The sequence below is a fragment of the Heterocephalus glaber genome, unplaced genomic scaffold (assembly GCF_053883595.1).
Source record: "Heterocephalus glaber isolate CG9 unplaced genomic scaffold, H.glaber_assembly_v1.0 deba00001613, whole genome shotgun sequence".
In the NCBI taxonomy this organism is placed as follows: Eukaryota; Metazoa; Chordata; class Mammalia; order Rodentia; family Bathyergidae; genus Heterocephalus; species Heterocephalus glaber.
This window is the reverse complement of record NW_028258384.1, coordinates 32,475,599-32,547,687: the sequence shown is the minus strand read 5'-3', so window position 1 is coordinate 32,547,687 and position 72,089 is coordinate 32,475,599.

Sequence of the window (72,089 nt, the reverse complement as noted above, 5' to 3'; positions counted from 1 at the left end):
GTAACAGAGACATGGCAGGGGGTATCACAATCCCCAACCTGCAACTCTACTACAAAGCTACTGTGATTAAAACAGCATGGTACTGGCAAAGAAACAGACTTGAGGACCAGTGGAACAGATTAGAAGATGCAGAAACAATGCCAGACACACTCAGCCATCTCATCTTTGACAAAGGAGCCAAACACCCTCACTGGAGGAAAGATAGCCTCTTTAATAAATGATGCTGGAAAAACTGGGCTTCAACTTGCCAAAGATTAAAACTAGACCTGTATCTCTCACCATGCACTAAACTAAAATCAAAATGGATTAAAGATCTAAATATTAAAATAGAAACTCTGAACCAGTTGGAACAGAGGTTAGGTAGAACCCTTGAAGACATTGGTGTAGGAAAAGATTTTATGACCAAAACCTCAGTTGCCCATGAACTAGCACAAACAATCAACAAGTGGGATCTCTTCTTATTAAAAGGCTTCTGTACAGCAAGAGAAACCACCAGCAGTGTGAAGAGACAACTCACAATGTGGGAAAAAATCTTCACCTGCTCTTCCTCAGACAAAGGTCTACTATCTCGAATCTATAAAGAATTTAAAAAGATCAGACCTCCCAAATTTAAAGACCCAATCTGAAAATGGGCATCTGAAATGAACAGACATTTCTCAGACAAAGAAGTAGAAATAGCAAATAAATACAAGAAAAAATGTTCCATATCACTGGCCATTTGAGAGATGCAAATGAAAACAACACTGAGATTCCACCTCACCCCAGAAAGAATGGCTGCTATCATGAAATCAACCAATAACAAATGCTGGTGGGACTGTGGGGAAAGAGGAACCCTGCTCCACTGCTGGTGGGAGTGTAGACTGGTGCAACCACTGTGGAAATCAGTATGGAGAGACCTCAAAGAACTAGGACTGGAAGTCCCATTTGACCCCGCTATTGCACTGCTGGGGATCTTCCCCAAAGAATTAAAAGAATCATACCACAGTGATATATGTGCACCCATGTTCATAGCAGCACAGTTTGTAATAGCTAAAACTTGGAAACAGCCCAAATGCCCTTCAACTGGATAAAGAAAATGTGATTTTTTATAAAATGGAGTACTACTCAGCCATAAAAAATGAGAAATTAGAGACATTTATAGCTAAATGAATACATAGTGAGGCAATACTCTGAAGTGAAATAACTAGGACACACATGTATAAATACCAAATAGTTTCTCTAGTGTGAGAAACTGAAAGTGTAAATGAGGACTAAAAGGTATAATAGATAATGTGAAATCGGAAGAAAATGGCCAAAGGGGAAGGAAGTGGGAGGGGTAGGGGAAAGGAAAGAAGGAAATGGAATTAATATGAGAAAATGGAAACATGGAAATAAAATATTTGTAAATAGGGAGTGATGGAGGGGTTGAAGGGAGGGCTGGGCAAGGGTGAAAAATAAGAACCAAGAGAGATTATGTAAAGGTGCAAATCTCCAATGATGAATGTCATTATATTGTATACCTAAAATGTACCAATGATTAGAATGAATAATTGATAATGCAAAATAGGAAGAAAAGGTTCAAAGGTGTTGGGGTAGTGGGAGGGGCAGAGAAAAGGAAAGAAGGGAAGGGAAAAACGATGAAAAATGGAAAAAATGGAAATAAAGTCCTTGTAAATAGGGAAGGGTGGAGTGGGTGAAGGGAGGGCTTAGAATGGGGAAAAAGCAAGAACCAAGATGCATCATGCAAATTTACAAGTTCCCAATGAGTAACGTAAATGTGTTGTATACCTAAAATATACCAATAAAAGAATTTTAGTAATAAAAAAAGAAAAAAACAAAACAAAACAAAAACAAAGTTGTTGTGACCTCTCCTGGTGCATTCAACCATGTCAGACACAATGCAACTACCAGTTTTCACAAACATGACAGCACTGACATTGTTAACCATAGAAAAGGACTATTAGCCTGGGACTTTGACTGGTACTTTCCTTTCTCCATCATAGAAAACCCAGAGCATAGCCACTTCTCTCTTGATCTTGACAAGCACTTAATGTGGACCAATGATTCTGGAATCATTTTGGGCCGGAATCTACTCGTCATCCAGTATAAACAAACCTCTCTCTCACTATTGTGTGGAGAGAAATTCTCAGTCTTCTGTCCATATATTTTGCTCAGTTAAAAGCATTATAGAAGACATCTCTACCTGATCCTAACATTGGTGAGATGGAACCAAACCATTCCCAGACCAGGTAACACCATTTGGGTGCTAGCCAGTAGACAGTCAAATTCCCTACTGCTGGCCACAGATGACCTCTGACTTTAACTCCTACTTTACTGTTTTGCCCCTTCCTTACCTGAGAAATTCCTCTTCCCCCATATCTACTGGATGTCTACTATGTATTCATTGGTGGATCAATCTAGCCTTGGCATTCTACTCACTGCTGGTAACAAAGTAAATCTAGAAACAACACATTGCACGCATAGCACAGGAAGATACACAACATGGTCATATTAGGGACAGTTTGAACCATGATGCTGACTATTCAAGTTGGTCAGTCCTACTGATGTGACCACAGACACCTACACTGAAACCAACATGAATATATACATACTACTGTTAACAACATCCATTTTGGGAAAGCCAGACTCTTAGGTACTATTTGTGACTCAGTAGTGCTTTCTATCCTCTGTGAAAATTTTTCACTTCAAACCAGATAAACTTCCTTATTATTCACTAGTACCATCAAAAACAGGGATGGAACATTAACTAGTGTGCCTGTAGGGAATCAAAGCCATCACAAGCTTCATCTATGCTGACCCTGAAAATTACTTCTTGTTTGGCACAAATTTCCAGGTTTTTATTCAGGACCTGAACCTTGCAAGTATTTTCCCCACTCTTCAATACTGTGGACATGCATGGATTCTCACATTTACTCACATTTACAAGCTATACCTACATGTTCACTCCTATATGATTATACTCACATTTACTCTTGCACAAAAATATGCTCACATATTCACTCATGTATGAGAAGTTAACAAATTCATTCTTATATGCTCACTTGCACACACACATTCACTTACATATGCACATTAACACATATAAGGGTATGCTTATATTCACTCATACAAACACGCCTACACTCACTACTAAGTTCACACATTCACATACATCCATACACTGACATCACACTAATACATTTCTCACAAAAACATACACAAGTGAACATACCTACACATTAACTACACTTAGAGCCACATATATTATTACATGATGATAAAATGGACATTCTGCATTATTTCATCACACAAATATATTAACATTAATAGACTCACATATGAACTCAACTGCATATTCATTCACACATTGAGAAACACTCAAATATTCACAGACTCATTGATACATATGTATCCACACAAATTCAAAGAAACACATTAACTATATTGAAACTTGCATACTTACATAAGAAGCATGATTGAGATACACAGTGAATGTTTACATTTAAAAAATTATCACACAAAAAGACACCTTCCCATTAATCTTTCTCAAAATACTCCCCCCTTCTAGAGAAATGAACAGACACTTAACAGAGGCAGAAATACAAATAGTCAACAAATATATGAAAAAATGTTCATCATCTGTGGCCATTGGAGAAATGCAAACTAAAACAACACTAAGATTCCATCTTACCCCAGACAGAATGGCAGACATTAAGAAATTGATTATAACAAATGCTGGTATGGCTGTGGTAAAAATGGGACCCTCCTGCATTGTTGGTGGGAATGCAGACTAGTACAACCACTATGGAAATCAGTATGGAGATTTCTCAAAGAAATAAAATTAGAAATTCCATACAACCTAGCTATCTCCCTTCTAGTTATCTTCCCCAAAGAGCTTAAGTCATAATACTACATTTGCATACCAATGTTTATAGCAGCACAATTCTTAATAGCTAAATCCTGGAAGAAGCCTGTATATCCATCAACAGATGCCTGGATAAACAATATATAGTAATACTATTTAGCTATACAGAATGACAAATTTGAGGCATTTGTAGGAAAATGGGTGCACTTGAAAAATATAATGTTCAGTGAAATAAATCAGACACACAAGCTTAAATACCATATGGTATCTCTCACTTGAGTGAAGCAAAGTACAAAGAAAATAAAAAGGATGGATAGAAAGGGACAAGGGGACAGATCTCATCCAATAGGAAGTGGTCCAAGCGAACAAGGAGAGGAGTGAGGAGGAGGGGGAGGGGTAATGAGAGGAATAAAGATGTGCCATGTATAAGAACCTAGTAACATGAATCAGTGTAAACACTATATGCCATATCAAGAGCTAAGACAAATAATATCAGCAAGTATGAAAATGGTGATATGGAGAACAAGAGGAGAAGGGGGGAGACAGAAGGAAGGAGAAGGAGATTAGAAAAACAAATGTAACATGTACATGTAACCACTCCCCAAGATGATTGTAAAACTGCATAAATTGCAAACATGTACTAATAAAATAAAATAAAAATTTAAAAATACTCCCCTTTACTTCATAAACATTTACCTCACCATTCCTGCCACTTTCGGAAGCAATTCTGGAAGTTCTCTTTCTTGAGAATCTTCATGAGTCATGATTAAAAATACAGTGAATGCTGCTGGCAACTGCATCCAGTGGAAGGGTAGGCTGGTAAAAATATTATAGAGTATCCTCAGCCACCATTTTTACTGGATCTGGCTCTTCCTCAAACTCAAAATGACCATGAAAGGTAAACATTTCCGATAAATTCAGAATATCAAGACAGCCACATCAACTACCAAAGATACTTGATATGACTTGTATCTAGATGTCCCCCCCCAAAGTCTTGTGTGGTCATAGGTAAGGCTTTTCAAAGGTGGTTGTATGTAGAGTATGTGACACTGGGATTGATTCATGGTGCAATGGTAGGATTATGGGAGCTAGGATTAAGGGTGTGAATGCTACCCACACCTAGGATAACATCTAAGGAACAGCAAGTTGCTTGTCATTTGCTTGTTGATTTGGGTGTCTTCTATCTGTCATAAACTGTTTCTACACTGTGATGCAACTTTGCCATGCTGCCCTGCCTTTGAGCTAGTCAATTATGGACTACAAACTGTGAGCCAAAATAAACCTTTCGTCCTTCAGCTTTGGGTGCCAGTTATTTTGTCTCAGAAACAAGAAAAGTAACTAAAACAAAACTCCTGAAAAAGGACTTCCAAAACTGCTTCAGGAAGTGGTAAAAATGATGGGATAAATGTGCTTGAAGTGAGGGGAAGTATTTTGAGGGAGATTAATAGCAATGTATATTTTATCATAAATTTTTACATTAATTTTATTGGTACATTTAAGTATACAATATAATGACATTCATCATTGGAAAATTGTGCCTTTACATAATATTTCTTGGTTCTTACTTTTTCCCCATTCCCCTGCCCTCCCTTCAACCATTCCACCCTTCCCTATTTACAAAGACTTTGTTTCCATTTTTTCATTTTCTCATATTAATTCCATTCCCTTCCTTCCTTTCCCCAACCCCTCAAAATTACCCTTCCCCTTTGGACTATTTCTTCGTATTTCACATTATTTATTATACATTTTGATCCCTATTTATATTTTTGTTTTACACATCAGAGAAACGATTTGGTATTTACATATGTCTGTCCGATTTATTTCACTTAAGAGTATCGCCTTAATGTGCATCCATTTAGCTATAAATATCTCTAATTTCTCATTCTTTATGGCTGAGTATTATTTCATTTTTGAAAAAAAAAAAACCCACCCATTTTCTTTATCCAGTCTCCAGTTGATAGGCAATTGGGCCGTTTCCAAGTTTTAGCTATTACAAACTGTGCTGCTATGAACATTGGTGCATATATATCACTGTGGTATGATTCTTTTAATTCTTTTGGGAAGATACTCAGTAGAGAAATAGCTAGGTCAAATGGAACCTCTAATCCTAGTTCTTTGAGGTATCTCCATACTGATTTCCATAGTGGTTGCACCAGTCTACACTCCCACCAGCAGTGGAGCAGGGTTCCTTTTTCCCGACAGCCCTGCTAGCATTTGCTATTGGTTGATTTCATGAGAGCAGTCATTCTTTCTGGGGTGAGGTGGAATTTCAGAGTTGCTTTCTTTTTTTTTTTTGTATTAAATTCTTTTATTGGCACATTGTAGGTATACAACACAATTACATTTCTCATTGGGAATTGTACCTTTACATAATGCATCTTGGTTCTTATTTTTTCCCCATTCCTACCTTCCCTTCACGCCCTCCACCCTTCCCTATTTACAAAGACTTTATTTCCATTTTTTCCATTTCTCATCATTTTTCCTTTCCCTTCTTGCCTTTCCCCTGACCCTCCCACTACCCCTACCCCTTTGGACCTTTTATTCCTATTTTACATTATCGATTATTCATTCTAATAATTGGTACATTTTAGGTATACAATATAATGACATTCATCATTGGAAATTTGCACCTTTACATAGTCTCTCTTGGTTCTTATTTTTCACCCTTACACAGCCCTCCCTTCAACACCTCCAGTCCTCCCTATTTAAAAAGATTTTGTTCCTATTTTTCCATTTTCTCATATTAATCCCATTCCCTTTTATCCTTTCCCCTAGCCCTCCCACTTCCTTCCCCTTTGCCCCTTTTCTTCCTATTGCACATGACCTATTATACATTTAGTCCTTATTTACACTTTCAGTTTCTCACACCAGAGAAACTATTCGGTATTCACACATGTGTGTCCTATTTATTTCACTTAAGAGTATTGCCTCAATGTGCATCCACTTAGCTATAAATGTCTCTAATTTCTCATTTTTTATGGCTGAGTAGTCCTCCATTTTATAAATAAACCACATTTTCTTTATCTAGTCTCCAGTTGATGGGCATTTGGGCTGTTTCCAAGTTTTAGCTATTACAAACTGTGCTGCTATGAACATGGGTGCACATATATCACTGTGGTATGATTCTTTTAATTCTTTGGGGAAGATCCCCAGCAGTGGAATAGCGGGGTCAAATGGGACTTCCAGTCCTAGTTCTTTGAGGTATCTCCATACTGATTTCCACAGTGCTTGCACCAGTCTACACCCTCACCAGCAGTGGAGCAGGGTTCCTCTTTCTGCACAGCCCCACCAGCATTTGTTATTGGTTGATTTCATGATAGCAGCCATTCTTTCTGGAGAGAAGTGGAATCTCAGTGTTGTTTTCATTTGCATCTCTCACATGACCAGTGATGTTGAACATTTTTTCATGTATTTATTTGCTATTTCTACTTCTTTATCTGAGAAATGTCTGTTCATTTCAGATGCCCATTTTCAGATTGGGTCTTTAAATTTAGGAGGTCTGATCTTTTTAAGTTCTTTATAGATTCGAGATAGTAGACCTTTGAGGAGGAGCAGGTGAAGATTTTTTCCCACATTGTGAGTTGTCTCTTCACACTGCTGGTGGTTTCTCTTGCTGTACAGAAGCCTTTTAATAAGAAGAGATCCCATTTGTTGATTGTTTGTGCTAGTTCAAGGGCAACTGAGGTTTTGTTCATAAAATCTTTTCCTACACCGAAGTCTTCAAGGGTTCTACCTAACCTCTGTTCCAACTGGTTCAGAGTTTCTATTTTAATATTTAGATCTTTAATCCATTTTGATTTTAGTTTAGTGCATGGTGAGAGATACAAGTCTAGTTTTAATCTTTGGCAAGGTGAAGCCCAGTTTTTCCAGCATCATTTATTAAAGAGGCTATCTTTCCTCCAGTGAGGGTGTTTGGCTCCTTTGTCAAAGATGAGATGGCTGAGTGTGTCTGGCATTGTTTCTGCATCTTCTAATCTGTTCCACTGGTCCTCAAATCTGTTTCTTTGCCAGTACCATGCTGTTTTAATCACAGTAGCTTTGTAGTATAATTGCAGGTTGGGGATTGTGATACCCCCTGCTATGTCTCTGTTACCTAGAAATGCTTTTGCTATTCTGGGTCTCTTCTTATTCCAAATGAATATTTGGATTGTTTTCTCGAGGTCTATGAAGTATGCTGCTGGGATCTCAATTGGAATTGCATTAAATCTATATAGCAGTTTTGGAAGTATGGCCATTTTCACTATATTAATCCTTCCTACCCAGGAGCAGGGGATATCTGTCCATTTTCTGATATCATCTTCCATCTCTCTTTTCAGAGTGCCATAGTTTTCAGAGAAGAGGTCTTTGATTTCTTTCATTAGGATGATTCCTAGGTACTTCAGGTTTTGTATGCTATTGTGAAAGGAATTATTTGTCCTATTTCTCTCTCAGTGAGTCTATCATTCATGTAGAGGAAAGCTATTGATTTTTGTGTGTTGACCTTGTAACCAGCTACTTGACTGAATTTGGTTATTAAGTCTAGAAGACTTTTGGTGGAGTTCTTGGGGTCTTCTATATAGAGTATCATGTCATCTGCAAATAATGACAATTTGACTGCTTCATTATGTATATTTATTCTTTTTATTTCTTTCTCTTGTCTAATTGCCATGGCTAATGTTTCCAGAACTATATTGAACAAGAGTGGTGATAGTGGACATCCTTGTCTTGTTCCTGATTTTAGTGTGAAGGATTTCAGTTTTTGACCATTTAGTATGATATTGGCTGTTGGTTTTTCATAGATGGCTTCTATCAGTTTGAGGTAGAGACCATCTATTCCAATTTTTTGTAGGGTTTTTATCATAAATGCATGTTGGATTTTGTCAAATGCTTTTTCTGCATCTATGGAGATAATCATATGGTTTTTGTCCTTGGCTCTATTGATATAGTGTATTACATTGATTGATTTGTGTATATTGAACCATCCCTGCATCCCTGGGATGAATCCCACTTGATCAGGGTGTATGATCTTCTTGATGATCTTCTGCATTCTGTTTGCCATGATCTTATTAAGGATTTTTGCATCTATGTTCATTAGTGAGATTGGCCTATAGTTCTCTTTTTCACTTCGGTCTTTCTCTGCTTTGGGGATCAAGGTGATGCTTGCTTCCAGGAATGAATTTGGGAGTATTGCTTCCCTTTCAATTTCATTGAAGAGTTTAAACAGTAGTGGCAGCAGTTCCTCTCTAAATGTCTTGTAGAATTCAGCAGTGAAGCCATCAGGACTGGGGCTTTTCTTAGTTGATAAATTTTTCATTACATTTTCAATTTCTTTGGTTGATATTGGGTTGTTCAGAATTTTTAGGTCTTCTTTGTTCAACTTTGGTAATTCATATGTATCTAGGAATCTGTCCATTTTTTCTGTGTTTCCCATGTTATTGGTGAATAGGTTCTCAATGTAGGTATTGATAATCCTCTGAATTTTTTCTGGGCCTGTTGTAATTTTATCCTTTTCTTTCCTAATTGCATGGATTTGGATCTTTTCTTTCTTATTCTTGATAAGGTTGGCTAAGGGTTTGTCAATATTGTTTGTTCTTTCTCAGAGCCAACTCTTGGCTTCATTGATTTTTTTGTATCGTTCTCTTAATCTCCATTGTATTGATTTTTGCTCTGATCTTAATAATTTCCTCCCTTGTATGAGCTTTGGGTTTGTCCTGCTCTTCTTTTTCTAGAAGCTTGAGGTTCAGCATCAGGTTGTTTAATTGAGCTTGCTCTGTTTTCCTAATATGAGTATTGACTGCTGTGAATTTCCCTCAGAAGATTGCTTTCATTGTGTCCCATATATTCTGATATGTTGTATTGACATTGTCATTTAATTGAAGGAACTGTCTGATTTCTTCTTTAATTTCCTCTGTGACCCATTGGTTATTCAGACTTGTGTTGTTCAATTTCCATGTGTTTATGAAATTCTTCCAGTTTCTTTTGCTATTGATCTCCAATTTCATTGCACTATAGTCTGATAATATACAGGGGATAACTTCAATTCCTTTGCACTTAAGCATGTTCTGCGAGTGAATATGTGTTCTATTTTGGAGAATGCCCCATGTGCAGCTGAAAGGAATGTTTATTCTTATTTTGTGGTGTGGAACCCCCTGTAAACATCAGTTAAGTCCATTATTTGTTTAAGAGTTTGATTGAGTTCTAATATTTCATTTTTATTTACTTTCTGTCTAGTTGATCTATTTGTGACAGTAGGTTATTGAGGTACCCCTCTACTATTGTATTAGTGCTTATTTGATTTTTCATGTCCATTAATATTTGTTTTATATAGTTGAGTGCACTAGTTCTTGGTGCATATGTATTTATAATTGTCATCTTTATCTCTTGTATTTTTCCTTTTACAAGGACGTAGTGTCCTTCTTTGTCTCTATTAAGCAGTGTTGGTTTGAAGTCCATTTGATGTGCAAATAGGATAGCTACTCCTGCTTTTTCATGGGTTCTGTTACATGGAGTATTGTTTTCCACCTTTTAACTTTTAGTCTCTGAGTTTCTTTTTGAATTAAGTATGTTTCTTGTGTGCAACATATTGTTGGATCTTGCTTCTTGACCCATTCTGCCAGTCTATTTCTTTTGATTGGTGAATTGAGACCATTAACATTGATAGTTATAACTGGTATGTATTTACTTATCCTTGTCATGACGTTTTATTTTTGTTGGATTTTCCCCCTTTCCATTTAATTTCTTGTCGTGCCTGATGGATTCATTCTGCTCACATTTCTGGGGTTGTGATCCTCATTGTCTGTTCCTAGAATATTGTTTAAAATGTTTTGGAGTGCTGGTTTGGTATTCATGAAGTTCCTCATGTGCTCTTTGTCCTGATAGTATCTTATTTCTCCTTCAATTTTGAAAGATAGTTTTGCGGGGTACATCAATCTGGGTTGGAAGTTGTTATCCTATAGGGATTGAAATATGGCTCTTCTTGTCTTGAGGGTTTGTGTTAGAAGTCTGATGTAATTCTGATGGCCTTTCCTTTGTGTGTGATTTGTTTCTTTTCTCTAACTGCTTGTTGAATTTTGTTCTTCTGTTGGGTTTCTGGAATCTTAACTGTTATATGTGCAGGTGTAGATTTTTTGATTATGGCCAGTTGGAGTCCTATATGCCTCACTTATCTGTATGTCAAGTTCTTTTCCCCTGCTTGGGAAGTTCTCTGCCATTATTTCTGTGAACAGTTTTTTTTTTTTATGTCGTTTGCACTCTCTCCTGTTTCTTTATTGATCCTGATCACCCTGATGCTATTCTTTGCATCATCTAGCAGCTGCTGTATTGATTTCTCGTGGTCCCATATTATTTTTAAGAAATTTTTCTTTTCCTGGTCACTAATTGCAGTCTTGTCTTCTATACCTGAAATTCTGTTCTCAAATTTGATTATTCTGCTTTGTAAACTTTCAGTGGAGTTTTTAATATCTTGGAAATCTGTTTGCATCTGTTTTATGGATTTCATTTGTTTCCTATGTTGAGGTTCCATCAAGTTCTTCAGCTCCTCTTTTTTTATGTGTCTGCTTTTTTAAATCATGTCTTGCATTATGGACATAATCTCTGTTGCTATCTGAGAAATTATTTCTGATTTCATTTTTTCCAAATCTTCTTTTGTTGCCAGTTCAGGGAGTCCAGGCAGTTGAGTATCAGATTGTTCCATGTTGTTTCCTTATGGGGTTGCCTTAGGTGCTCTGTAAGTCTGGTTTTGAGACTTCTTCATGTGTCTTGTCATTTCAACAGATACAGCCTGCTGTGCCTGATGAGACAACTTTTTACTTACCCAGTGGTTTTCAATTTTCAGCAAGCCGGTTAGCGGCCTTTTCTCTGCTGCTCACCACTGTACCAATTCCTGGGTTCAGAGTGGTGGCTTTCTGGATTCCTGTACTATCCTGTTGCCCAGGTGGTGTTCTGGCTGAGGCCTGTGCACACTTGGGATTGTATCTAGGCATGCCTCTGGCTAGGGCCTGCCCTCCTATGTAGCTGTTGTCTGGGAAGGCCTTTGCTGGGGGCTGTGCACACCAGTCACTGGTATCTGGGAGGGCTTCTGCCTAGGGTCTTAATGCATTTACCCATGGTATTGGGGTGGGCCTCTGGCTGTTGCTTATGTGCCTGTTCAGCTCTGTTCCAGGCCGGTCTTTTGTAGAGGCCTGTGGGCCCAAGTGGGTGGGGTTGGGCAGGGCCCCAGTTGGACCTGCCTGCAGCTGTGCCAGTCTGGTACACACACGCTTATCCTTGCAATCTACCTAATGGTTGATTTCTTGATAGCAGCCATTCTTTTTGCAGTGATGTGGAATTTCAGTGTTGTTTTCATTTGCATCTCTCTGATGACCAGGGATGTTGAAGATTTTTTCATACATTTATTTGCATTTTCTACTTCTTTGACTGGTTAAAGAAGATTTAAAAAAATAAAAATAAAATGGAGGCTACTCACCCATAAAGAATGAGAAACTTGGCAGGTCTGTGCATGCCCTACCGAGGTCCTGAGCGGCAGGGAACATGCCAAGTCAGCCTACTGCAGACAGGGAGGTCTGTGCATGCCCTACCGAGGTCCCAAGTACCGTGGAAGATGCCGAGTCACCCCACTGCAGACAGGCAGGTCTGCCCACACCCTACCAAGGTCCCCAGGCATGCGGAACAAGCTGAGTCACCCCACTGCAGACAGGCAGGTCTGCCCATGCCCAACTGAGGTCCTGAGTCATTCGGAACATGCCGAGTCAGCCCGCTGCAGACAGGCAGGTCTGTGCACGTCCTACTGAGATCCCGAGTCAAGCAGAAGACACTGAATCACCCCGCTAAAGACAGGCAGGTCTGCCCACGGCCTACTGAGGTCCCGAGTGGCACGGAACATGCTGAGTGAGCCTGCTGCAGACAGACAGGTCTCTGCATGCCCTACTGAGGTCCCAATTCATGAGGAAGACACCAAGTCACCCTGCTGCAGACAGGCAGCCACCTGTTTCCACACTACAAAGATGCAGAGGACACCAGACCACCAGACCAAGGTACTGAGTCTCACTGTTCCTGGCCCAGAGGTAGAGACTTCTGAGCCATCGTCCCACTGCTCCTGGTCCAGAGGAAGGGGCTCCCCGTTCACCATCCCTCCCGCTGCTCCCAGCTCAGAGGAAAGGGCTTTTGGGCCACCTTCTGTCCCACTGCTTCTGGCCCAGAGGAAGGGGCTTCTGGGCCACAATCCCTCCCACCACTCCCGGCCCAGAGGTAGGGGCTTCGGAGCCACCATCCCACTGCTCCTGGTCCAGAGGAAGGGGCTTACCGGCCACCATCCCTCCCGCTGCTCCCAGCCCACAGGAAAGGGCTTTTGGGTCACCATCCCTACCGCTGCTCCCAGCCCTTGTTCCACCTCTCCCAGCTCAGAGGAGGTAATCTGTACAGGCGCTAACAGCCCCCATTCCAGTCGAAATGAGAAAACACATAAATAAGTCTCAAAACCAGACTTTCAGATCACCTACAGCAACCCAAAAGGGAAATAAAATGGAACACTCTGATACTCAAACACCTGGACCCACTGAACTGGCAACAAAAGGGATCTGGAAAAAATGAAATCAGAAATAATTTCTCAGATAACAGGAGAAATTGTGCCCCTAGTGCAAGACATGATTAATAAATCTAGAGAGGAGCTTAGGAACATGATGGAATCCCGACATAAGAAACAAATAGAATCCACAAAACAGACGCAAATAGATTTCTAGGACATGAAAAACTCCATTGAAAGTCTACACAGCAGAATGAGCCAATGTGAGGACAGAAATTCAGATATAGAAGATAAGATTGCAATTAGTGACCAGGAAAAGAAAAATTGCTTCAAAATTATAAGGGAACATGAGAAATCAATCCAGCAGCTGTTAGATGATGCAAAGAAGAATAACATAAGACTGATTGGGCTCAATGAAGAAACAGGAGAGAGTGCAGATGACATAAAAAATCTCTTCACAGAAAGAATGGCAGAAAACTTCCCAAGCAGGGGAAAAGAACTTGACATGCAGATAACTGAGGCATATAGGACTCCAAATAACCTTGATCAAAAAAAATCTACACATAGGCATATAATTGTTAAGATTCCAGAAACACAACAGAAGAACAAAGTTCTCCAAGCAGTCAGAGAAAAGAAACAAATCACATACAAAGTAATGCCCATCAGAATCAGAGCAGACTTCTCAATACAAACCATCAAGGCAAGAAGAGCTTGGAGTGACATATTCCAAGCCCTAAAGGAAAACAGCTTCCAACCCAGATTGATGTACCCTGCAAAACTATCTTTCAAAATTGATGGAGAAATAAGATACTTTCATGACAAAGAGCACCTTAGGAACTTCTTGAATACCAAACCAGCACTCCAAAGAATTTTACACAATATCCTAGGAACAGACATTGAGGATCACAACCCCAGGAAGCCCAGCAGAATGAAACCATCTGGCATGACAAGAAATTAAATGTAAAGGGGGAGAATCCAACAAAAAGAAAAAGTCAAGGCAATGACAAGGCAATGACAATTCAATACATTTCAGTTATAGCCATCAATGGTAATGGTCTCAATTCACCAATCAAACGAAAAAGACTGGAAGAATGGGTCAAGAAGCAAAATCCAACAATATGCTGCATACAAGAAACACACTTAATTCAAAAAGAAACTCATAGACTGAAAGTTAAAGGGTGGAAAACAATACTCCATGTGACAGGAACCTGAAAAAAAGCAGGAGTAGCTATCCTCTTGGCAGATCAAGTAGATTTCAAACCAACACTGATTAAGAGAGATGAAGAAGGACACTACATCCTTGTAAAGGGAAGAATCCAAGAGGAAGACATGACAATCATGAATATCTATGCACCAAACACTAGTGCACCCAACTATATAAAACAAATGCTAATGGACATGAAAAGTCATATATGCACTAATACAATTGTAGTGGGGGACCTCAACACCCCACTGTCACAAATAGATAGATCAACTGGACTAAAAATAAGTACTGAAATACTAGAACTCAATCAAACTCTTGAACAAATGAACTTAACAGATGTTTACAGAGTCTTCCACCCCACAAAATCAGAATACACATTCTTCTCAGCTACACATGGGTCATCCTCCAAAATAGACCACATACTCACACAAAGAACATGTTTAAGTAAGAGCAAAGGAATTGAAGTTATCCCCTGTATATTATCAGACCATAGTGCAATGAAATTGGAGATCCACAGCAAAAGAAACTAAAAAAATTTCATAAGCACATGGAAATTGAACAACACACTTCTGAATAGCCAATGGGTCACAGAGGAAATTAAAGAAGAAATCAGACAATTCCTTCAATTAAATGACAATGACAATACAACATATCAGGCTTATGAGGGAAATTCATAGCAGTGAATATGCATATTAGGAAAACAGAACAACCCAATTAAACAACCTGATGCTGAACCTCAAGCTTCTAGAAAAAGAAGAGCAGGACAATCCCAAAGCTCATACAAGGGAGGAAATTATAAAGCTCAGAGGAGAAATCAATGCAATGGAGACTAAGAGAACGATACAAAAAAATCAATGAAGCCAAGAGTTGGTTCTTTGAAAGAATCAACAAAACTGACAAACCTTTAGCCAATCTTGTCAGAGAAAGGAAAGAAAAGGCCCAAATCCATGCAATTAGGAATGAAAAGGGTGAAATTACAACAGACCCAGCAGAAGACCAGAGTATTGTCAATACCTATTTCGAGAAACTGTACATTAATAAGATGGAAAATACAGAAGAAATGGACAGATTCCTAGATATGTGTGAATTACCAATGTTGAACAAAGATGACCAAAAAATTCTAAATGACTCAGTATCAATCAGTGAAATTGAAAATGTAATTAAAAACTCAGCAACTAAGTAAAGCCCAAGGCTTGATGGCTTCAATGGTGAATTCTACAAGACATTTAGAGAGGAACTACCACCACTATAGGTTAAACTCTTCAAGGAAATTGAAAGGGAAGCAATATTCCCAAATTCATCCCTGGAAGCAAGTATCACCTTGATCCCCAAAACAGAAAAAGACCCAAATGAAAAAGAGAATTGTAGGCCAATCTCACTAATGAACATAGATGCAAAAGCCCGTATTAAAATACTGGCAAATAGAATGCAGAAGATCATCAAGAAGATCATACACCCTGACCATGTGGGATTTATCCCAGGGATCCAGGGATGATGGTTCAACATACACAAATCAATAAATGTAATACACTATATCAATAGAGCCAAGAACAAAAACCACATGATCATCTCAATAGATGCAGAAAAAGATTTTGTCAAAATCTACCATGCATTTATGTTAAAAATCCTGAAAAAAATTGGAATAGATGGTCTCTGCCTCAATCTGATAAAAGCCATCTATGAAAAACCAACCGCCAATTTCATACTAAATGGTCAAAAACTGAAAACCTTCACACTAAAATCAGGAACAAGAGAAGGATGTCCACTATCACCACTCCTTTTCAATATAGCTTTGGAAACATTAGCTACTGCTATTAGACAAGAGAAAGAAATAAAAGGAATAAAGATAGGAAATGAAGAAGTCAAATTGTCATTGTTTGCAGATGACACGATACTCTATATAGAAGACCCCAAGAACTCCACCAAAAGTCTTCTAGACTTAATAACCAAATTCAGTCAAGTAGCTGGTTACAAGGTCAACACAAAAAATCAATAGCTTTCCTGTACATAAAAAATAGACTCACTGAGAGAGAAAGGGGGCAATCCATTCCTTTCACAATAACATTGAAAAAATTGAAATACCTAGGTATCAACCTAACAAAAGAAATCAAAGACCTTTTCTCTGAAAACTATAGCACTCTGAAAAAAAGCGATTGAAGAGGATATCAGAAAATGGAAACTCATCCCTTGTTCCTGGGTATTAAGAATCAACATAGTGAAAATGGCCATAGTTCCAAAACTGCTATATAGATTCAATGCAATCCCAATTGAAATCCCAGCAGCATACTTCATGGACCTTGAGAAAACAATCCAAAAATTCGTTTGGAACAAGCAGATACCTAGAATAGCAAAAACAATTTTAGGCAATAAATACAAGGTAGGAGGTATCACAATCCCCAACTTGCAACTATAGTACAAAGCTACTGTGATAAAAACAGCATGGTACTGGCAAAGAAACAGACCTGAGAGACAGCCTACAATATGGGAAGAAATTTTTAGCAGCTGTACCTCAGACAAAGGACTACTATCTAGAATATATAAAGAACTGAAAAAAATCAGATCCCCCCCAAATTCAAAAATAGGAATCCAAAATGAACAGACATTTCTCAGACAAAGAAGTAAAAACAGCAAATAAAGAATAAAACAGCAAATAAATATATGAAAAAATGTTCAATATCACTGGTCATTTGAGAGATGCAGATGGAAACAACACTGAGATTCCACCTCACCCCAGAAAGAATGGCTCCTATCAAGAAAGCAACCAATAACAAATGCTGGCGGGGGTGTGGAGAGAAAGGAACCCTTCTCCATTGTTGGTGGGAGTGCAGACTGGTGCAACCACTGTGAAAATCCGTATGGAGATACCTCAAAGAACTAGGACAAGAGGTCCCATTTGACCCAGCTATTCCCCTACTGGATAGCTTCCCCCCAAAATTAAAAGAATCATATCACAGCGACATATGTGCACCTATGTTTATAGCAGTACAGTTTGCAATAGCTAAGGTTTGGAAACAGCTCAAGTGCCCATCAACTGGAAACTGGATAAAGAAGATGTGTCCTTTTTTTTATAAAATGGAGTACTACTCAGCCATAAAGAATGAGAAACTAGAGTCATTTATAGCTAAATGGATGCACATTGAGACCATACTCTTAAGTGAAATAAATAGGACACACATGTGTAAATACCAAATAGTATCTCTAGTGTGAGAAACTGAAAGTGTAAATAAGGATGAAAATGATTAAAATGAATAACTGATAATTTGAAATAGGAAAAGGTCCAAAGGTAGAGGGGTGGCGGGAGGGGAAGGGGAAAGGGAAGAAAGGAAAGGAAAAATTTTGTGAAAGAAAAAACAATGGAAACAAAGTCTATGTCAATAGGGAAGGGTGGTGGGGGTGAAGGGCACACAGGTAATGGGGAAGAAAATAAGAACTAAGATACATCATGTTCAGGTACAAACACCCAATGATAAATTGATAAATGTAAATGTATTGTATACTTAAATGTACCAATTAATATATAAATTTTAAAAAAGAAACAGACCTGAGGACCAGTGGAACAGATGAGAAGATGCAGAAACAACTCCATACACATTCAGCCACCTCATCTTCGACAAAGGAGCCAAACACCCTCACTGCAGGAAAGATAGCCTCTTTAATAAATGGTGCTCAAAATATTGGGCTTCTACTTGGCAAAGATTAAAACTAGACCTATATCTCTCACCATGCACTAAACTAAAATTGAAATGGATTAACGATCTAAATATTAAAACAGAAACACTACATTGGCTGGAAGAGAGGTTAGGAAGAACTCTTTAAGACATTGGTGTAGGAAAAGACTTTATGAACGAAACCTCAGTTGCCTGTGAACTAGCACAAAGAATTAACAAGTGGGATCTCTTCTTACTAAAAAAGCTTCTTCAGAGCAAGAGAAACCACCAGCAGTGTGAAGAGACAACCACAATGTGGAAAAAAAATTTCACCAGCTGTCCTGCAGACAAAGATCTGCTATCTAGAATATATAAATAACTTATAAAAAACAAGACCTCCCAAATTTAAAATCCAAAAATGTGCATCTGAAATGAACAGACATTTCTTAGACAAAGAAGTAGAAATAGCAAATAAACATATGGAAAAATGTTCAACATCACTGGTCATTTGAGAGATGCAAATGAAATCAACACTGAGATTCCACCTCACCCCAGAAAGAATGGCTGCTATCATGAATCAACCAATAACAAATGCTGCTGGGGCTGTGGGGAAAAAGGAACCCTACTCCACTGCTGGTGGGAGTGTAGACGGGTGCAACCACTGTGGAAATCAGTATAGAGATATATCAAAGAACTAGGACTGGAAGTCCCATTTGATCGCACTATTTCCCTGCTGGATATCTTCCCCAAAGAATTAAAAGAATCATACCACAGTGATATATGTATGCCCATGTTCATAGCAGCACAGTTTGTAATAGCTAAAACTTGGAAACAGCCCAAATGCCCATCAACTGGAGACTGGATAAAGAAAATGTGGTTTTTTTAATAAAATGGAGTACTACTCAGCCATAAAAATGAGAAATTAGAGACATTTATAGCTAAGTGGATGCACATTGAGGCGATACTCTTAAGTGAAATAAATAGGACACACGTGTAAATACCAAATAGCTTCTCTAGTGTGAGAAACTGAAAGCGTAAATAAGGACTAAAAGATATAATAGATAATGTGAAAGAAGAAGAAAAAGTGCAGTGGAGAGGGGGATTGGGAGGGTTAGGGGTAAAGTAAGAAGGGAATGGAATTAATGTGAGAAGAAGAAAAAATGGAAACAAAGTCTTTGTAGATAGAGAGGGGTGGAGGGGTTGAAGATAAGGCAGGGGAATGGGGAAAAAATAAGAACCAAAATGAATTTTGTAAAGGTGCAAATTTCAGATGATGAATGTTATAATATTTTATATCTTAAATGTACCAATATAATTAATAATAAAGAATGAAGTGGGGGAAATCATAGCTGATCCTGCAGAAATTTACATTATCAGTACCTACATTATAAGCCTATACTCTAATAAAATGGAAAATAAATTAATAGATTCCTAAATGCATACGAATTGCAAAATCTGAATCAAGAAGATATAAAAATTCTAAGCCATCCAATATCAATCAATGAAATTGAAGACATAATTTAAAAAACTAACAAAGAAAATCCAGGTCCTAACAGATTCACTCCTGAATTCTACAAGAAATTTAGAAAACATCTAATGCTACTACTGCTCAAATCTTTAACAAAATTGATTGCCAAATTCATTTTTTGAAACAAGTATTACCACGATGCCTAAACTAGATGAAGATTAAACCAAAAAAGAGAACCACAGTTCAACCTCCTTAATGAGAATACATGCAAAACATCTCAATAAGAAACTGGGAAAGAGAATGCAGCAGTTCATCAAAAGATTATAATCCATGACCAAATAGCATTTATTGCAGACATGCAGGAATCATTCAACATATGCAAATCAATAAATAATACAGCAGTATAACAGAACAAAATCACCTGATCATCTCAACAGACACAAATAAAACATTTTAAAAAGTTCAACACACATTCATGATAAAAATTCTACAAAACATCTGAATAGAAAGTCTATATCTCAATCTGATAAAAACCATCGATGACAAACCAACAGCCAGTGGCATACTAAATAGTCAAACGCTGAAAACTTTCACTCTAATATCAGGAACCACACAAATATGCCCACTATCACCCCTCTTGTTCAATATACTTCTGGAAACATTAGCCAGAGTAGACTAGAGAAATTAATAAAAGACATATGGATAGAAAAAGAAGAATTTAAATTTTCTTTATTTGTGGGTGGCATGATACTCTACATAGAAGACTCCCAAATTCCACCAAAAGACTCCTAGATTTAATAATAAATTCAATAGCATAGCAAGATATAAAGTAAACACTCAAAAATCAATAGCATTCCAGTACACAAATGACAAGCTCACCGAGAGAGAAATTAGGGAAAGAACACCTTTCACAATAGCGTGAAGAAAAATGAAATACTTAGGAATCCATCTAACAAAGGAAGTGATAAAATTTATTATATTGAAAACGACAGTACTTTGAAAAATGAGATCAAAATGGATATCACAAAAGGAAAAAAAATATCCCTTGTTCTTGGATAGGCAGAACCAATATAGTGAGAATGGCCATACAGTGGACCCTAGAGATACAAATTGCCTGATATATGAACAACTTGGGTTTTCACTGTGGAGAGTGAAAGGTTGAAATAACCTTGAGAGATCTCTGAGTCTCTTGAGAACATAATGAATCCTGGATATGCAGCTGGCACAAAAACAAGGATGGTTACTTGTAGCGAGAGTGGTTAAATAGAAAGAGTTTGAATGTCTGCAGTGCAAGGGAACGTTATTCCCGGAGTTGTAAGGATACATTTGACCTATTCCCTGGAAAATAATTAGTCGCCAAATTATGTACAGAGGAGGGGTTGGGGGTTGTGGAAAAGGTATATAAAGGGCAATAAAGTGGGAAGAGGGGTCTCTCCTCCGCTTCTCTCTCCTTTTTCTTTTCCTCAGAGGTTGTGTTTTTCTTTCATCCTCTCCCCTCCTCTCAGGTACTGTTCGACTAGTGACGGCTGGCACCGTCATATTTCACCAGAATTTTAGCATTAATTTATGACCTGAATGCCAACTGTTTGTGCTTACAGATGATCTCAGATACAAATTGAACTCTTAAAGATTTCTGAAAGGAACCTTACAACATCCTTTCCTGTGTGGGGTTAATTGAGAATTCCTGGGCTGGGATCTGCCTGGAAGAATGAGTGGCCTAAAATTATACAGGACAGCGACCTTGAAGACTGTCTAGAGGAGCCTGAGCCTTCAGGTGACCTACTTGAGTTGTAACCAGCCCTCACAAACGAATTGAGTTAGTTAGCCAAGGGTCTATTGTACTTCCAAATGTATTATGCAAATTTAATGCAATCCTGATCAAAATACCATTAACATATCTCACCAAACTACAGAAAACAATCCTAAAATTCATATGAAATCAGAAAAGACCTAGAATAGCAAAAGCAAGTCTGTGCTATAGGGCAAAGCTAGGGGCATCACAATTCCTAATTTGAAGTTTTAATACAAAGCTGCAGTGGTAAAAACAGCATGGTATTGGCAGAAAACAGATTCAAGGATCAGTGGAAGAGAATGAAAGTTACAGAAACAACTCCAAGCATGCTCAGGTATCTTATCTTTAATAAAGGGGCCAAACACCTTCACTGGAAGAAAGACAGCCTCTTTAGTAAATGGTGCAGAGAAAACTGGTTTTCCACATGCCAAACATTAAACCTAGACCCACATCTCTCACCATGCACTAATCTAAAATCAAAGTGGATTGAAGATTTAAATATTACATCAGAAGCACTTAACCTGCTGGGAGATAGAATAGGTAGAACTCTTGAAGATATAGGTGTAGGTGAAGAATTTATGAACAAAAGCCCAATCACACAGGAAATATTAGAAAGAATCAACAACTGAGATCACACCATATTAAAAAAGCATTTGCACAGCAAAAGAAACAACAAAGAGAGTGAAGAGACAACACTCAGTATGGGAAAAATATTTTACCAATTCCTTAGAAAGTAGACTAACATTTAGAATATATAAAGAAGTTAAAAAATCAGACCTCTCAAATTTAAAGACCCAATCTAAAAAATGGGAATCTGAAATGAATGGACTTTCTCAGATGAAGAAGTATAAACTGCAAATAAATATATGAAAAAATGTTTAACATCACTAGTCATTCGTGAAATGCCAATGAAAAAAACACTATGATTTCTTCTTACTTTAGAAAGAATGCCTATCATCAAGAAATAAACAAATAAAAAATGCTGCTAAGGATGTGACGGGAAAGATACACTTTTCCATTGTCATTGGGACTGTAAACTGACACAATCACTATGAAAATCAGTGTGGAGATTCCTCAAAAAACTAAAACTAGAGGTTTCATTTGACCCAGCTAGTCTCCTTCTAGGTATCTTCACTAAAGAGTTAAAGATACTATATCACAGTGATATTTGAACACCCATGTTTATAGTAGCACAATTTATAATAGACAAATCTTGGAAACATCAGATATACACCCATCTATGAATAAATTGATAAAGAATATGTGGTTTTTATAGACAGCAGAGTACTACTCTGCCATAAAGAAGGATAAATTTGAGACACTTTTAGGTAAATAGATGCACCTTGAGAACATAATTTTAAATGAAATAAATTGGACACACATTTTTAAATATCATATTGTGTCTCTTGTGTGAGAAATCCAAAGGCTAAATAAGGAGCAAAATGGAGGATAGATATTGGGAAGTACGAAGAAAATATTCAAATGGGAGGGGGAACAAAAGAAGCGGCAGGAGAAGGGAAAGAAAGAAACAGGGATTTTTTTAAAGAACAGAAGGAAAACAATGAAAACGTTTTGTAAAAGGAGAAGGGAAGAAATGTTGAAGAGATCGGAGAGGAATGGGAAAAAAAAGAATCAAGTTATATTATGTACTGATATAAATTCCCTATGATTAAAGTGATCATCATGTATGGCAAAAATGTACCAATAAAAATTTATTTTAAATAATGCAAAGTGTAAAACCACTTGGGAAAATGGTTTGAGTAGTTTTTAAAATAACTGAACGTACACTACTCGTGTACATTGTACATTACATGTAGACATTCTTTTTGGTCTTCAATCAAACATATTCATTAAGTGTAAATAACAGCTTTGTTTGTACATATAATATGATTCCATTCAGTAAAAATTCTAGAAAATGAAAACTTTTAAGGTTGGCATCAAGATCAGTGGCTACCTGGGGACACTGCAAGAGAGAGAGAGATGGGTTAAAAAAGGAATGAAAAAATCTGGAAGTGGTAAAACTGCAGGTAATCTTGTTATTAGGGATGATTTTTGGTGTGAATACATAATTCACAGCTAACCAAAGTATATATTTCAATTACTTACTGTTTGTTGTATGTCAACTATACCTCAATATTGTGAAACATATCAATTTATCATATTGAGAAAGTGAATTAGATAAAAAACAACATCAGTTCATGATAAAACTTGCTGCAAAGAATATAAGAAATGTTCATGTGTAAATACCAAATAGTTTCTCTGATGTAAGAAACTGAAAGTGTAAATGAAGATCAAAATGTCTAATAGATATTGTGAAATAGGAAGACAAGGTCCAAAAGGGGAGGGGAAGCAGAAGTGGGAGGGATAGGAGAAAGGAAAGAAAGGAAAGGAAAAAATATGAGAAAAGGAAAAAATGGAAACAAGTCTTTGTAAATAGGGGGGTGGAGGAGTTGAAGGGAAGGCAGGAGAATGGGGAAAATATAGCCAAATCATGTAAAGGTACAAATTCCCAATGATGAATGTCATCATATTGTATACCTAAAATGTACCAATGAACTTAATGAATAATAAAAAAGAGTATAAGAAATGTTTCTCAGTCACATAATTAATATGCAAATTCTGAATACTGTCCTCCTAGGTTCAGGGAAGCAAGGATGTCTTCTCTTTTCATGTCTATTTAGCAGTGCCCTGGATTTAGTGGCCATTGAATGCAATCCAAATCAAAATTATTTTATTTGTTTCTGTAAAAATTAACAGAATGATTTCAAAATGTACATAGAAATGCAAATATCCTTGAAGAGAAACATATAAATGTTTCAGAACTTATACTATGTTATGGTCTATGCTTTGATATCCCCCCAAAGCCATATGCAGATGAGGTGGGACTTTCTTTTTCAGAGGTAGTTGAATCTGGAATGTGTGATGCTGAGGTTAAGGGTGTGTGATTGATTACTAAACCACTACAAGTGAATGATTAGTTTGGCACTGACCTAATCCTGGTAGTCCTAATAAGATAAAAGGGGCAGAAAGATGCTGTTAAACCCCCTTGTTACCTTTCCTGCCTTGTGCATGCCATGTTGTTTCTCCTCTGGGATGCTTGTTTGCCATTTCAGGTTCAGAGCCAGCCAATTATAGACCAAAACCTCTATAAACTTTAAGCCAAATGAACCCCCTCCCCTCTAACATTGGGTATTGGGTATTTTGTGTCTCCAATGAGAGAAAAGTAACTAATACATACCTATCAAGAGTTATAAAATTATAGTAATTAAGAGTGTCATATTGGCATGAAGAAAATTGATGAATGGAACAGAATGGAGAGCCTAGTGATACACAAAAAGAAATATCATTTTATTTTCAAAAATGGCAGTACAATTGAAGATAAAATATGAAGTCTTTACATAAACTAGGGCTGGTATAATTCCATCTACAAATGGAGGAAAATGGACATTAACTCCAGCGCTACACAGTACAAAAACAAATTTGACTTGAAAATAAATCAAAATGATTTATAAAGTAGAAAAGAAAAAAAATTACATAAGAAAATATAGAAAAATATTTTCATATACTTTGAGGAAGCAAATACCTCTTAGGAAACAAAAGGCACTGCACACAAAGAAAAAAATTGATATACTGGTCTTCATCAAAATTTAAAAAAGAAACCTTCTCATAAAGAGATAGTACTAAGAAAGTAAAAAATGGAAACCTCTGATTAGGAAGAATGTTTTAATAACTTTACCTGATGTATATATACAATTCATAAAGAATGAGAATTTATAAAGTATGAAACCTGAAAATCAATCAGGAAAAGGGAAGTAACCTAACTTTAAAATGAGGAAGTGTTTAACAATATCTTCATAAAATGGTAACAAATAACCAATAGAACATATAAATGTGAACAACACAACTCATCAACGGAAATCAATTTCATTTTATAAGAAGATACCACCAAATATTCACCAAAGTATCCTGGGAAAAGAAGTGATAATAAAAAGTGTAGGTCAGGGGCTGGGGATTTAGCTCAGTAGTTCTAGTGCCTGCCTTGCAAGCGCAAGGTCCTGAGTTCAATACCTGGTATATAAAAAAAAAAAGTATAGGTCACGTCATGGAGCAACAGCACAATCACCTATTACTGGCTGTAGTTGTTTGTATTTTTGGAGTCACTGAGTTGAGTAATTTATTCTGTTTCCAACTCAAGAACATATTTTAGAAAATCACTACCATTTCTTCTGCAAGTGTTTACTATAATTCAAAAAAGCCTGGTGATTGCAGATTTGTAAGGATATTAACTTTTTATTCAATTTCTTAAGACATTATTTTTTCAGTTTTACCTTTGTGAGTCATAGGTGAATTACTGAGCTGTGATGCAAAGCTCTGATTCTGAGGATTTTGTTTTCTTTTTCTTGCAAAGGATAAGATATGAATGTTTCAAGTCATGATATCTGGAACTACTGAGTGTTTACATAAGGTTTAGGATGGGTTTTAAGAAATATTCATTTCAGGGCAAGCACAGACTCTGTGGCTGTCCTAAGCAGAGTCTGAGACCACATTTCCTTTGTCTAATGGGAAAACACATAATGATTAACCATTCTGTTCATTTACTTTTACTCATTGGTGCAGAATCCTTTCTTTTTACTTCAATAGTAATTTTTGTTGAAATGATAGTGTGATCTCTTGTGCTATGATTTTCACTTATTCATTAATTTCCTTCAGTCTGTGGATGATTTGTACTTTCCAGTTACTGTGGAATGATCATGTAACACTGACTGCTATGCTGATATTCTGGTTTCTATGACAACTAGGATATGCTCACTAATGACCAGATATAGAAACCTTTTACAAGGATATAGCTGGGCATATATGCCAAGCGTGTTGAAGCATTACAATCACTCTTGATATTCTGGTGTGTTTGTCTTTGTCTGTTTGAGGCAGTGAATTATTTTATCACCAAAGTCAGTTCTGATCCCCCCTGTACCTCGAGAGAGACTTTCAGCTACTCCTGTAGAGACACATAAGCCTCTGAGTCAACATCACTCATTCAGTTCCCTTATTCCTGTGTCCTAAAATAGCCTGACACCTGTGGTGGGAGAGCCTAGCTAGCCTTGGATATTTGCAACTGGATTCTGTTGGTGGGAAAAGAATAAAATTTGAAATAATTGAAAGAATGGTAAGTTAAATTTATCCTTTCCTAAGTGTTTACAAATAATTGTAAGTGTTTAGAATTTTCCTTTTATTATTATATATTAAAAATTTCCTTGACAAAATGATGGGTATTATTAGGAAGACAATAGACTTTTATTAAAGATCTGCATTCTCTAAAATGTTAAATATGTATATATATGAGCATATATATGTATACATATATATGTTAAAATAGTTAGCTGTCAAAAGATTTTTCTTTTAACTCTACAAGACAATTTTAAAATTTAATGTCATGAAAATGTCAGAGTAATCAAAATATTTCTATTACATAGGGCAGGGCAAATTTTGCCTCTATTTTCCCAGAGTTTATAGGTTGATGTGATGATTAAATTGACACAAAAGATATGAACAGGAGAAAAGCATATAAAGTATAAAAATGCCTAGACTCTGTTTTATGTAAAAGAGGAGTCCCCATAAGGATATGAAGACCCAAAGAAGTGGAAAACTCTAAACACTTTAAAGAATGATCCTCTTTTTCTGGTACAGGGAGGGTATCTATCAAATGAGAGTTTTAGTTAAGCTATTTCAGAAAGAAAAGGAGAAATTAAAATGCTCTTCTTCTATCTACTGTTTCTCGAGTCCCTTTAGTTGAAAATGTACATATTTTGTGGTGGTAAGTTGCAAAAGATCATTCTGAGCTTAGATTTATTACAGTAAAGACATTTCCTCATTATTTTTAGGAACCACTCTGTTCAGGAGCCTTTAAATTTCCAAAGGTTTCATAGTACAAGCAGGTCTAAGGTAATTGTTTCTAATTTCAGTCATGTGAGTTTGGAGTAGCAGTGACAAAAAGTGGCAGTTCAGTCTATGGGTTTTGCTGTTTATGCAGATCATTTTAAGAAAAGTACATTTATTTAGAAATCCATATTTTAGATATATATTTCTTAAAGTATACATTAGTCAAACACCTAGGTGAAAGGTTATAAGAATGTATTTTCCAGGGTGTGAGGGCGATCTGGCTGCTACATCTGTTACCCTGTTGATGGCATGATTCAGCTGATCTAGCTGGTGAGGTGGGTGTCCGCTTCCTCCCTCACTGCTGTATGTGTGTCCCTCCTGAAGCTGTGTGCTTGGTCAAAGAGGACAACCTTCCCAGACATGAGAGTATCATTTTTCCTCATTCACGGGCACACAAGCAGCTATGCTTCCCAGATAGAACTCCCACCAAACAAGCTCTCAAGGGTGTAGCTTTCAAATTAATAATTCTACAAAACATGGCTTTCAGTTGGATAACTGAAAACTACTTCTTTAATGATTTTGTTTCAACCAAAAAGTGATGGTGGAAAATGAATCATTCTCTTTGTTACATGCATGGGAGTGGAAACTCTGAAACTGAAACACTGATGTCTTGATTATCTTTAGAAAACAACAGATTTATGGAGTCTGGATTGGGCAAGATTAATATTTGCACTTTAAATTAACTTGACTTTTTATTTAAACATGATACTGAGCTTTATAAGTTTGGAAGAGAGGAAAATAATTCTCCTGGGATGCTTGTAAAACCTGAAAACTTTGAGAATATGGATTCAATTTAATATATGTTAGGTGTTTCTTCAGTATAATGTACTAATTTGTCAAAGAGAATAACAGAGAGTGTGAGAGAGAGAGAGGGAGAGAGAAAGAGAGAGAGAGAGAAACAAAACCCAAAAATGTCTGTAAGTTTATATAGAAGGGGCCACCGAGTGATGTGACAGTACATTTGTGCATGTTTTATTTTAGATATTTTATTTTATAGTTATCTTTTGTCAAATCTGGGCATAGTATCACACACTTCTAATTCCAGCTATTAGGGTAACTGGATCCTGAGGATCCCCAAGTTTGAGGTCATCCTGTGAAATTTAACTAGACTTGGCCTTCAAAAAAAAGGCCTGGATCATTTTTTATCAGGTAAAACCTGCAATTTATATACTGTAGATATGTAGGAAACACATCATCAATGTGATTCATGCTTCCTAAGATAAAAATATGAACAGATGAGCACTCTGATAATGAGCTATAAAGAGTTAAAAAGTAAACACTTAAATTACAGAAATAAGTCTGTGAAAAGAATAAAATTTTGGAAATATATAATCATCTGACCTCTTTTTAAAAACTTTTCTAGTGAGCATTAAAAGGCCAGAACAAATGCACTTAAAATAATATTGTACAGCTTTCCAAAACAGACTGTCCCACACCCGTACAAAGACACAGGTGTGCACATGTACATACACAGCTATACCAGGTGTGCTTGCCATTGAAGTAAATAAATGAAGACTTCAATGTGTGATACACTTGTAATCATTTTTTAGGTCTCAGACATAAGGTTATCCCACAGAGCACAGTGGCATACGAAGGCTACTCATTCTGCCCATGCATTCTGCTTCCTGGCCTCTTGGCAAATAGTCCTAGAACTGGGTATCTATATAGCGTCCCTGGTTGCCATAGACTACAGCCCTATGATAGCAGGACAGGAAGTGTTCTTTAAAGAACCTCTGGCCTGGCACTGGGCCCTGATTCATTTTTTTAATATATAAATTTTCAATTAGTTTTACTGGTATAATTTAGACATATATAATGATCAAGTTCATCGTGGGGTATTTGTACCTGTACATGTTACACCTTGATTGCTACTTTTTTCCCATTCCCCTCCCTTCCCTTTAACCCCTCTTCACCTCCTTAATGCAAAGTTTTGTTTCCACTTTATCTTTCTTTTCTCATCCCCTACCCAAATTCCTCAGAATAATTTCTTCCTATTTCACAATGTCTATTATACATTTTGGTCCTTATTAACACTTTCAGTTTCTTACACCAGAGACACAATACCTATTTACATGTGTGTCAGATTTATTATTGGGCCCTGTTTAATTTAAGAAGTTATCTTTCATATGTATCTTACATGACTACACTCCCTGAAAAACACTGACCATCTAAAAATGACAGGAAGACATTTTACAATGCTCAATTAGCTTCTAAGCAAAATGTTGATAAGCGTGATAATCCCCATAGTTTCCTGAAACTCAAGAGTAATTACCAGAGTATGGGGATGTTAGGTCCTTCCTATTGTTTTCAAGATGCTGGCAGCTATTCCTGCAAGGACCCTGAAGAGGCTGAGTCACCACTCAGTGTTCTTCCATGCTGCATTCTGTGACTCAAGAGACAAGACTGGACATTTTGATGAGTGGCTTCCTAAAGAAGAGGTCTCTGAACTTCTCTCAGCAACCTTCCTGGTTAAGCAAGATTTTTTCTTAGTATTTACAAGATGTGTCATAAATCTTAAAAATATGCATAGAGTAATAAACCTGTTGGTACTTTAGGAAGTACACACATACACACACACACATGCACTCACACACACATACACACACACACACACACACACACACAATCCATGTAATAAAACAGAAGTTCAGAGCAGAAGTAGTGGTGCACATTTATAATCCCAGCACTCTAGGAAGCTGAGGCTAAAGAATCACAAGTTAGAGTCCAGGCTAAACAATTTGGCAACTTTGAGACACTGTCTCAAAATAAACTAGAAGAAGATGGGTGATTTACCTCCACATGAAGCCCCTGGTTTTAAGCCTTCATACTGCTGATTTCTTTCCATAAAAGGTCAGATACCAGATATCCCATTCTTTGGTGTCCCTGCACTCGCTGTCCCAATTACTGCCTTCTACCACTGTGTCATGAAATCAGACACAAACATCAAGAGAAAAAAACATGAGAGTTGCCATTTTCTCCAAAAATTTGGTTAGGAACAAAAACAAAAACGATGTGAGTGAAGCTCAGCTGGTCCCAGCACCCGGAAGGAAGCTCCCTTGCCCCCATCCCAAGTTCCTAGGGCAGAGAAGCTGAGCCAGTCCCAGCACCCAGAAGGAAGCTCCCCCACTGCCATCCCAAGCTCCTAAGGCAGAGAAGGTGAGCTACGTGGGTGCCAGAAGCACACCCCCCCCGTGGAAATGAGAAGACACATAAACAAGCCTCAAAAACAGACTTCCAGATCACCTACAGCAATCCCAAAGGGAAACGAGATCAAACACTCTGATACTCAACCACCTGGACTCTCTGAAATGGCAACAAAAGAGGATATGGGAAAAATGAAATCAGAAATAATTACTCAGACAACAGCAAAGATTTTGCTCATGGTGCAAGACATGATTAATAAATCTAGAGAGGACACAGATAAAAAAAATAGAGGATCTGAGGAACATGATGGAATCTCAACATAGGAAACAAATGGAATCCATAAAACAGATACAAACAGATTTCCAAGAGATTAAAAACTCCATCGAAAGTCTGCGCAGCAGAATGAACCAATGTGAGGATAGAATTTCACATATAGAAGATAAGATTGCAATTAGTGAGGAGGAAAAGAAAATTTGCTTTAAAATTGTAAGGGAACACGAGAAATCAATCCAGCAGCTGCTAGACGATGCAAAGAAGAATAACATAAGACTGATTGGAGTCAATGAAGAAAGAGGAGAGGGTGCAGATGACATAAAAAAACTCCTCACAGAAGTGATGGCAGAAAACTTCCCAAGGAGGGGAAAAGAACTTGGCATACAGATAAGTGAGGCATATAGGACTCCAGCTAGCCTTAATCAAAAAAAATCTACACATAGGCATATAATAGTTAGGATTCCAGAAATCCAAGAGAAGAATAAAATTCTACAAGCAGTGAGAGAAAAGAAACAAATCACATACAAAGGAAAGCCCATCAGAATCACAGCAGACTTCTCAATGCAAACCCTCAAGGCAAGAAGAGCTTCGAGTGATGTATTTCAAGCCCTAAAGGAAAACAGCCTCCAACCCAGATTGATGGACCCTCCAAAACTATCTTTCAAAATTGAGGGAGAAATAAGATACTTTGATGATAAAGAGCACCTCAGGAACTTCATGAATACCAAAGCGGCACTCCAAAAAATTTTAGACAGTAGCCTAGGAAAAGACAATGAGGATCACAACCCCAGGAAACCCAGCAGAATGAATCCATTGGGCGTGACAAATTAAACGCAAAGGGGGAGAATCCAACAAAAAGAAAAAGTCATGACAAGGCTTTTAAAACTTTTGACTTCATCTCCCTAATGAGTGTATAATTCAATCTGATTATTGTACTTATTAGTATTTTTCTGATTCTAGAATTGCACACCGTTCCTTGTGCTATACTGGCTATTTATCATCTTCTTATGTCTACATTTTAATTGGGTTGTCTATTAATAAGCTCTAAGAATTCTTTATATATTCTGCTCATAGGTTATATGCATTGTAAATATGGTCTGTTTAAGGACTACTTTTCATTTTAATGATGTCATTTAAAGTTCTAAATTTTGATGGAATCTCATTTATCAATTTTTTTCTTTTATACATCATGTTTTTTGTATCCTAGGTAGTTCTTGCCTACCCTCAATTCATAAATATTTTCCCTTATAATTTCTTCTTAGACTTTTATACTTTTAGGCTTTCTTATTTAGGTTCATAGATCCTTTCAAGTTATTTTCATGTATGGAAATAAAGGGTTGAGGTTAATTTTTTACATACAGATACCAGGTGTTCTAGTGCCGTTTGCTGAAGAAACTATCTCTTCCTCAGCTCTTGAATCGAGTTTATATTCTATAAAATGCTAATGTTAAATAATCTTTCAAAACTCAGTGGACCACACATGTGTGGTTCTATTTCTAGATTCTCTGTTTTATTCAAATGATCTATATGTTTTTCCTTACAACAACACTGCCTTGATTACTGTAGCTTTAGAAGAAGTCTTAAAATTGGGTGCTAAACATCTTCCAACACTGTTTTTGTTTTTGTTTTTGGCTTTTCTGGGTCCTTTGTACTCCTACATAACTTTTAAATTTCAATATCCAGTTCTTCATTTATAGCAAGTATACACAGACCTGAATTTTTATATATACCTTGTGTTTTCTAATCCTGCTAAATTCAAGTACAAGTTCTAGGGGCTCCTAGAGATTTCTTAGTATTTTCTCTGTAGATGATCACTTCATCGACATATAAAGATTTTGCTTCTGCCGTGCCAATCCTATCCTAGTTGTGTCATTTTATTGCCAGACTATTTTGGTTTAGACCTATGTTTCAAAGTCTAATGGACAGATGAAGAGTAGGCATATATGCCCTTGTTCCCCACTTTAGGGAGAAAGCATTGTATCGTCTCCATTCATAGAAGGAGTTTTTGTTGGAAGTATGGAGTACATGTCTTTGATCTGTTGAGAATGTTCTGTTCTACTTCTAGTCTCCTGATAGCTTTTACCATGAACAGCTGTGGAATTTAGTCCAATACTCTTTCTCAAACTAGTGACAGGATCATATGGCTTTCTCCTTTCCTCTGTTAAAAGGATGAGTTTTGGGGGTGGATCTTCCAATGCTGAACCAACACTGCCATCCCTATAATAAAGCCACTTTCTACATACTGCCAGATCTGACTTCTAAGAGTTTGTTTTGTTAAACAAATTTCTATCTATGTTCATACTTTTTTCTTCTATTATCTTTATCCAGTTTTAGGATTAGCACAATGTTGAGTTCCTAAAATGAGGGGAGAAGTGTTCCTTCTTTTTTCTGCTTGAATTGTTTGATATAATTTATCAGTTAAAATGTTTATGAGCCTGCTGTTGTCACATAGGTAGGTTTTCAAGCTAGGAATATACTTTCTTTAATAGGTGCTATTACAATTTTATATTTCCTCCAGAGTTAGTTTCATTAATTTGTCTTCCAAGGTACTTCTTAGAAGTTGTCAAATTTATTTCAAAAAAGATTTTTGTAATATGCTTTCTATATCCTTTTAAATTCTGTAAAATCTGTGGTAATGTCTCCTAGATCTTAATATTGTAATTTAAAAAATGTATAACTGATACTGTGTAACAGGAAGAAAAGGTCTAAAAGAGCAGGGGAATTGGGAGGGGTAGGGGAAGGGAAAAAAGGGAAAGGAAAAAATATGAGAAGAGGAAAAAAATGGAAACAAGGTCTTTGCAAATAGGGAAGGGTGGAGGGGATGAAGCGAGGGCAAGGGAAGGGGAAAAAAAATAAGAACCAAGAGACTCATGTAATGGTACAAGATCCCAATGATGAATGTGACTGTATTTTATACCTAAAATGTACCAATAAAGTTAATGGGAAAAAAAAAGACAACAACAACAAAAAACCCAAAAACGATGTTTCAAGTCAGATAGCACTCACAGCCCATCACATATTGACCCCTGGTGTAAAAGATTAGACATTTCTGTGTTTGAGGAATTCTAATGTGATCTTTCAGGGCTCCAATATGTCATCATTTTGCTTACTGCTGACCTAGCTGAGCAGGATCTAGAAAGCAGCTGTCTAAAGGAAAATCTGTGTGTTTTCCAGGCACTCACTGCCATCCCTACACCATGACTATCAGTACTTGTGCATAAGTTTGGCTGCCAGATAGAAGATGTTGTTGTTGGAAGAGCTGGTAACTCACTCTCCCTGGCAACAATGCTTTGGAAGGAATGTCTTCAGTCCTTGATGGTGACATCCATGGGGGATTTTGCTGTTGGAAGGAGAAGATGGTAAGTATGGGCTATGTGAAAATGTAACATCGGGGTTGCTCAGATGAACTGGTGCTGTGGCTTGGTCTCTGACATCACCAATTTTCTTGATACCTGGCTAACTGTTCAGTCCAAGGATTTATAATGCCACAGCAAAAAGAAGTCACAGAGGAGAAAAGAGTGAATTGCAGTTCCTTTTCTCCTTTTCCAACACTTCACCTTGATATCATAGCCACTCCACACAGTCAATTCATGCAGCAGTGCCATGTAGTTTCCTTAGGGACAGGAAGTACCGGGTGACATTTTCTCACTTCAGGGACATCGCCTAGGGAAGCCCCTCAGAATGTTCAGCTAAGGACCCCAGGCCAGTGTCCCTTCTCCCCTCAAAGTCGGAACCACAGCACTGAGAAATCCTCCTCTGACCTCCAGAGTCTCAGTAACTGCGGGCAGCTATCCCTGCTAGGAGACAGCTGAGTTTGTGAGGTCATCGTCACTTGCCCCTTTTCAAATCAGTGGGCAGCTGGGCAGCCCACTTTCTTCGACTTCAGGTTCGCAGGATTGTACATCCCCAAGCCCTCTTTAATTTTTTTCCATGGTAACTGTGTTACCGGGGCATCTCTATCAGTCTAGGTTCTCTCTCTCTTCTTTGTCTTTCTTTCTTCTTTTAATTAATTTTATTGGTACGATTAAGGTATACAATATAATGAAATTCATCATTGGAAATTTGCACCTTTACATAATCCATCTTGGTTCATATTTTTTCACCATTCCCCTGCCCTCCCTGCAACCACTCCACCCCTCCCTATCTACAGACTCTGTTTCCATTTTTTTTCTTTTCCTCACATTAATTCCATTCCCTTCTTTCTTTACCCCTACCTCTCCCATTTCCCCTTCCCCTTTGCCCCTTTTCTTCCTATTTCACATTATCTATTATACCTTTTAGACCTTATTTACACTTTCAGTTTCTCACATGAGAGAAACTAACCTGTATTTGCATATGTGGGTCCTATTCATTTCACTTCAGAGTATTGGCTCAATGTGCATCCATTTAGCTATAAATGTCTCTAGTTTCTTGTTCCTTATGGCTGAGTAATACTCCATTTTATTAAAAAAAATCACACATTTTCTTAATCCAGTCTCCAGTTGATGGGCAACTGGGTTGCATCCAAGTTTAGTTATCACAAATTGTGCTGCTATGAACATGGGTGCACATATGTCACTGTGGTATGATTTTTTTAATTCTTTGGGGAAGATAACCAACAGCAGAATAGCTGGATCAAATAGGACTTCCAGTCCTAGTTCTTTGAGGTATCTCCATACTGATTTCCACAGTGGTTGCACCAGTCTGCACTCCCACCAGCAGTGGAGCAGGGTTCCTCTTTCCCCACAGCCCCACCAGCATTTTTTATTGGTTGATTTCATGAAAGCAGCCATTCTTTCTGGGGTGAGGTGGAATCCCAGTGTTGCTTTCATCTGCATCTCTTGAAAGACCAGTGATGTTGAACAATTTTTAATGTTTATTTGCTATTTCTACTTCTTTGTCTGAGAAATGTCTGTTCATTTCAGATGCCCATTTTTGCATTGGGTCTTTAAATTTGGGAGGTTTAATTTTTTAAAGTTCTTTATAGATTCTAGATATTAGACCTTTGTCTGAGGGGCAGCTGGTGAAAATTTTTTCCCACATTGTGGGTTGTGTCTTTACACTGTTGGTGGTTCCCCTTGCTGTGCAGAAGCTTTTTAGTAAGAACAGGTCCCACTTGTTGATTGTTTGTGCTAGTTCACGAGCAACTGAGGTTTTCTTCATAAAATCTTTTCCCATACCAATGGCTTCAAGAGTCCTACCTAACCTATCTTCCCTCCAGTTTAGTGTTTCTGTTTTAATATTTAGATCTTTAATTCATTTTGACTTTAGTTTAGTGCATGGTGAGAGATATAGGTTTAGTTTTAATCTTTGGCAAGTGGAAACCCAATTTTTCCAGCACCATTTATTAAAGAGGCTATCTTTCCTGCAGTGAGGGTGTTTGGCTCCTTTGTTGAAGATGAGGTTGCTGAGTGTGTCTGGAGTTGTTTCTGCATCTTCCAATCTGTTCCACTGGTCCTTAGGTCTGTTTCTTTGCCAGTACCATGCTGTTTTTATCACAGTAGCTTTGTAGTGTAGTTTCAAGATGGGGGATGTGATACCCCCTGCTGTGTCTCTGTTGTCTAGAATTGCTTTTGCTCTTCTAGGTCTCTGCTTGTTCCAAATGAATTTTTGGATTGTTTTCTCAAGGTCTGTGAAGTATACTGCTGGAATTTCAATTGGGATTTCACTGAATCTATGTAGCAGTTTTGGAAATATGGCCATTTTCACTGTGTTGATTATTCCTACCTAAGGGCAAGGGATGTCTTTCCATTTTCTGATATCCTCTTCAATCTCTTTTTTCAGAGTGCTATAGTTTTCAAAGTGGAGGTCTTTGATTTCTTTTGTTAGGTTGATTCCTATGTATTTCAATTTTTTCAGTGCTATTGTGAAAGGAATGGATTGCCCCCTTTCTCTCTCAGTGAGTCTGTTTTTTGTGTACAGAAAAGCTATTGATTTTTTTTTGTTGACCTTGTATCCAGCTACTTTTCTGAATTAGCTTATTAAGTCTAGAAGACTTTTGGTGGAGTTCTTAGGGTCTGCTATATAGAGTATCATGGCATCTGCAAATAATGACAATTTGACTTCTTTGTTTCCTATCTTTATTCCTTTTATTTCTTTCTCTTGTCTAATTGCTTTGGCTAAGGTTTCCAAAACAATGTTGAAGAGGAGTGGTGATAGTAGACATCTTTGTCTTGTTCCTGATTTTAGTGTAAAGGACTTCACTTTTTGACCATTTGGTATAATATTTGCTGTTGGTTTTTCATAGATGGCTTTTATCAGATTGAGGCAGAGACCATCTATTCCAATTTTTTGTAGGTTTTTTATGATTAAACGCATGCTGGATTTTGTCAAGTGCTTTTTCTGCATCTATTGAGATGATCATATGGTTATTGTCCTTGGCTCTATTGATATAGTGTATTGCATTGATTGATTTGCATATTTTGAAGCATCCCTGCAACCCTGGGATGAATCCCACTTGGTCAGGGTGTACAATCTTCTTGATGATCTTTTGCGGTCTATTTGCCAGTATCTTAGAAAGGATTTTTGACTCCATTTTCATTAGTGAGATTGGCCTACAGTTCTCTTTTTCAATTGGGTGTTTCTCTGCTTTTGGCATCAAGGTGATGCTTGCTTTGAGGAATGAATTTGGGAGTATTGCTTCCCTTTCCACTCCATTGGAGAGTTTAAAGAGTAGTGGCAGCAGTTCCTCTCTAAATGTTTTGTAGAATTCAGCAGTGAACCCATCAGGACCCGAGCTTTTCTTTCTTTTCTTTTTTTTTTTTATTATTAAGTTCTTTTATTGGTACATTTTAGGTTTACAACATGTTTACATTTATCATTGGGTGCTTGTACCTGTACATGATGTTTCTCGGTTCTTGTCTATTCCCCACTACCTGTGCACCCTTCACGTGCTCCACCTTTCCCTATTTACATAGATTTCATTTCCATTGTTTTTTGCTTTTCTCATAGTATTTCCTTTCTCTTCTTTCCCCTTCCCCACCCACCACTCCTATCACTTTGGACCTTTCTTCCTATTTCAAATTATCAATTATTCATTTCAATCATTTTAACCCTTATTTACACTTCCAGTTTCTCACACTAGAGAAACTATTTGGTATTTACACGTGTGAACTGTTCACTTCACTTAAGAGTATGGCCTCGATATGCATCCATTTAGCTATAGATGTTTCTAGTTTCTCATTCTTTATGGCTGAGTAGTACTCCATTTTATAAAAAACCCACATCTTCTTTATCCCGTTTCCACTTGATGGGCACTTGGGCTCTTTCCAAGCTTTAGCTATTACAAACTGTGCCGCTATAAACATGGGTGCACATATATCACTGTGGTATGATTCTTCTAATTCTTTTGGTAAGATACCCAGCAGGGGAATAGCTGGGTCAAATAGCTGGGACTAGTCCTAGTTCTTTGAGGTTTCTCCATACTGATTTCCACAGTGGTTGCACCAGCCTGCACTCCCACCAGCAATGGAGAAGGGTTCCTTTCTCCCCACAACCCTGCCAGCATTTGTTTTTGGTTGATTTCTTGATAGCAGCCGTTCTTTCTGGAGTGAGGTAGAATCTCAGTGTTGTTGTCATCTGCATCTCTCGAATGACCAGTGATGTTGAACATTTTTCCATACATTTGTTTGCTGCTTTTACTTCGTTGTCTGAGAAATGTCTGTTCATTTCAGATACCCATATTTGAATTAGGTCTTTGAATTTTGGGGGTCTTATTTTTTTTCAGTTCTTTATATATTCTTGATAGTAGTCCTTCTTCTGAGGTACAGCTGCTGAAATATTTTTGCTGCATTGTGGGTTGTCTGTAAGCTCTGTTGGTGGTTTCTTTTGCAGTGCAGAAGCTTTTTCAAAAGATGAGATCCCAGTTGTTGATTCTTTGTGCTAGTTCCTATGCTACTGAGGTTTTGCTCATAAAGTCTTTTCCTATGCCGATGTCTTCAAGAGTTCTGCCTAACTTATCTCCCAGCAAGTTGAGTGTTTCTGTTTTAATATTTCAATCTTTAATCTGCTGTGATCTTAGTTTAGTGCATGGTGATAGGTATGTGTCTAGTTTTAATCTTTGGCAGGTTGAAATCCAGTTTTTCCAGCACCATTTATTAAATAGGCTATCTTTCCTCCAATGATGGTGCTTGGCTCCTTTGTCAAAGATGAGGTGGCTGAGTATATCTGGAGTTGTTTCTGCATCTTCTAATCTATTCCACTGATCCTCAGGTCTGTTCTTTTGCCAGTACCATGCTGTTTTTAATCACAGTAGCTTTGTAGTATAGTTTCAAGTTGGGCGTTGTGATACCCCCTGCCATGTCTCTGTTGCTTAGAATTGCTTTTGCTATTCTAGGTCTCTTCTGGTTCCAAATGAATTTTTGGATTGTTTTCTCTAGTTCTGTGAAGTATATTGTTGCAATTTCAATCAGTTTTGCATTAAATCTATATAGTAGCTTTGGAAGTATGGCCATTTTCACTATATTGGTTCTTCCTACCCAGGAACAAGGGATGTCTTTCTATTTTCGTATGTCCTCTTCAATCTCTTTTTTCAGAGTGCTGCAGTTTTCAGTGTGGAGGTCTTTTGCTCCCTTTGTCAGACTGAGTCCCAGAAATTTCATTTTTTGGATGCTATTGTACAAGGAATTGTTTCCCTAATTTCTCTCTCAGTGAGTCTGTTATTTGTGTATAAGAAGGCTATGGTTTTTTGAGTGTTGACCTTGTATCCAGCTACTCTACTGAATCTGTCAATTAAGTCTAGAAGTCTTTTGGCAGAGTTTTTTAGGTCTTCTATGTAAAGTATCATATCTTCAGCAAATAATGACAGTTCAATTTCTTCCTTTCCGATCTTTATTCCTTTTTCTTTTCTAAGTGCTGTGGCTAATATTTCCAGAACTGTCTTGAACAGGAGTGGTGGTAGTGGGCATCTTTGTCTTGTTCCTCATTTTTAGGGTGAAAGCTTTCAGTTTTTGACCATTTGGTATGATGTTGGCTGTTGGTTAGTCATAGATAGCCTTAATCAGGTTGAGATACAGACCTTCTATTCAAATTTTCTGTAGGGTTTTTATCATGAATGGGTGTTGGATTTTGCCAAATGTCTTTTCTGCATCTATTGAGATGATCATATGTTTTTGTCCTTGACTCTGTTAGTGTAGTGTATCACATTTATTGATTTACCTTTGTTGAGCCATCCTGGCATCCCTGTGATAAATCCGACTTGGTCAGGGTGTATGATCTTCTTGATGATCCCCTGTATTCTGTTTGCCTGCATCTTGTTGAGGATTTTTCATCAATGTTCATTAGGGAGGTTGGCCTGTAGTTCTCCTTTTCGGTTGGGTCTTCCCTGGTTTTGGAATCAAAGTAACACTTGCTTCCAGGAATGAATTTGGAAGGCTTGCTTCCCTTTCAATTTCCTTGATGTCTTTAAAGAGTAATGGTGATAGTTCTTCTTTAAATGTCTTGTAGGATTAAGCAGTGAAGCCATCAGGACCTGGGCTTTTCTTTGTTGACAAATTTTTTATTACACTTTCAATTTCACTCATTGTAATTGGGGTGTTTAGAATTTCTATATCTTCTTCATTTAACTTTGGCAATTTGTATGTATCTAGGAATGTGTTTTCCATTTTATTAGAGTTCAGGTTCTCAAAGCAGGTATTGATGATCGTCTGGATTTCTGTTGGATCTGTTGTGCCTTCACCTTTTTTGTTCTTAATTGCATGGATTTGAGCCATTTCTTTCCGTTTTTTGAGAAGGTTGGCTACAAGTTTATCAATTTTATTTATTCTTTCAAAAAACCAACTCTTTGATTCATTGATTTTGTGTATTGTTCTCTTAGTCTCCATTGCATTGATTTCTGCTCTGATCTTTATAATTTCCTTTCTTGTAAGAGTTTTGGGTTTGTTATGCTGTTCTTTTTCTAGGAGCTTGAGGTTCTGCATTAGGTTATTTAACTGAGTTCTCTCTGTTTTCCTAATATGGGCATTCACTGCTGTGAATTTCCTGCGTAGAACTCTTTTCATAGTGTCCCATATATTCCTGTATGTTGTACTGGCATTATCATTTACTTGTAGAAACTGTTTACTTTCTTCTTTAATTTCCTCTGTGGCCTATTGGTTGTTCAGGAGGGTGTTATTCAGTTTCCATGTGTTTTTTTTTGGGGGGGGGTTGCGGTTTCTTATGTTATTGATCTCCAATTTTTTTGCACTATGGTCTGATAATATACAGGGGGTAACTTCAATTCTTTTACATATACTTAGACATGTCCTATGAGCTAGCATGTGGTCTGATTTGGAGAATGACCCATGTGCAGCTGAAAAGAATGTGTATTCTGATTTTGTAGGGTGGAACACTCTGTAAACATCTATTAAGTCCATTTGTTCAATAGCTTGGTTGAGTTCTAGAATTGCATTGTTAATTTTTTGTCTAGATGATCTGCCTATTTGTTACAGTGGGGTACTTAGGGCCCCCACTACAATTGTGTTAGTGGTTATTAGGTTTCTCATGTCCATTAATATTTGTTTTATATAGTTGCAGGCATTCGTATTTGGTGCATTTACATTTATGATTGTCATCTCTTCCTCTTGCACTGTTCCCTTCACAAGGATGTAGTAACCATCTTTGTCTCTCTTAATTAATTTTGGTTTGAAATCTACTTTGTCTGCAAATAAGACTGCTACCCCTGCTTCTCCCTGGATTCCTGTGACATGGAGGACTGTTTTCCATCCTTTTACTTTCAGTCTATGAATTTCTTTTTGAGTTAGGTGTGTTTCTTGTATAAGCATATTGTTGGATTTTGCTTCTTAATCCCTTCTGCCAGTCTATTTCTTTTGATTGGTGAATTGAGGCCATTAACATTGATGGTTATATTTGATAGATATTGATTCATCCTTGTCATGATGTTTTACTTTTGTTGGCTGTTTTAATTATTTTCCCCGCTTTCCCTTTGCTTTCTTATCTTTCCTGGTGGCTTCCCTCTGTTGGGCCTCATGGAGTTGTGGCCTTCATTGTTTTTTTCTAGGGTATTGTTTAGAATTGCTTGTAGTGCTGGCTTGGTGTTCATGAAATTTCTCAGGTGTCCTTTGTTGTGGAAGTATCTAATTTCCCCATCAATTTTGAAAGATAACTTTGCAGGATGCAACAGTCTAGGTTGAAAGTTATTTTCTTTTAGGGCTTGAAATACTTCACTCCAGGCTCTCCTTGACTTGAGGGTTTGTGTTGAGAAGTCTGCTGTGATTCTGATGGGCTTTCCTTTGTATGTGATTTGTTTCTTTTCTCTCACTGCTTGTAGAATTTTATTCTTCTGTTGGATTTCTGGAATCCTAACTATTATATGCCTATGTGTAGATTTGTTTTTGATCAAGGCTATTTGGAGTCCTACATGCCTCACTTATCTGTATGTCCAATTCTCTACCTCTGTCTGGGAAGTTTTCCACTATTACTTCCGTGAACAGTTTTATTTTATGTCAATTGTACTTTCTCCTGTTTTTGGGGGGACTCCTATCAGTCTTATGTTATTCTTCTTTGCATTGTCTAGCAGCTGCTGGATTGATTTCTCATGGTCCCTTACTATTTTTAAGAAATCTGTTTTCATGGTCCTTAACCGTGATCCTGTCTTCTATATCTGATATTCTGTCTTCAGCTTCCCTTAATCTGCTCTGCATGCTTTCCATGGAGTTTTTAATCTCGTGAATATCTGTTTGAATCTGTTTCATGGATTCCATTTCTTTCTTATGTTGGGCGATCATGATTTCCATTTCTTTCTTATGCTGGGCATTCATAGCTTCCAGCATGTTTCTGAGCTCATCTATTTTTTTTATCTGTTTCTGTTCTAGAGCCTCTAATCATGTCTTTCACTCTGCTCACCATCTCTGTAGGTATCTGGTTGATTATTTCTGCTCTGAATTTTTCTAGAGCCTCATTCATCTGTTTTGTTACTTCCTGTGCTATCAGTTCAGGATATCCAGGTGGTTGATTATCAGACTTTTCCACCTCATTTCCCCTGGGGTTTACCCTTGGTGGGGTGGAAGTCTGAGTTTGTGCCTTGCTTAAACGTCTTCTCATTTTTTGTGTTTGGTACTGTCTTTGGTTTAATTCCTGGGTTGATAGTTTGAAATTGCTTATTGTAAGTGTCTTTGTTGCTTGTAATTAGAACCCTTATGGAATGATTGCTTCTCAGCAGTGTCTTCCAGATTTTGATGCTCTTTAGGTTTTGAGTCGCTAATGACTCTGAGGCTATCTCATTTTCATTATACCAGGAAGGACCACTGACTAGATCAATAACAACACCTTAGCCCAAATGATACAATCAGCAACACCATAGCATCAAGTACATCTTAGAAAATGACAATTTGTGGTAGTTATTAATCTATCACCTTTAACTGTGTGAATTAAATCAAAATCGAGGACCAACCCAATGTATGTTTGTAGTGAATAAACTCTTCAATATGGCAACTTTACCCTTCGGGATGGGGAGTCAGAAAGAGTTGGGGAGGGAAGGATAGATAGGTGGAAGGATAGGAGAAGGATAGCAGTGAGGCCAGAGGACACTGGCAAGAGAAGGAAAAAGAGAATAAAAGAAAAATAAAGAAGAAATCTGAATTAGGGCCAGAAGAGTAACAAAAAGGAAGATGAGGAACAACGAGGGATAGCAAGAGAGTAAATGTGAGAGAGAGAGAAAGGAAAGAGAAAAGAAAGCAGGAAAAAAAGAAGAGAGAAACAAAAATTTGCAAAGAGTAGGAAAAAATTAAAAATAAGAGAAAAAAATATAAACCAATTAATACTAATTTTGGAAATAAGAATTAAAAATGAAAATGCAGGGCCTCCTTCAGGGTATGTCTCTGCCATCACAATAGACAAAGTGGGCAGCAGTGTGCAGATATAAGTCAATGAGTCTCAGCCAGCCAGTCACAGACCCATGAGATTCAGGCTGATTTCTGGCTGCAAGTCCCAAGTTGAGCTCCCTGTCCTCCTGTAGGGTTGAACTCTGCAAGGTTGTACTGCAGGTTCCAGGTGCCCTTCCCCTGAAGATAGTCTAGGTTCTGATGGGAGGTGATGATCCCTCCAACTTACCCAGTACAGTGGTCTGGTGGTCTGGTGTCCCCTGTGTCTTTGTAGTGTGGATCCAGGTGGCGGCACAGCCAAGAGGCCAGAGGAGCAGGTGGGGGGTAGGGGGGTGTCCTGCAGGCACCCGCATAGCTAAGTGTCTTGCCTCAGTGGGCACGGGGCTGGATGGGGTGGGGCTCCCTGCGACCAGGGACCTCTCTTCCCTGTCCCGCGGATGTCCCTGGTGTGGCCTGGATCCCAAGCTTTTCTCAGTTGGTAAATTTTTAACTACATTTTCAATTTCATTGATTGATATTGGTTGCTTAGAATTTTTAGGTCATCTTCATTCAACTTTGGTAATTCACATGTATCTAAGAATCTTTCCATTTCTTCTGCATTTTCCATCATATTGGCATATAGGTTCTCGAAGTGGGTATTGATGATCCTCTGGAATTCTGCTGGGTCCGTTGTAATTTCACCCTTTTCATTCCTAATTGCATGGATTTGGGTCTTTTCTTTCCTTTTTTTCATAAGCTTGGCTAAGGGTTTGTCAATTTTGTTTATTCTTTTGAAGGACCAACTCTTGGCCTCATTGATTTTTTTGTATCACTCTCTTAGTCTCCATTGCATTGATTTCTGCCCTGATCTTTATAATTTCCTCCTTTCTATGGGCTTTGGGTTTGTCCCGCTCTTCTTTTTCTGGAAGCTTGAGATTCACCATCAGGTTGTGTAGTTGAGCTTCCTCTGTTTTCCTAATGTGAGTATTCACTGCTATGAATTTCCCTCATAAGACTGCTTTCATTGTGACCCATAGATTCCGATATGTTGTGTTGGCACTGTCATTTAATTGTGGGAACTGTCTGATTTCTTCTTTAATTTCCTCTGTGACCCATTGGTTATTCAGAAATGTGTTGGTAGAGTTTCCATGTGTTTATGAAATTCTTGTGGTTTCTTCTGGTATTGATCTCCAATTTCATCGCACTATGGTCTGATAATATACAGAGGATAACTTCAATTCCTTTGCACTTACTTCAACATGTTCTGTGAGCAAGTGTGTGGTCTATTTTCCAAAACGAGCCCTGTGCAGCTGAAAAGAATGTGTATTCTGATTTTGTGGGGTAGAACACTCTGTAAACATCTGTTAAGTTCATTTGTTCAAGAGTTTGATTGAGTTCTAGTATTTCATTATTTTTTGTCTAGTTGATCTATGTGTTTGTGACAGTGGCATTTAGAGGTCCCCCACTACTGTTGTATTAGTGCTTATTTGATTTTTCATGTTCATTAGTATTTGTTTTATACAGTTGGGTCCACTAGTGTTTGGTGCATATATATTAATGATTGTCATCTCTTCCTCTTGGATTGTTCCCTTTACAAGGATGTAGTGTCCTTCTTTGTCTCTCTTAATCAGTGTTGGTCTGAAATCCACGTGATCTGCAAAAAGGATAGCTTCTCCTACTTATTTTCAGGTTCCTGCCACATGGAGTATTGTTTTCCACCCTTTAACTTTCAGTCTATGAGATTCTTTTTGAATTAAGTGTGTTTCTTATATGCAGCATATTGCTGGATCTTGCTTCTTGACCCATTCTGCCAGTCTATTTCTTTTGATTGGTGAATTGAGCCCATTAACATTGATTGTTATAACTGATACGTATTGACTTATCCTTGTCTTGACTTTTTTCTTTTTGTTGGATTCTCCCCCTTTGCATTTAATTTCATGTGATGCCCACTGGATTCATTCTGCTGGGCTTCCTGGGGTTGTGATTCTCATTGTCTTTTCCTAGGATATTGTCTAATATTTCTTGGAGTGCTGGTTTTGTATTCATGAAGTTCCTCAGGTGCTCTTTGTCACGGAAGTATCTTATTTCTCCATCAATTTTGAAAGATAGTTTTGTGTGGTACATCAATCTAGGTTGGAGGTTGTTTTATTTTAAGGTTTAAAAGACATCACTCCAAGCTCTTCTTGCCTTGAGGGTTTGTGTCGAGAAGTCTGCTGTGATTCTGATGGGCTCTCCTTTGTATGTGATTTGTTTCTTTTCTCTAACTGATCGTAGAATTTTGTTCTGTTGGATTTCTGGTATCTTTACTATTATATGCCTATGTGCAGTTTTTTGTTTTTTTTTCATCATGGCTATTTGGAGTCCTATATGCCTCACTTATCTGTATGTCAAGTTCTTTTCCCCTGCTTGGAAAATTTACTGCCATTACTTTTCTGAACAGTTTTTTTTTTTTAATGTCATCTGCACTCTCTCCTGTTTCTTCATTGACTCCAATCAGTCTGATATTATTTTTCTTTGCATCGCCTAGCAGCTGCTGTATTGATTTCTCATGGTCCCTTACTATTTTTTAGAAATTTTTCTTTTCCTGGTCACTAATTGGAAACCTATCTTCTATATCTGAAATTCTGTCCTCACATTGGCTCATTCTGCTGCGTAAACTATCAATGGAGTTTTTAATCTCCTGGAAATCTGTTTGCATCTGTTTTATGAATTTCATTTGTTTCCTCTGTTGGAATTCCATCATATTCCTCAGCTCCTCTAGGTTTTTTAAATCTATGTTCACTTCACTCTAGATTTATTAATTATGTCCCCTACTATGGGCACAATCTCTGCTGTTATCTGAGAAATTATGTCTGATTTCACTTTTTCCAGATCCTCTTTCCTTGCCAGTTCAGGGAGTCCAGGTGGTTGAGTATCAGATTGTTCCATCTCGTTTCCCTTTGGGGTTGCCTTAGGTGATCTGGAAGCCTGGTTTTGAGACTTTTTTACATGTCTTCTCATTTCAACAGATGCAGCCTGCTGTGCCTTTGTGGAGGTGACTTTTTGCTCACCCAACGGTCTTGAATTCTCATCAAGCCACTGAACAGCCTTTACTCTACTGCTCACCAGTACACGAATTCCTGGGTTCAGAGTGGTGACCTTCTGGATCCCTGAGCTGACCTGCTGTCTGGGTGGGCTTCTGGCTGGTGCCTGTGCACACTTGGGATGGTATCTGGGTGTGCCTCTCACTGGGGCCCCTGTGTAGCTGTTGTCTGAGAGGGCCTTTGTTTGGGTGCTGTGCACCCCAGTTCCTGTTGTCTGCACAGGCTTTGGCTAGGGTCTCCTCACACTTATCAATCATATCAGGCAAGCCTCTGGGTATTGCTTGTGTGCATATACAGCTCTTCTCCAGGAGGGTTCCTGGCTGTGGCAAATGGTATGGTGGGCCTCTGGCTGAAGCCTGCATGCCCGTGGAGCTCCTCTCTGGCCAGACCCTCAGCCTGTGTGGGTGCTCTGGAGCCTCTGGGGTCAGGGCAGACCCAGACTGGGATCTGCCTGCAGCCACAATGGTCTGAGCCACACAACTGCTCCCCAGGATCTGCACGCACTCACCAACAGAATGGCAGGCCTCTGGCATAAGCCCACACACCCCTGCACCTCCTTTCTGAGCAGACCCATGGCCTGGGTGGTAGGGCAATAGCTTCTGGGGTCGGGCCAGACCCCCGACTGGGATTCGCCTGCAGCTGCACTGATCTGGGTCACACAGCTGCTCCCAGGGATCTGCACACACTCACCGATGCATTGCCGGCCCTCTGGCCCCCAAGCCCTCTTTATGAGTCCTTGGGATCCATGGAACTTTCTCCTGATTGCCTGACTCTAGGCATGAGAATTCGTTCCAGTACTTGTGATCTGTGTGCAATATGTGTCTTCTCTTTACAGTGAGGTACATATCCTAAGCCCTCTATTAAATCCACATTCTCAAAAAAACGAGTTTTTTCTCTAAGCAGAAACCCAATCTCAGCCCATCCGATACTGATGTGTTTCCTACAGGATCTGCCTTTGCTTTTTGTGACCATTTATATCTACTCTAGAGACCTCCCATAATTTGGCAGATCATCTCTTTACTGGTTTCTCTTGGAGTATTGCTTTGGCCCAAGCTGTCTCCTTACCCTTCTAGAAGTCTAGTCACAAAACTCTTCGAATCACATTGTGTCCTGCAAGACTTCTATACATGACTTCCATAACTTCATCTGTACCGGTGGTTCAGTTCTTCTTCTTTCACTGCTCCTAATCTGCTCAAGAGACTTTATTTCTCCAAGTGTGTATGTATCAGGAAGGTCTCCTCTTTCCTCTTTGATTTGCCAAAATCTGTTTGCTGTTCTTTCAGCAAAAACTTACCATCCATGTGAATTTGTTTCCATATGTCACATCTCTACAAGGGATAAATAAAACTTTCCATTCAATTTTAATTCTTCTGCTATGATTACAGTTTCTCTTCTATCTATGTTGCTACCATTTACACCCAATATATTATTTTATATCTGTGTTTTTAGGAAGTTATGCTTAGTTTCATTGGTAATGTAACTGTACACACTGCCTTTGAAATGGTACATTGTAGGAGAATATTAGGTTGAGAGTCATTGCTCCTTAATAGCTATGAACCCGGTTTTCCAAGTTTTGACCTGAACTCCACATCATCACCTTTGGTCATGACATTTGGGAAGGTTGAACATATGGGTTCACATGTCATTTTTTTCCAGGAGGAAACTGCACAGCATGGTTTTTCAAGTACACAGGAGTTTTACATATGTTTAGCAATGTTGGCTGTATTATTCTCTAGCCTGGTATTTTTGGCTTGGTGTCTCCTTTCCAGGTGAATGCTCTGAGGTCAACCTTGGTCTTTAATATATAAACATCAAGTATTTCAGGGGAGATACATTATTTCGTCAACCTGATAAAGGATATCTCAGAACAAAAGAGCTCTTAACACCTCCCCTAGTGGTGAAAGACTAATCTTTCTTGAAAACTCAAGATCAAAGCCAGGATGTTCAATCTTGTCCCTTCTTTAATTCATAAATTAATACCAGAAACTATATATAGGTTCCCGCCTTCAGAATGAGTTACTGACATGACTTTTCTGGGTGTTGTTCAGAACAGAAATCACTGACATTGCCATGCATAGGAAAAAGTGTTGTTGTTGTCAGTTTTCTACAAGTCAACTTCTGTCCTTTCTCCTTTAGAGATGGGTTCAGTCACCTAATCGGTCAAAGGTAGAAAAAGCTTACCTACATAGAAAGTGATAACCCCAGCAGGGCCCACTAGCCAGTGCACAGCATCCCACTGAAAGCACCCCTAGCTCCCTAAACTCTTGTACCTGTTTACCAAGTAAATGACAGGTTTTGTAAGCATGCTCAATTAGTGTGATTCCCTAAGGGGATTAACTCCTCAGGGCTCAGAACTTTTGTCTCCCTGGAGCCCTGTCCAATGCCACCACTTAGGAAAGATGCTGTCCAAATCTGTCTTCCAAATGAATCTATTATTAAAGCAAAGATGTTTCTTATGGGACTGCAAGTTGAGTGGCAAAATATGCATTAGAAAAAAATACCTCAGACAATGTAAAGAACTCACTCGGGGATCTTACTTCTTTATCTTCGTTTCCCCATAGCCTGTGCAGTGTGGATAATTCTCAGAAGCAATACTTACCCCTCATACAAATTCGATGGTAAATTCTCAACTCACAGGCTGGCATATTTCTTTTCTGGGCATTTCCATAGGGATTGAGTACTTGTGTAAAGCCAAGGTCATCTGAGAAATTGATGATGGATTCAGAGTGCTTGGATGATTTCCCGTGTCCTAAAGTCATCACGTATTTGGAAACCTGGACATGAATCCAGCAAGAGAGAGCATAGTACTGGGAAGGAGCCCAAGAGCTAGATGGTAAGGCAGTTTTGTGGATTTTGCTGAAGAAATCTAACGACCATTTGTTTATCCTCAGAGTATGTTCTTTTCTAAAGTAGATAATAACTCAGATTTTTATTTCTAGGGTGATAAAGTGGCCTCTATCAATGTGATTCACACTAAGATGAAGGTTGATGACAATTCTGAGCCATGGGAAACTATGGTATGGACTGTGAGTAAGATATGCTCCTTTACACTGAATCATTAAACCCACCTTTAGAACTTTCAAGGATGAGTCCTATGGCGGGAGGAAAGTTGAGATGAAAATTATACACAGGATACTTTAACACTGCACACATAATGTGATGGGGGACATACATAGACGTCCAGGCAGGCCTTGTCATGTTGCGATGGTGGAACATCATGTGAGCTGGACAGTGTCACCTGAATCCCCTGTCTCTGTTTGCCCCAGTGTGGTGTTTCCCTTTCAGAATGCTACCTCTGGTCATCAGGTGGCACCTTTCTATACACCTGTGAGTCCTCGGAAGGAATTTTTGGTGATGGATGGTTATGTTGTAGCATAAGGCACACAATACAAGCACACATGAAAGCACATTTTCAGTGGAATGCCAAAGAAGCTTACTTAAAGGGAGGCAGACTGTTATGTAATGGTTGAAAGTGATGTTAAGTTGTAAGAGGAAGGTCAGTTCATGACCCACGTGCACCGAATGACATCGTGTCCCAGAAAAGTACCACTCAGCTAGAGCAGACACACATGTATGCATCCTTTCCTTAGCCAAAGTGCATCGATCCTCTGAGCATTTGTGGTGGCTGCACACAGATGTGAGGCTTCTGGTGGACTGGACTTCCACCTTCTGAGTTCTTGTCATATAGCAATGCTGACTGCTCTCTCATTCTGACCTGTTACCGTGGTACCCTTTTTGGAGAGAAAAGGTAAGGCAGAGTTCACATTTTGGTGGTCATCTCATAGGCCTCTCTCTGACTTGGTCATTTGCCTATGTTCTTAATATCTGAAAGAAACAGTATTCAAACCCTTTTCATTTTCAAGGATTACAAAACCTTTTGTTTATGTGGCCTATTCCTACCAATATTTGAATATAATAATTCTAAGTCATTTAAAATGTATTCATTCACTCAAAATAACATTGTTAAACCAATTTCATGCTACAACCAATACTATTTTCCTTGAAAAATATCTATGTTTTTGCAAAGGAAAGTTTAATTTTCTTTCACGATGTTGTTACTTCACCTTACCTTTCTGAAAACTGTAAGAAACAGAAGTTTAGCCACAAGCTGAAAGTCATACAGCTGGTGAGTGGCTGATGTGCAACTAACTCGTCTATATTCCTCAAAATCTTTTGGACTTGAGAGAATTGACCATGAAACATCCCGCTACGTGCCTGTCCTCAGAAACTAAGTCAGTTGCTGACTCATAGTTTATTGATTTCATTTTTTCTAGCTAAAATGTAAAATAAGCCACAATTGGAGTTTTTAAAGTGGGGAAAATGAGAAACCTTAGAAATAAGAAGTGCATGCCTCCCCTCCTGATAGCCCATCACCTGCATGTAACTGTCCAGAACTGAGCACACAGGCATGGCCTCTAAGTTAATTAGAGCAGGAAGTCCTACTTTGTCACACACTTTCCTCTCTATAACATGAATGACTATGTGTGACAGAGCCTGTGTGTACTTGTCTACCTTGATGATGATGGTTCAGTTCTCAGAAGCCTGTTTTTCGAATCTGAAAATGATTGGAAGAGAATTACCTCTAGGTATGTTTGTTATTCAGTAGCATTGTGGTTTTGGTGTAAATTATCTGCCCAAATCAGATTCCCTAATGTGAGATGCTCAGTTTTATCTCCTTTGGTGCCTTAGGGTGTGGTGGGTGGATTTGGTAGAGTTTGTTTATCTTCTCAGGAAGCCTTTTCTCCCCTCAACCTTTCAAATACACATTTGTCTAGAGGTAACCTCATCTTTCTTTAGCCCTGACAAAACCAGGGCTTTGTGCTTTAATCTCATATCATTTCTCCTTTGTTGGTCATTTTTCATTTGAATATTAGTTTTTATTTATTCATGTATTTGTTTAAAATGTTTTATTTTGTTAGTACATATTTGCAGTTCATGCAGTTTATAATAATCTTGGGGTGTTAAAAATCTTGTTTCTTTGTTTTAAATCTTCTTCCCCTTCCCTCCTCTCTCCCTCCTTCCTCCTCTCATTCCCCTATTCCTCTTTTCATTCTTGTTTATTTTCTTAATCTCAGTTCATGTTAGGTCATATAATGCTTACATTCATTGAGGTCATTAGGTTCCTGTACGTAGCATATCTTTATTGTATTTGCTTTTGGAATGATCAATAATCCAGAGGCTCTCTTCTACATGAATGTGTATTAGTCTCTTACATTATGGAATACTAAAAGATAGTTGGGTACAGAAATTGGAACATGGGTCTGTGTTTCTAAAAGGAGGATTATGTTTCTCAACCTCTCTTCCCTTTTTTCATAATGCCTTGTATAAGAATCTCCTTTTCCCCAAATGCCTATGCTAGGAACAATTTCAAATGTTTTCTCTAATACTTCATTTTTTGTTCTTTGGGTTAGGCATGGGGTTACATGACTGAGCACGAGATCAATGCTCTGCTTCTGAGGATGTATGTATACTTCCTGGTTCCTTTGGACACCTGATATCAACAAGAATGTTTTTAATGAAATTTTGGTTTCTATGGCAACTGAGATCAGTTTATTTTGGAGGCAGCAACATTTACAGAGGATATTTACAACTGGAAAGAAGGACTAGCACCAGCAGCAAAAGTGTGTGGCCTAGTAGATGTCTATTACCACTGTGAGACTGTGTGTGTGCATGAGTGTGTGTGTGTATGTGTGTTTGTGTGTGTGTTTTGGAGAGAGTGTGCTATTGAAGCAGGTAAGGGAGGTATAAACCTTCCTGTTCTATTAAAGAGTCTGGATGTTTCTTCCAAAGTGAGTCTGAAGTGATGAGTCATCTTCCATCCCTTCTTTTTTTCACTGAACTAAAATGAAATTTGATATGTGAGGTATTCAAAGGTGATCTTGAAAGCAGAGACCTCTGAGTGTTTCTGATGTGATTTTTTAAACAGAGATTTAATTATTGTCCTTAAAGTTGAGCTTTTTTCTTTTACTTCTAGAGCAAAATATATTTGTTTCATTAGAGAAGTAATTGGGAGTCAACATATGATTGGACAGAATGAGTAGGACTGGATACTCTAATGTGAATTTGTGGAACTGCATTAGCTGTTTACTGATGTGAAAAAATGCTTGAGATAAAGAACTAAAATGAGCAAAGGATTATTTTGGCTTGGGGTTTCAGAAGTTTCAGTCCATGGTCATTTGGCCTCCATGCTTTGGGTCTGTGGTGAGACAAAATATTGGGGGTAGTAAGTGACAGATCAAAGCTGCTCACTTCATGGTGGTTGGGAAGAAAAGAGGCAAAAGGACTAGGCCCTCAATATATTTAAGAGCTCACCCCCACTGACCTACTTACTCCAACTAGGCCCTACATCTAAAGTTTGCACCCAACAGTGCCATCAACGGACAACCAAATTTTCAACACGTGACCTTTGGAGGGACATCTGAGATCCAAACATAGCAAGAAGTTTGGGGTTCATATTGTGTTCACCTCAAGTAGCTGACACATGGATCAACAAATGTCAACTCTTTGAAAGACAAATTTTCTATCATCATGCTACTAATTAAAATCTATAAATATCTTCCCCTTAATCATGTAAATATAAGGTGCAAGTTCCTTAAAAATGTTCTAATTTTTGTTTTACATTTTATAAATGGATGTGGCTGATACACCTCTTTCTGTATTACTACATTAGAAAAGAAGGTCATGGTGTCTAAAGGATTTACTGTGACATTGTCAAAATATGTGCTTTAGGAAGAAACAGGTGGTAGGTTAAGGACATCTCTTGTCAACAAATATTTATTATTTTCTATTAATAAATTTATTGACATAATATTTGTTCATATTTATGAGATATAATGTGATGTTTGGATTTCTGTATATATTTTGTAGTGACCCACTCAGGGCAATTAGCACATTCAATCACTTTAAGCTTTTATTAGTTCTATATGGTGAATATAATCAAATTCTTCCCTTAACTACTTTGAAATATATGGTACATTTTTAATTATATTCACCCTGGTGTGTCACAGAACATCAAAAACTTATTCTGCCTAGCAAACAATAATATTATAACTAGTGATTAATCTCTGACACATTGCCTTTTTCCTCTATTCTCCCCAATCTCTGATAATTATTATTCTTCTTTCAACTTCTATAGGTTCAGTAATTTTTAAATTCCACATATGAATGAGATTATGTGGTGTTAGTCTCTCTGTGCCTGACTTATTTGCCTTAACATAATGTTCTCCAGGTCCATCCATGTTATCACAAATGACAGCATTTCATACTTTTTATGACTTAGTAGTATTCCATTGTGCATATACACCATGTTTTCTTTATCTATTCATCTGTTGATGAACATTTCGGTTAATTCCATATCCTGTCTATCTTGGCTGTTATGAAGAGTGCTCTAATAAATATACTGTTCAAGATATCAATTTCCTTTCCTTTGGCTATATATCCAGGTCTGGGATTGCTGGATCATGTGGTAGTTCTATTTTTAATGATTTGAGGAATACCAATACTGTTTTTCATAATGGTTGAACTACTTTACATTCCCACCAAAGTGAGGAAATGTTCTCTTTTGTTCACATCCTTGTCAGCACTTGTTATTTTTAGTATTTTTGATAATGGTCATTCTTACTGGGGTGATATGATATCTTGTTGTGATTTTGATTTGTATTTCCCTAATTAATGATATTGAGTATTTTTCATGTATCCATTGGCTACTTTATGCCTACTTGGGAGAAATACGTATTCAAATCTTTACCCCTTTTTAGGGCACTGGGAAAGCTTAGCTATGTCCCAAGCTCTTTTTCTAAATTTTATTTTGACATAGGGTCTCTCTAAATATCTCAGACTAGCCTTAAAATTGAAATCTTCCTGCCTCAGCCTCCCAAATAGCTGGGGCTAAAGGAGTGTGACATTATGCCAAGGTGGGCCATTTTTAAATTGTGTTATTTTAAATTTTTACTTAAAAGAGATAAAACAAATCATTTAATATAAAAGTAATTCACGGTAAATGAAAAGGGTATTTAAGAATATTTTTTTCAAAAATTCTTTTATTGGTTCATTTTACATATACAATACATTTGCATTTCTCATTGGGAACTTGTACCTTTACATGGTGCACCATGGTTCTTATTTTTTCCCCATTCCCAGCCCTCCCTTCACCCTCTCCACTCTTCCCTATTTACAAAGACGTTGTTTCCATTTTTTCCATTTCTCATTATTTTTCATTTCCCTTCTTTCCTTTACCCTGCCCCTCCCACTTCCCGTACCCCTTTGGACCTTTTCTTCCTATTTCGCACTATCAATTCTCCATTCTAATAATTGGTACATTTAGACATACAATATAATGACATTCATCATTGGAAATTTGTACCTTTACATAATCTCTCTTGGTTCTTATTTTTCACCCTTGCCCAGCCCTCCCTTCAACCCCTCCATCCCTCCCTATTTACAAAGACTTTGTTTCCATTTTTCCATTTGCTCATATTAATTCCATTCCCTTCTTTCCTTTCCCCTACCCCCTCCCACTTCCCCTTCCCCTTTGCCCCTTTTCTTCCTATTTCACATTATCTATTATACCTTTTAGACCTTATTTACACTTTCAGTTTCTCACACTAGAGAAACTATCCGGTATTTATACACATGTGTCCTATTTATTTCACTTAAGAGTATTGCCTCAATATGCATTCATTTAGCTATAAATGTCTCTAATTTCTCATTTTTTATGGATGAGTAGTACTCCTTTTTATGAAGAAACCACATTTTCTTTATCCAGTCTCCAATTGATGGGTATTTGGGCAGTTTCCAAGTTGTAGCTATTACAAATTGTGCTGCTATGAACATGGGTGCACATATATCACTGTGGTATGATTCTTTTAACTTGTTGGGGAAGATGCCCAGCAGGGAAACAGCATGATCAAATGGAACTTCCAGTCCTAGTTCTTTGAGGTATCTCCATAATGATTTCCACAGTGTTTGCACCAATATACACTCCCACCAACAGTGGAGCAGGGTTCCTCTTTCCCCACAGCCCCACCAGCATTTGTTACTGGTTCATTTCATGACAACAGCCATTCACTCTGGAGTGAGGTGGAATCTCAGCGTTGTTTTCATTTGCATTTCTCAAATGACCAGTGATGTTGAGCATTTTTTCATGTATTTATTTGCTATTTCTACTTCTTTGTCTGAGAAATTTCTGTTCATTTCAGATGCCCATTTTTCGATAGGGTCTTTAAATTTGGAAGGTCTGATTTTTAAAATTTCTTTATAGATTCGAGATAGTAGACCTTTATCTGAGGAAGAGAAGGTGAAGATTTTTTCCCACATTGTGGGTTGTCTCTTCACACTGCTGGTGGTTTCTCTTGCTGTGCAGAAGCTTTTCAATAAGAAGAGATCCCACTTGTTGATTGTTTGTGCTAGTTCATGGGCAACTGAGGTTTTGTTCATAAAACCTTTCCAACACCAATATCTTCAAGAGTTCTACCTAACATCTGTTCCAGACAGTTCAGAGTTTCTATTTTAATATTTAGATCTTTAATCCATTTTGATTTTAGTTTGGTGCATGGTGAGAGATACAGGTCTAGTTTTAATCTTTGGCAAGTTGAAGCCCAGTTTTTCCAGCACCATTTATTAAAGAGGCTATCTTTCCTCCAGTGAGGGTGTTTGGCTCCTTTATCAAAGATGAGATGGCTGAGTGTGTCTGGCATTGTTTCTGCATTTTCTAATCTGTTCCACTGGTCCTCAGGTCTGTTTCTTTGCAAGTACCATGCTGTTTTTATCACCATACCTTTGTAGTATAGTTGCAAGTTGGGGATTGTGATACCCCCTGCCATATCTCTGTTACCTAGAATTGCTTTTGCTATTCTGGGTCTCTTCTTGTTCCAAATGAATTTTTGGATTTTTTTCTCGAGGTCCATGAAGTATGCTGCTGGGATCTCAACTGGAATTGCACTGAATCTATATAGCAGTTTTGGAAGTATGGCCATTTTCACTCTATTAATCCTTCCTACCCAGGAGCAGGGGATGTCTCTCCATTTCTGATATCATCTTCAATCTCTCTTTTCAGAGTGTTGTAGTTTTCAGAGAAGAGTTCTTAAATTTCTTTTGTTAGGTTGATTCCAAGGTATTTCAGGTTGTTTTGGATACTATCATGAAAGGAATTATTTTCCCTATTTCTCTCTCAGTGAGTCTGGTGTTCATGTAGAGGAAAGATATTGATTTTTGTGTGTTGACTTTGTAACCAGCTACTTGACTAAATTTGGTTATTCAGTCTAGAAGGCTTTTGGTGGAGTTCTTGGGGTCTTCTACATAGAGTGTCATGTCATCTGCAAATAATGACAATTTGAGTTCTTCATTTCCTATCTTTCTTCCTTTCATTTCTTTCTCTTGTCTAATTGACATGGCTAATGTTTCCAATACTATTTTGAACAAGAGTCTTGTTAGTGGACATCCTTGTCTTGTTCCTGATTTTAGTGTGAAGGATTTCTGTTTTTGACCATTTAGTATGATACTGGCTGTTGGCTTTTCATAGATAGCTTTTATCCATTTGAGGTAGAGACCATCTGCTCCAATTTTTGTAGGGTTTTTATCATAAATACATGTTGGATTTTGTCAAATGCTTTTTCTGCGTCTATGGAGATAATCAAATTGTTTTTGTCCTTGATTATATTGATATAGTGTATTACATTTATTGATTTGTGTATGTTGAACCATCCCTGCATCCCTGGGATGAATCCCACTTGATCAGGGTGTATGATCTTCTTGATGATCTTCTGCATTCTGTTTGCCAGTGTCATATTAATGATTTTTGCATCTATGTTCATTAGTGAGATTGGCCTATAGTTCTCTTTTTCAGTTGCATCTTTCTCTGCTTTGGGGATCAAGTTGATGCTTGCTTCCAGGAAGGAATTTGGGAGCATTTCTTCCCTTTAAATTTCGTTGAAGAGTTTAAACAGTAGTGGCAGCAGTTCCTCTCTAAATGTCTTGTAGAATTCAGCAGTGAAGCCATCAGGACCTGGGCATTTCTTGGTAAGTTTTTAACTACTTTTTAAATTTCATTAGTTGATATTGGGTTGTTTATAATTTTTAGGTCTTCTTCGTTCAACTTTGGTAATTCATATGGATCTAGTAATTTGTCTAATTCTTCTGTGTTTTCCACCTCATTGGCATGTAGGTTCTTAAAGTAGGTATTGATGATCCTCTGGATTTCTGCTGGTTCCTTTGTAATTTCACCCTTTTCATGCCTAATTGCATGGATTTGGGCTTTTTCTTTACTTTTTCTGATAAGGTTGGCTACGGGTTTGTCAATTTTGTTTATTCTTTCAAAGAACCACCTCTTGACTTCATTGATTTTTTGTGTCGTTCTCTTAGTCTCCATTATATTGATTTCTCCTCTGATCTTTATAATTTCCTCCCTTGTATGAGCTTGCTGTGTGTCCTTTTCTTCTGTTTCTAGAAGGTTCATGTTCACCATCAGGTTGTTTAATTTGACTCATTCTGTTTTCCTGATATGTGTATTCATTGCTATAAATTTCTTTCATAAGAGTGCTTTCATTGTGTTCCATAGATTCTGATATGTTGTATTGTCATTGTCATTTAATTGAAGGAACTGTCTGATTTCTTCTTTAATTTCCTCTGTGACCCATTGGTTATTCAGAAGTGTGTTGTTCAATTTCCATGTGTTTGTGAAATTTTTCCAGTTTTTTTTGCTATGGATCTCCAATTTCATTGCACTATGGTCTGATAATATACAGGGGATAACTTTAATTCATTTGCACTTACTTACACATGTTCTATGTGTGAGTATGTGGTCTAGTTTTGAGAATGACCCATGTGCAGCTGAGAAGAATGTGTATTCTGGTTCTGTGGGGTGGAAGACTCTGTAAACATCTGTTAAGTTCATTTGTTCAAGAGTTTGATTGAGTTCTAGTATTTCATTACTCATTTTTGTCTAGTTGACCTATCTATTTGTGACAGTGGTGCATTGAGATCCCCACTACAATTGTATTAGTGCATATATGATTTTTCATGTCCGTTAGTAATTGTTTCATATAGTTGGGTGCACTAGTGTTTGGTGCATAGATATTTATGATTGTCATCTCTTCCTCTTGGAATGTTCCCTTTACAAGGATGTAGTGTCCTTCTTTTTCTCTGTAAATCAGTGTTGGTTTGAAATCTACTTGATCTGCCAAGAGGATAGCTACTCCTGCTTTTTTTTGGATTCCTGTCACATGGGGTATTGTTTTCCACCCTTTAACTTTCAGTCTGTGAGTTTAAGTTTGAATTGTGTTGCTTGTATGCTGAATATTGTTGGATTTTGCTTCTTGATCCATTCTGCCAGTCTGTTTCTTTTGATTGGTGAATTGAGACCATTAACATTGATGGTTATAACTGATATGTATTGACTTATCATTGCCATGACTTTTTCTTTTTGTTGGATTCTCCCCCTTTATTTTTAATTTCTTGTCATGCCTGATGAGTTCATTCTGCTTTGCTTCCTGGGGTTATGGTCCTCATTTTCTATTCCTAGGATATTGTCTAAAATTTTTTGGATTGCTGGTTTGGTATTCATGAAGTTCCTAAGGTGCTCTTTGTCATGAAAATATCTTATTTCTCCATCAATTTTGAAAGATAGTTTTGTTGGGTACATCAATCTGAGTTGGATGCTGTTTTCCTTTAGGGCTTGGAATACATCACTCCAAGCTCTTCTTGCCTTGAATATTTTCATTGAGAACTCTGCCGTGATTCTGATGGGCTTTCCTTTGTATATGATTTGCTTCTTTTCTCTAACTGCTTGTAGAACTTTGTTCTTCTGTTGAGTTTCTGGAATCTTAACTATTATATGCCTATGTGTAGATTTTTTTGGATCAAGGCTACTTGGAGTCCTATAAGCTTCACTTCTCTGTATGTCAAGCTCTTTTCCCCTGCTTGGGAAGTTTTCTGCCATTACTTCTGTGAACAGTTTTTTCATGTCATCTGCACTCTCTGCTGTTTCTTCATCGACTCCAATCAGTCTTATGTTATTCTTCTTGGCATCGTCTAGCAGCTGCTGGATTGATTTCTCATAGCCCCTCACAATTTTGAAGCAATTTTTCTTTTCCTGGTCACTAATTGCAATCTTATCTTCTATATCTGAATTTCTGTCCTCACATTGGCTTATTCTGCTGTGTAGACTTTCAATGGAGTTTTTGATGTCCTACAAATCCATTTGCGTCTGTTTTATGGATTCCATTTGTTTCCTATGTTGGGATTCCATCACGTTCCTCAGCTCCTCTCTAGATTTATTAATCATGTCTTGCACTGTGAGTGCAATCTCTGCTGTTATCTGAGAAATTATTTCTGATTTCATTTTTTCCAGATCCTCTTTTGTTGCCAGTTCAGGGGGTCCAGGTGGTTGTGTATCAGAGTGTTCTATTTCATTTCCCTTTGGGGTTGCTGTAGGTGATCCAGAAGTCTGGTTTTGAGACTTGTTTATGTGTCTTCTCATTTTGACCTGGGAGAGGGGTTGCTGTTGGCACCTGCGTGTTTTACTTCCTCTGGGCCCAGAGTGGCAGGACATGCAGTGGCTCAGAAGCCCCTTCTTCTGGATCGGGAGTGGTGGGAAGGATGGCAGCCTGGAATCCCCTTCCTCAGCCAAGAGCAGTGGGATGGATGGTGGCCCAGAAGCCCCATGAATATTTTTAAGAAAGAACAATTTTAGTGTCTGATTTATTTCAGTTAGCATTATCCTCTGAATTTCTATCTATTTACTTGTGAGTGACATGATTTCATTCCTCTTTGTGGAGAGAGAGAGAAAGAGAACAAAAAAATGTATACACACCTTGCTTCTGAAAAAGAAAAATAGTATGGTGTTTTTCCAACAGATGGTGTTACCTTCATATGGGGGACTGTAGAGAAAGTTGTATATCACAGGGCCAGAGATTTAGCTCAGTGGTTTCGCCCCCGGCTGCACAAGCGCAAGGACCTGAGTTCGATCCCCAGTACCAAAAAAAAAAAAAAAAAAGAAAGTTGTATATCACAAAAACCCACTATTCTGCTGGTCTTTAGAGAAGAATTGGAAAATACATGTGTAGCAATCTCGATGACCAAGGTTACCCAAGCAGCAGTTTGCCATACTAATAAATGTCTGCAAGCTAAGGACACCAGGTTGAGTACCTCTTGTAATTATAGAGACCAAAGGTAACTTGTACCAGTCTCATGATATCTCAATAAATTTAGTAGTAAAATATTTATAATGGTTTTTCTTTTCCTGAAGTGTGTATACATTTTCCTGAAGTGTTTGTACATTTTCCTGAAATATGTATACATATATATATGTATACATATATATATACATATATATATGTATACATATGTGTATGTGTATGTGTGTATATATATATATATATATATATATATACAGGTTTAATTTTCTGTGGTATTGAGTCTTGGGTAAAAGTTTTGCCTCTGAATTTATTATACTGTAAAGCCATATACCTATATTGAGGAATAGTGCAGTTCTAAAGCCTTGAGAGCTAAGGTACAATGGTTTTGAGACTTATCAACAGACTTGACAAAAAACATAAACACAAAACAGGTGATCCTGAGGAGTGCTGCTACTGATACCACACTCTGACCTGCTGCTATGGCCAGTACCATATAACAGGGTGAAAAAAACCACCATTATAAAGGCAAATACCATGGTGAAGAAAGCCCCCACCACCAGTTTCAATCCTAACAGTTATGAAATATACTCTACAAGAAAATGTAATACTTGGTAAAAAAAAAAAACCTCAAGGGTAGTAAATCAGACAAACAATTTTTCAAAAGAAATAAGATAAAGTGCTTCTCAAACACAAGGAGCTCCACAGAAGACTGATACATCAGTGAAGTTCTGGTTGGTATTCAGGAAAGAGTACTCCTCACAGGTACAAATTGCCTTTGATGAATGTGAAAGTTATGTATATTTAAATTGTACTGATTAAATTAATTAAAAAAGGAAAGAGTACTTTGGTTCTATTTGAGATTCTGGTAGAATCATTTTTTAGAAAGTAAATAGCACCTAAAACCAGTTCCAGTATGATTATAACAATTATCTGAGGTATACAAGAATCAGAGTTACCTAGTAAGTTTTTAAATAAATGCTTGATAATCAATCTAAGTTGATGACAGAAGGAGGTGACATAGGGGATATCTTTGATGGGTAAGCTTCTTTTCTTTTTCTGATCTCCTAAGAATTAATCTAACTCAGTTTTTTCCATAGAAGTTGGTATAAAACACACCAATTTTCGCAAGTAGCATATTGTTTCTTCAATTTCACTGATTAAACAGTGTTCTTCCCCTCTGTTTAATACCATAGAAAAGTAGTCTCCATTAATGACATGGGAAGATGTCAACTAATGTGAAGGACTCCATGTGCAAGCTCACCATTTTTCTCTCATAAGAAATCTCTCCTTACCCTCAACAGGTTCAGCCCATGTGCTGTTCTCCCTTGTGCTACAATCCTAATAAAGCCTCTTGAATATGGCATTTTTTTGCCAATTCCTGGCTTCGTTCTCGAAGATAGCATGTTAAATTGGCATATTAGGAGATGATAACACCAAAGGCCACTGGTGCCAAAAGCTGCCAGAAGCAGATGCTGGTAAAATTGAAGTGTCTAGCAGCATAAAATGATGGAGAATTTTAAAGAATAACAGGGAGCCACCATCTATGGTGGACAGAATTTCAGAGTCCTGCCAATAACTGCTGTTTCTGAGCAGTAAGAGGGCCAATAATGCTAAAAAAGATGGTAGCCACTGGCACTAAAAGCCCAAGGCTGTGATCAATAAAAGAGCTACACTTTGCCACTTGTAATGTTTATATAAATTTGGTAAGTACCTTCAGCTGATTGATAACATTTTGGAATCAGTTTTGCAGATGTTCCCCTTTAGAGGTTCCTGAAGAAGAGGTCAGACAATTGTGATGGCTGTGAACAGGATCAAGAACTAGTCCACATTTGATTTCCACTTCATATGTAGCTAAGAACTCGCCCTAGCTTCTAAAAGAAGCAGTAAACCATTAAACACTTTTCAAATGGGAATTTCAACTTCAGATTTTTTTTCAATAGGACAAAACCCATAAGAACTGCAAAGAATAGAAACGATTTGCCTGGGCTTGAACAAAAAGCACAGGTGTTAGTTTTCTATGTGTTTACATCAGTCTCTTACAGAGTGGTAAATAAGTCTAATTGATCAAAAACAATGGAATTGTTATAATGCAATATAATGAGCTAAAACCTGGAGGACCCATTAGCCAATGCTTAGCATTCCACTGGAAGTACTGCTGGTAATTTCTTGTCCATATTGCCAAGTCTTTGACATACTTTGCAGGGAGGGAGGTATTAAGAGAAGTGCTCATATTATAAGGAAATTCCTTGCTATAAATGCTTTTTTTCCTTTTCAATCCTCTATGTAAACATTAAACGCTACCACTGGGGTAAAATGTGGCACCTGTGATACTGTGTTCATCCTGTGTAGTTGACACATAAATTAATTTGAACATCTTCAATAGAGGACAAATTTTCTGTCACCACACCAGTAATTTAAATCTGTAAATGGCTCTCCATTTATACATAAGAAGTTCTTAACAAAGTTTCTGTTTTGGTTTTTGCATGGGGGCAATGGATGTTCCTGATGTGGTAGTTATTATGTTTCAGAAGAAATGCATAGCATCTAAAAGACTTGCTGTTGCATTCTCTGTGATGATGTGCTTTAAGGAAAAACAGGTACTGTGTAAAGGATATCTAAACCTTGAGGTTCCAAATACTACAGCCTGTTCCATGAAGCTGGGACAAGGGCATTACCAATCCCCATTTGCCTTTACTGACCTGCTCCCTGTCATGCATAGCCAATTGGGTCCATCAAAAGGAGACAAGGAGAATGGAGAAGGGGAAAGGAGAATATGCACTTTCTCTCTGTTTCTGTTTCTCTCACTGTTGTCTCAATAAAAGCCCTACCTCAGAACAGGACCAGGTGATCTCAATAACACTAAAAAATCATCAGATCATCCATAATACAGTTTTTGCCCAAATTCAAAGGAATCACTATATCCAGTCTCCTCAGAAAGATCTGCACCAGAACACTAGCAAATTCTCTTTCTCTCCTCTGAACTCTGGTCTTAGCTTTAGGGTCAGTGTTCTCTAAGACCTTGAAGCTCTGGCTTTAGCAGAGCATCACCATCATCATATGTATGGTGTCTTGGGTTTGAGGTGTCCTTTTAGTGATATATACAAACCACCACTAAACTTAATCCTAAGTAAAATAAACCAGACACAGAAATTTAAATATCACGTGATTTCTTTTATATGAGAAACCAATATATACATAATTTGAAGAGCAAAATGAAAGATATATGATAGGAAACAGGAAGGTAGACTTTGTGGAAATGGTAAAGGGATTAGGAATGGTGTGACAGGAAGCTGGGGAGGGAAAATGAAAGTAAAAATGATTAAGATGTAATATGGATATGTATGAATTTCCCAAGATGAATGAAATTAGTATGTATCACAGATATATAGAAATAAAAATAAATTAAAAATAAAGGGAATAACACAAAGTGGAAGAAAAAAAAGTTTATGATTCTGACCTGTGAGGCTTAAATAAATGTGCAAATTTAGAGAAATAAAAATAAACTAATGAGGAACTTAAAAAAGAAAAGAAATCACTCATAGCTGAGCAGCCCTAATTCCTCAAATGTCTCTGTCCCAGCTCTGAGCATCTCTCCCCCACCTCCACGCTCATCCGTTTTCAGAACCACCATATCTTTGCTATGTTTTCTGCAGACCTAGTAGTGCTTGTTCCTTTCTATCATTGCAATTTCATTACCTCTTTGCTCCCTATTTGTTTTGGCTTCCAAATAATACTACCAAGTTCTTTCTGAGTTTTTTTTTGTATTAAATTCTTTTATTGGCACATTGTAGGTATACAACACAATTACATTTCTCATTGGGAATTGTACCTTTATCTAATGCATCTTGGTTCTTATTTTTTCCCCATTCCTAGCCCTCCCTTCATGCCCTCCACCCTTCCCTATTTACAAAGACTTTATTTCCATTTTTTCCATTTCTCATCATTTTTCCTTCCCCTTCTTTCCTTTCCCCTGCCCCTCCCACTACCCCTACCCCTTTGGACCTTTTCTTCCTATTTTACATTATCGATTATTCATTCTAATAATTGGTACATTTTAGGTATACAATATAATGACATTCATCATTGGAAATTTGCACCTTTACATAGTCTCTCTTGGTTCTTATTTTTCACCCTTGCCCAGCCCTCCCTTCAACCCCTCCAGCCCTCCCTATTTACAAAAATTTTATTCCTATTTTTCCATTTTCTCATATTAATCCCATTCCCTTCTATCCTTTCCCTTATCCCTCCCACTTCCTTCCCCTTTGCCTCTTTTCTTCCTATTTCACATGACCTATTATACATTTAGTCCTTATTTACACTTTCAGTTTCTCACACCAGAGAACCTATTCGGTATTTACACATGTGTGTCCTATTTATTTCACTTAGGAGTATTGCCTCAATGTGCATCCACTTAACTATAAATGTCTCTAATTTCTCATTTTTTATGGCTGAGTAGTACTCCATTTTATTAAAAAAACACATTTTCTTTATCCAGTCTCCAGTTGATGGGCATTTGGGCTGTTTCCAAGTTTTAGCTATTACAAACTGTGCTGCTATGAACATGGGTGCACATATATCACTGTGGTATGATTCTTTTAATTCTTTGGGGAAGATCCCCAGCTGGGGAATAGCAGGGTCAAATGGGATTTCCAGTCCTAGTTCTTTGAGGTATCTCCATACTGATTTCCACAGTGCTTGCACCAGTCTACACTCCCACCAGCAGTGGAGCAGGGTTCCTCTTTCCCCACAGCCCCACCAGCATTTGTTATTGGTTGATTTCATAACAGCAGCCATTCTTTCTTTTTCTAAAGAGAATAAAAGCAGTTTATCATGTTTGGTTTTGACTTTGTCTCTTCCAAGTTTTCTCTCCCACTTTGGCGTCCAGAAGCTTAACTATTTTAGTATATATGCTGCCGAAGTGAGCACATCCAGAAGCTAAACTATGACAGGCCTAGGTAGGAGTGTGTGTCTGTGGTGCTGGGTGTTTGTATTGGTCTGTGTATATAATGCTATGCATGGGTGATTGCTAGCATATCTTGAATATTCCACTTGATGTTTTTTATTTTGCTCCTTCTAATATTCTACTTTCCCAGGCCCTCTCCTGGTACTCCAATTGTGTATCTGTTACGTGGTTAAGTATAAAATCTTTGATTAATATAAAATATCAGTCTAAAAAATTTTCAAATATATTTTCCTTATATCCTCTTTTGCATAATACTTTTCTTCCCTTATATCTGATATTTTATTGTATATCTCCTCTGAGTGTCTATACAGTAATATTTAAAGCATATGTACACAAAAAGATATCCTCCCTGTAATCTTTTCCAATATTATGAAGAAAGTCAAGCCAACCTTCACCATCCATTTTCATCCTTGTTCCTCTCATTTCATGTGTAAGCCTGTTATGGGATTTCTGATTACTATTCAATATATTCTCATTTTTATTTTGACTTAAGCATATATAATATTGTTCTCCACGGGTATCTTTTACATAATGTGAATATTTTATACTGCATTGGTCTCTAATGTGATTATTTAAACCTACTTTTTTTTCTATTCAGGGCTTTTATATCTGCATCAGTTTTTGTGATTGAAGGATAACATACCATTATTGGCTTAGACCACATATTTTTCAGTCTGTCCCATGCACAGCATCTTGGTTGTATCTAATTTCATTCTTGTTATGTTATAAACTACGGTGAATGACTTATTTTGGGAACACATGCAAATCTTTACTCTTGAGCTTAATAGATAAATCAATAAGTTCTGGAAGATAAATATTGTTCTTTCACTTGGATATTAATTAGTAATTTTAGAGGTCTTGCTTTCATGAAAAGAAGTTTTACTGTATATGATATTATTACACTTACAAAGCATATTGGATACCTTCTTTGTAGAGTAATCAGAACTGGAGTGTTAAAAGAGCAATTTTGCAAAACAGTTTGCCTACTGAACAGAAGAAAAACCTCACTTTTGTAGAGTAATGATCTCCAAAAGGGAGAGCATTCACTCTAGTCTTAAAAATAATGTTCTAAAGAACAATCATGAAATGTATATTGTACTTTTTCTGTCCTCTGATATTGATACATATATCCCCTTGTGTACATTCCCAAAAATGATTCTTTTCCAACAGTAAGTACTATAAAATTATTTTCAGCATCGCAAATTTACTTATTACTTAAATTCTTGGGGGAATTTGAAATAACATATATTCAAAATTAAAAAGAAATTCACCAGTAGTTTCTTTCATTTTCCTTTGTCTATCAGTTTATGGGGGGATTGCTTGGGTTTTGACTTTTAATATTTCTTTTGTTTTGCTCATCCTATTTATTTCTTTCTTTACTTTTCTTTCTTGAATATTTGATATTTTCATGTGAATACACACTGTTGCTAGTATTTCTGGTTCACTTCAATATTGTTTTGCTTTCTCCTTAATTCTTTCTTTCTGGTCCTCTTCTCCAGTTTCCCAAAGCTTGAGTGATAATTCTCTGTCCTTCAGCCTTGCCTCTACTATATTTCTCTTCAGTTATCTCTCTGTTTTGTCCCCCATCCTTCTTTTTTGTTCTAGTACCAGGGATTGAACTCAGGACCTTGTGCTTGTGAGTTAGATGTGCCACTGAGCTAAATCTTCAGCTCCACCCTTATCCTTCTTAACACCCCTACACACACACACACACACACACACACACACACACACACACTGTAAAATTATTCTACCAAGGGGAAACTCACTGCACACAAGTTTCTGACTTGTGTTGGATGTTGTTATATAAATATAGATCTTGTTCTTATGGTTAAAGGTACCAAATTAGCAGTTACCACAGTTTGTCAGTTTCTAAGCTGTTCTTGATGATATTGTTATTAATAATTGTACTACTTTAGCCAGGATGCCATACCTGTTGTAATCAGTTTTTCACCCTTCTTTGACAACACTGTGATTGTCTGGGGTCATAATCATCACCATAGTCCAGTACCGAAGAATTGGGAGCTCAGACAAATAGATAGCAACTTCTCATCCCTAATAAATTGGGAAGGTAGGATCTTGGGACAGACACAAAGAACAAGAGCCAGCTACACCTAGAAGTCATCTCTAAGGAATAGACAGTTCCTAGAGAAGCCATGATACTAGTGATAAAGCTACCTAACATAAGAAATTTACAAGCATCAACACAGAAAACAAATTAAAGTTAAAAAATATAAAATGGATAAGAAGCAGAAGCAAAATGCAACCCCAGATCTCCAGCTCACCAAGGACAAATCCAGGGACCAACAAGATAGGAGAAATCAGAAGCCATCCACTGGAATTTTCTAAAATGATAGCAGCAAAAGTAAAAAAAAAAAACAACAACAGATGAATGAGGCTATAGAGAAAATCATAGGAGAAGCAATCTCTCAGGTAAAAAAAAAGTGATGATCATAATGAAGGACATAATCAGTAAATCTAGAGTAGACATAGATTAAAAAAATAGAGGATCTTAGGAAAATAATGGAAACCATGAATGCCCAACATGGGAAATAAATGGAATACATGAAACATATTCAAAGAGATATCCAGGAAATTAAAAATTCCATTGAAAGTTTGCAAAGCCAAATGAATGAAAGTGAAGACAAGTATCAGACCTAGAAGACAGGATTATGGTTAGCAATCATGAAAAGAAAAGTCTCTTAAAAATAACAAAGGACCAAGAGAAAGCATTCTATCAGCTGTAAGATGATGCAAAGAAGAACAGTGTAAGATAGATCAGAGTCAATGAAAAAGCAGGAGTCAGTGCAAAGGACATAAAAATCCTGTCCACTGAAGTAATGGTAGAAAACTCCCCAAGAATAGAAAAAGAATTGAAGATACAGATAAGTGATACAAATTGAACTCCAATCAGCCATCACCAAAATAAATCTATACCAAGGTATAGATAATCAATAATCAAGACCACAGAAATTCATTCAGCAAAGAACAGAATATTAAAAATTTTTAGAGAAAAGAAACAAATCACCTGTAAAGGAAAGCTAGATTTATAAAACAAATAACCTGTAAAGGAATAATCATAGCAGACTTCTCAATACAAACTCTTAAAGAAAGGAGAGCTTAGAGTGAAGTACTTCAAGTCATGAAAGAAAACAACCTCCAACCCAGACTGATGTACCCTGCAAAACTATCTTTCAGGTTCAATGGAGAAACAAGATACTTTCATGACAATGAACAACTGAAGAAATTCATGGCCACCAAACCATCTCTACAAAATGTTCTGAAAGATATTTTAGAAAGAGATAACAAAGGCCACAATTCCAAGAACACTAATTGAAGCCACCAGGAAAGGTAAGTAATTAAACAGAAGGGAAAAACAGTAAACCAGCAACTGGAAAATAATACAACAAAGATAATCTAATATATATCAGTAATCATCATCAAGGTAAATAGTCTCAGTTCACCAATCAAAAGAAACAAACTGGCAGAATGGATAAAGAAACAAGATCCAACAATTTGCTGCATACAGAAAACACAATTAATTTAAAAAGAAATTCATAGTCAAAGGATGGAAGACAATGCTTCATGAGAGAGGAACCTGGAAAAAAGCAGGGGTAGCTATTCTATTTGCAAAGTGAACTTCAAGCTAAGACTGATCAAAGGAGACAAAGAAGGTCACTACATACTTGTTAAGGGAAAACTCCAGGAGAAAGACATAGCAATCATAAATAAATATGCACAAAATATCAGCACACTTAACTTTACAAAACAAATATTAATGGACAAAAAAATCTAATAAGCACCAACATATTGTAATGGGGGACCCCCACGCCCCACTATCACAAGTAGATCAACGAGACAAAATCAACAAAGAAATATCATATCTGAACCAAACCTGTGAACAAATCAACTTACTAGATATGTACAGAGTATTCCATCACACAATATTAGAATACATATTATTCTCAGTTGCACATGGGATGTTCTCCAAAATACAGCATGCTTAAGTAAATGCAAGGGAGTTGAAATTATCCTGTGCATATTATCAGGCCATAGTGCAATGAAATTGGAAATCAATGCCAAAAGAAACCACAAGAACTTCATAAACAAATGGAAATTGAATAACACCCTCCTGAAAAATAATGGGTCATAGATGAAATTAAAGAAGAAATTAGACAGTTTCTACAATTAAATGATAACACCAGTACAACATACTGGAACCTATGGAATGCAATAAAAGCAGTCCTATTAGGGAATTTTAGTGGTGAACAATCACATTAAGAAAACAGGATGAGCTCAAATAAACAACCTAATGTTGAACTTCACACTTCTAGAAAAAGAAGAACAAATCAAGCCCAAAACTCATATGAGGGAGGAAATTATAAAGATTAGAGCAGAAATTAATGCAATTGAAACAAAGAAAACAATACAAAGAATCTATGAATAGAAGGATGGTTCTTTGAAAGATTAAATAAAATTGATAAACTCTTAGCCAATCTTATCAAAAGAAGGAAAGAAAAGACTCAAATATATGCATTAGGATGAAAAGAGTAAAATCATAGTGGATCCTGCAGAAATCCAGGAGATTATCAATGCCTACTTTGAGCATCTTGATTCTAATGTGATGAAAAACACAGAAGAAATGGACAGATTCCTAGATACATATGAATTATCAAAGCTGAATCAAGAAGATATAAAAATTCTAAATAACCCAATAACAGTCAATAAAATTAAAGAGGTAATTAAAAACCCATGAATAAAGAAAAGCGCAGGTGCTGATGGATTCACTGCTGAATTCTACAAGAAATATAGAGAAGAGCTAATGCCACTACTCCTCAATATCTTTATGAACTTGAAATGGAAGCAATACTCACAAAGTCATTTCTAGAAGCAAATATTACCCTGATACCAAATCCAGAGAAGGATCCAACCATAAAAGAAAACTATAGCCCAATATCTCAAATTAACATAGACCCAAAAATCTTCAATAAGATACTGGCAAACAGAATGCAAAAGATCATCAAGGTTATACACCACAACCAAACAGGATTCATCCCAGGGATGCAGGCATGGCTAAACACATGCAAATCAATAAATGTAATACACCATATTAACAGAGACAAAGGCAAAAATCACATGATCATCTCAATAAATGCAGAAAAAGCATTTGACAAAGTCCAACACCCATTCATGATAAAAAACGCAAAATTGGAAGAGATGGGCTTTATCTCAATCTGATAAAAGCATCTATGACAAACCAATAGCCAACATACTAAATGGTCAAAGGCTGAAAGCTTTCCCTCTAAAATCAAGAACAAGACAATGTTTTCCACTATCACCACTCCCATTCAGTATAGATCTAGAAACATTACCTGAAGCAATTGGAAAAGAGAAAGAAATAAAAGGAATAAAAATATGAAAGGAAGAAGTTAAACTATCATTATTTGCAGATGACATGATCCTCTACATAGAAGACCCCCAAAACTCCACCAACAGACTTCTAGATTTAATAACCAAATTTAGTCACATAGCTGGATACAAAATCAACAGTCAAAAATCAGTAGCATCCCTGTTCACAAATAACACACTTACTGAGAGAGAAATTAGGGAAACCATACCTTTGATAATAGCATCGAAAAAAAAAGGAAATACTTAAGAATCAATCTAACAAAGGAAGTAAAAGATTTCTAAATTGAAAACTACTGTACTCTGAAAAAGGAGATTGAAGAGGATATCAGAAAATGGAAAGACAACACTTGCTCCTGGGTAGGAAGAACCAACATAGTAAAAATGGCCATACTCCCAAAATTGTTATATTTAATGTAATCCCTATCAAAATACCAATAGCATACCTCACAGAACTAGAGAAAACATGTCTAAAATTCATTTGGAACCAGAAGAGACCTAGAATAGCAAAAATAGTTTTTAGCAACAAAAGCATAGCAGGGGGCATCACCATCGCTGACCTGAAATTATACCATAGAGCTACTGTGATATAAACAGCACAGTACTGACAAAACAAACAAACAAACAAACAAAAAGCAGACCCAAGGATCAATGGAACACATTAGAAGATGCAGAAACAACTCCAAACACTCAGCCACCATCTCCTCGACAAAGGTGTCAAACACCTTCATTGGAAGAAAGATGGCCTTTTAAAATAAATGGTGTTGGAAAAACTGGCTTTCCACATGCCGAAGACTAAATGTAGACCCAAGTCTCTCACTGTGCACTAAATTAAAAACAAAATGGATCAAAGATCTAAATATTGAAATAGAAACATTAAATCTGCTGGAAGAGAGAATAGGTGAAACTCTTGAAAACATA